A 65,356-nucleotide genomic window follows, 5' to 3' on the forward strand; every position below is an offset into this window, starting at 1 on the left:
AAGGGGAATGGCCCCAGAGGATTTCCCTGTGTGAATTCAATTTACCCTTATTCAGATGGGAGATTATAGGTTATATAACCACCCCCCAAATAAAGCAATCTCTTCTCCAATGACATTCAAACCCGGAAAACTTGAATCCCAGGGTGTTCAGATTTCGGTGTAAGCTGATCTCCCAGGACCTATTTAGGCAGGATCTGGTGCCCAGGACAGAACCTGTTGACCTGGCACCATGGAGCTGGGAGGGGCTGTCACCATCTTTCTGGCACTCTGCTTGTCTTGCCTGCTCATCCTCATTGCCTGGAAACGAATGAATAAGGCAGGAAAGCTGCCCCCAGGTCCTACACCAATTCCTTTCCTGGGGAACCTGCTGCAAGTTCGAACTGACGCTACGTTTCAGTCTTTCATGAAGGTGAGTGTGTCTGTCTCCTCTAACAGGGCTAAAAGCAACTAATCCTATAGCCAGATTCACATAGAACCTTATGCCTTCTAAAGATAGACTCTCAGAAGCACAGACTTTGCAAATCTTAGAATTCTGAAATTCCAGAATCCCAAAATGTTGGAAACACACATTCTCAGTGCTTTGAAATAAGACTTTCATGATCTCAGGACTTTGGAATCACAGTACATTATATTTTTAAACACAAGGACTCTTTGACTCAGGTTGTCTTAGCGCTTTGAGACTTGGTATCACGAAGTCTTAAGATTCTAGAAATTTAACATTTCAGAGAGAGAAGTATGAAGCTTGGAATTTATCGAATCCAGGTCCATTATTTTATAGATGAGAACAGTAAGTCTTATGGGGAGGGATGAGCTTTTGCCTAGGATGATAGAAGCCAAGACTTCCATGCCTGTTTCCCAATAGTCCTTCCAAGTCCAGATTTACCTTGATTCCTCAGTACCATGTTTATATCCCCCGGAAATCACCATCCTCTAAAATCCTATTGGCCTATACTTGGTACTCCAATCAGCCCCTCCTTTTGTGTTTTCCTTCACTCCAAGCTCAGGGAGAAATATGGCCCTGTGTTCACTGTGTACATGGGTCTCCGGCCAGTGGTGGTTTTATGTGGACATGAAGCAGTGAAGGAAGCCTTGGTAGACCAAGTGGATGAGTTCAGTGGCCGTGGAGAACTGGCTTCAATAGAGCGAAACTTCCAAGGTCATGGTAGGTAGCAACAACAACAAAAACAATAAAACCAGAAATGACTGCAATGCACTGCCTCTATGCCAGGTTCTTTGGTAAGTAAGTACTCTACATGACTTATTGCATTGACTCCCTTAGGAGAGCTGTTAACATTATACTAATGTTGTCAATGAGAAAGCTAAAATAGGTAGGGCGTGGTGGCTCACGCCTGTAATCCCAGCACTTTGGGAGGCTGAGGCAGGTGGATGACCTGAGGTCAGGAGTTTGAGACCAGCCTGGCTAACATGGTGAAACCTGATTCTACTAAAAACTAAAAATAAAAATTAGCTGAGCGTGGTGTCATATGCCTGTAATCCCAGTTGCTCAGGAGGCTGAGGCAGGAGAATCGCTTGAACCCGGGAGGCGGATGTTATAGTGAGCCAAGATCATGCCATTCTACTCCATCTTGGGCAACAAGAGTGAAACTCTGTAAAAAAAAAAAAAAGAAAAGGAAAGAAAAGAAAAAGCTAAGACAAAGATTAGATAATGTCACACAGTAAGTGGTAGGATCACTTTATTTTGAGCCTATGCCACCTGACTCTAAACTATTTTCTATGTTATTTCTGCTCTTATTTTTAATGGATTAGTGGTATTGTTTCTTTCTTTCTTTTTTCTTTTTTTTTTTGAGACGGAGTTTCACTCTTGTTACCCAGGCTAGAGTGCAATGGCACGATCTCAGCTCAGAGCAACCTCTGCCTCCTGGGTTCAAGCGATTCTCCTGCTTCAGGCTCCTAAGTAGCTAGGATTACAGGCATGCGCCACCACGCAGGGCTAATTTTGTATTTTTAGTAGACACGGGGTTTCTTTATTTTGGACAGACTGGTCTTGAACCCCCAACCTCAGGTGATTCGCCCACCTAAGCCTCCCATAGTGCTGGAACTACAGGCATGAGCCACTGAGCCTGGCGGATTAGGGATATTCTTTATGCACCCACTAAAGCTCTCATAGCCAACCTTATTTCTCATCTTCCTATACTCATACACATACCTAACCCATAGGTCTCTGCCTCCTTCACTTAGGTAGATCTCTTTCTCCCAAGCATCCATCTCTAACTGCCCACATCCTTCAATTCCAAGCAGGCTCACCATATACCGTCTGTCTTTCTTTCTTTCTTTCTTTCTTTCTTTCTTTCTTTCTTTCTTTCTTTCTTTCTTTCTTTCTTTCTTTCTTTCTTTTCTTTCTTTTTTCTTTCTTTTTTTCTATTACCTTTTCTTCCTTTTGTCCATTGATCCATATTCATCAGAAAATCCATTCATTATTCTTTCTTTCTTTCTTTTTTTTTTTTTTTTTTTTTTTTTTTGAGAGGGAGTCTTGCTCTGTCGCCCGGGCTGGAGTGCAGTGGCCGGATCTCAGCTCACTGCAAGCTCCGCCTCCCGGGTTCACGCCATTCTCCTGCCTCAGCCTCCCGAGTAGCTGGGACTACAGGCGCCCGCCACCCTCACCCGGCTAGTTTTTTGTATTTTTTTTTAGTAGAGACGGGGTTTCACCGTGGTAGCCAAGATGGTCTCGATCTCCTGACCTCGTGATCCGCCCGTCTCGGCCTCCCAAAGTGCTGGGATTAGGCTTGAGCCACCGCGCCCGGCTCATTATTCTTTCTATAAAAACATCTTTCACTCTATTATCTATACATCAGTCAATTAACTTTCTATTTATTCATCTATCCATCATTCCATCCATTCATTAATTCTTTCATCTTTTATACATCTATCAATCTCTCTATCCACTCTCCAAACATTATCCATCTATCTCAACCATCCATCCATTAACCATCCACCCATCTATTAAGTCTTCCATCCATCCATCCCTCCATCCATTCATCCGTCCATCCATCATCCATCCGTCCATCCATCCGTCATTCCAGTCATGAACTCTTCCTTCCATTCATCAATAAAGCAAAATAATTTCATTAGATCTAGTGCATTGGTATAAGACTCTCATCAGTCCACACATTTAGTAATTTCTAAATGTTTCTTACTACACGGTAACTCCTTTTTTGTAAGTATATCTATGTACAGGTGTGAGCTTCTGCATACACATATGTGTATACATCCAGAAAATCCAAGTATTACTTAGAAAAAAGAATTAATATCTCTATTCCAGGGCACTCTATACGGCACTCTGTCCATACATCCCTCCACCTTGCTATGCATTCACCCAGTTTTTTTTTTTTTTTTTTTTTTTAATCCAGTTCCACCCCTCTTTCCTGTAAGAAACACTCTTTGATCTCCCCCTATCATTCCTGCACTGATTCCCTTTTCCTCCACCTCAGTCTGGACTTTTTTTTTTCCCCAAGGATCCTGGAGAGAGGGAACCTTACTCTCTTGATTGAGCCTTGAAGGTTGTGAATGGTTTCCTTGACAGCACAGTCTAGAGATTTCATAATCTGTCCCCATCACTGTCTAGCACAGAGTTGAACACAGCAAGGGGAGGGAGGCAGAAGCCTGAGACTGAGATCTTGGCAGGTGTAGCTCTGGCCAATGGAGAACGATGGAGGATTCTCCGACGCTTCTCCCTGACCATCCTTCGGGACTTCGGGATGGGAAAGCGGAGCATTGAGGAGCAAATTCAGGAGGAGGCCAGCTACCTACTGGAGGAGTTCCGGAAGACCAAGGGTATGGGGGCCACAAGGGGGAGGGCCACTAGGTGACTGGGTGGTTATGGAGCTCTCAGTCAAGAGAAGATGGGCTTTGGTGGGAGAAAGCTCTGGAATGGAAGAAGAGGGAAAATATTAAGAATCCACTGGAATTTCTGGCCAGCTTCCGTATTAAAAGTTTACATGAGCTGGGCATGGTGGCACGTGCCCGTAGTGTCAGCTACTTGTGGGGCTGACTCCAGAGGATGCTTGAGTCCAGGAGTTCAAGGCTGCAGTGAGCTATGATCATGTCACTGCACTTCAGTATGGGAGACACAGTGAGACTCTGTTTCTTAAAAAAAAAAACAACAACAAAACAGTTAACATGGAAGACCCTTAGAGACCACTTCTCTAGCAACTTTAATCAGTGGATCTCAGGGGGTCTGTGAGCTCTTGATATCCTATGCAGATTTTGGTGACATGTGACTTTGTGACTTTTCTTGAAGACAGGCTCAAATTTCATTACATTTGTATATCCATATTGTGGTAAAAAATACGTAACATAAAAGTTACCACATTTGCCTCTTTAAGTGTCCAGTTAATTAGTGTTAAGTATATTCATGTTGTGAAAAAAATCTTTTGAACTTTTATATCTTGCAAATCTGAAATTCTATATTCATTTCATTATGTTTTCAAAGGAGTTCAGTCCCTGAACTCCTTTAGTTCTATAGAGAAAGGACACAGAGGCTGGAAAAAAAAAAAAAAAAAAAAAAAAAAACCCAGAAAAATAGATAAGAGGTAGAAATAGGACACATTTTCTCTGCATCCAAGGTGCCTTGCTTGGTCTACATGGGTGATTAACAGGTCTATATAAAAGCTTCAAATGCCCATGTACCCCAGATATTATTCATAAAATTGTGTATCTGTGAATATGTGCATTATTCTGGAGAAATTCTTCCCATCTCTACTGATCTTGTTTTACAGAAGGTGTAGGTGAGGGCAAGGGAAGAATTTTGTTTTGTTTCGTTTTGTTTTGTTTTGAGACAGAGTCTTGCTCTTGTCGCCCAGGCTGGAGTGCAATGGCATGATCTCGGCTCACTGCAACCTCCCCCTCCCAGGTTCAAGCAATTCTCCTGCCTCAGCCTCCTGAGTAGCTGGCATTACAGGCGTCTGCCACCACATCTGGCTAATTTTTTATTTTTCGTAGAGACGGGATTTCGCCATGTTGGCCAGGCTGGTCTCCAACTCCTGATCTTGTGATCTGCTTGCCTCAGCCTCACAAAGTGCTGGGATTACTAGACATGAGCCACCACGCCCGACCAGGAAGGATTTTTTTTAATTGCCCAAATGGAATCATTGGTAGAGCTAGATAGAATTCAGGAACTTTTGTAATGTGTCCCTTATCCCACTTCTCCCCAAATATGTGAGTCTCTAACATCAAGACATTTATGTAATAATAATACAAAATAATGATTAAGCTCAACTAGCTTTTCTTGAGTGCTTACTGTATGCCAGGCATTGTGCTAATTATTTTATATGGATAATGATATTGAATCCTCATGAATCAATGAAATGGTTCCCAAACCAATTTGCAGATTGGACAATCTAGACCCAAAACACAAAAATGAAGTGGCTCACACATGCAATTAAGTAGTAGAGCTGGGACTCAGATGCATCACTGTGACTCCACACCCCATATTCATCATGATGATTACCTCTAACATAAACAATTTCCACTACCCAGGTGCCCCCATCGACCCCACCTTCCTGCTGAGCCGCACCGTTTCCAATGTCATCAGTTCTGTTGTCTTTGGAAGTCGCTTCGACTATGAGGACAAGCAGTTCCTGAATCTGCTGCGGTTGATCAATGAGAGTTTCATTGAGATGAGCACTCCCTGGGCACAGGTGCCCACTCAGCCACCTCTCTGTCCACGCACCAACCCCAGTTAACTAAGCACCTTCCTGTACCCCACTTGATCCTCCCCACACCCCCAGGAGGTTAGTACAGTAGTTCCCCCTCATTGCTGGGGGATATGTTCAAGACCCCCGTGGATGCCTCAAGCCATGGATAGTACCCAATTCTATAGATACTAAGTTTTTCTGATATATACATATTGTGATAAAATTCAGTGTATAAATTGAGTGCAGTAAGAGACTGACATTCATAAGTAATAAAATAGAACAATTATAACAACATATTCTAACAACAGTTATGTGAATGTACTCTTTCTCTCTCAAAGTATCTTATATGTAATATTTTTAGACTGCAGTTGACTGCACACGTAACTGCAATGGTGGAAGGCAAAACCAGGGTGAAGGGGGAACTACTGTCTCAATAGGACCCAAGTTCCATGAAGCAAAAGGACCTCACCTGATTCTTAGACCCAGCACTGGACTTTGAGCCCAGCTGTCCAACTCCAGACTCAGCCCATGTGGGCCCCTGGCACCCGTCAGTGACAAAGTCCCCTTACCTATTCCCACAGCTATATGACATGTACTCTGGAATCATGCAGTATTTGCCAGGAAGACACAATCACGTCTACTACTTGATAGAAGAGCTCAAGGACTTCATTGCCTCCAGGGTCAAGATCAACGAAACATCCTTTGACCCCCAAAACCCTCGGGACTTCATTGACTGCTTTCTCATCAAGATGCACCAGGTACCTCCTCTTCTTCCACTGGTCCCTCCCTCTCATCTTCTCAACCTCTAGTCCCTGCAACTTTCAACCAATCTGCAAACATTGAGGGCAAAACAAAACAGAAAAAACAAGCATTATTTCACAGGGTTTACTTTTATCTACAGATGAGTATAGAAACTGTAAAAGTATAAACTGTTACAGCTTTAGAACAGACTTTGAATCTAGAAATTTTCGCAATTTGGAAAATTTAGGACCTTGGAAACTTAAAATCTTATACCGCATACATGCCAGAGAGTTATAATTGTAGTTTTGAGTCTTAGAATCTCAAAAACTTAGAAATTTTCTGAAGTTTAAAGTTTAACATTTAAGTTAAACATTTAAGTTAAAGTTAAAAGATTTGAACATGTAGGGACATAGGTATAGAATTTAAATTTCCAAGGGCAAAGGTTCAATAACATAAAAATAAATTTACAAATGTATAAAATTCTAAGAAATGATGATACAGAAGTATTAACCTTCTTAATTTGTTTAGAGATATACATCTATTTCTATATAGAGATGTATCTCTGTTTCTATAGATATGTATCGCTATTTCTATATCTCTATAGATATGTATCGCTATTTCTATATCTCTATAGAAATTTAGAATGTTCATACTTCTGTATCACCATTTCTTAGAGTTTTATACATTTGTAAATTTATATTTTTATATTATCGAATCTTTGCCCTTGGAAATTTAAATTCTATACACTACTGTCCCTACATGTTCAAATCTTACAAGGCGTCCTACATTCTTCTTCTCCTCCTATCCTCCCTATTGTTCACTCCATCCCATCCACCCCAGCTTCTGCCTTGCTCTTTCTCTAACACACGAGGCACGTCCCTGCCCCAGGACCTTTGTTCTGACTGTGTTCTCTCCCAGACACGCTTGGTTTACCCACCTATTGTTTCCCTATACAATAGACAATAAAGCCAATGAGAAAAGAAGACAATAGGCCAGGCGGTGGCTCACGCCTGTAATCCCAGCACTTTGGGAGGCCGAGGTGGGCGTATCAACTGAGGTCAGAAGTTTGAGACCAGCCTGGCCAACGTGGTGAAACCCCATCTCTACTAAATATTCATAAGAAGAAAAATTAGCCAGTCATGGTGGCAGGCGCCGGTAACCCCAGCTACTCGGGAAGCTGAGACAGGAGAATTGCTTGAACCCGGGAGGTGGAGGTTGCAGTGAGTTGGTATCATGCCACTGCACTGCAGTCTGGGCGACAGAGCAAGATTGTAAAAAAAAAAAAAAAAAAAAAACAATAAAGACAGAAGAGAGTGACTCCATTCACTATCCCCTCATTCTCAGGATAAAAATAATCCTCGTACAGAATTCAACCTCAAGAACTTGGTCCTCACCACTCTGAACCTCTTCTTTGCTGGCACAGAGACAGTGAGCTCTACACTGCGCTATGGATTCTTGCTGTTAATGAAGCACCCTGAAGTGGAAGGTGAGTCCATCCTGAGCTGCTTATCTGGTACCTCCCCCTCCCAACATAAAGAAGACATCATCTTGAATATCTAGAATCCCACGGCCTCAGACTCTTCACCCTTTAGAACTTCAGGACGTGAAACACGACATCCCCGACTGTGGGGATCATTTAACTTAATCTTCTACTTGGTGTCTGTGGCCTGTGGCTATTGTAACAAATTACCAGGGACTCAGTCGTCTAAAACAACACAAATGTATTATCCTTCCGTTCTGAATTTCAGAAGTTCAAATAGGCTTTCACTAGCCGACACCAACGGACCATCTGATTCTCTGCCTTTTCTGGTTGTTAAAGCTGTACTCCTTGTAATCCTGGGTTCACGACTCTGTTCTCCATCTTCAAAGCCATCAGCGTAGCTTCTTCAAACCTCTGTTTGCTTCTGGCATCACATCTTTTATTCTTTTTCTTTTCTTTTTGGAGACAGAGTCTTCCTCTGTTGCTCAGGCTGGGGTGCAGTGGCGTGATCTCAGCTCATGCAATCTCTGCCTCCTTGGTTCAAGCAATTCTCCTGCCTCAGCCTCCCGAATAGCTGGGATTACAGGTGTGTGCCACCACACCCACCTAATTTTGTATTTTTAGTAGAGACAGGGTTTTGCCATGTTGGCCAGGTTGGTCTGAAACTCCTGACCTCAGGTAATCCACCCGCCTTGGCTTCCCCAAATGCTGGGATTACAGGTGTGAGCCACTGCTCCCAGCCTGACATCTTTTTTTTCTAACTCTGATTCTCCTGCCTCTCTCTTATGCAGACACACAATATTATATTGAGGGCGAATCTCGGCAACCCAGGCTAATCTTTTCGTCTCAAGATTCTTAATTTACTGGCATTGTCAAAGTCTCTCTTGTCTTTTTGTTACCCTTATATACATAGCCTTCCAGGCATTAGGTTTTAGAGACTTGGAGGTGGTTATCTTTGATGGCCATTATTGAGCCAACCGCCCTGCCAAAGTTAAATAGAATCCGTCTCCAATAAATTATGATCTGGTTCATTTGGGTAACTTTAGTAATGAGGAACTCACTACTTGCTTAAGGAAAATTCTCAATTTTGGCCCCTCTCCTTAATAATGCAATTCAAAACAAGCCAAAGGATTTCTCCTGGTGCAGATCAGAGAAACTAACACACTTCCACTCAAACGTTTCTAGTCTTACCTCCATTGTCCGAGTTGTCTTTCCCTGGTCTAAATAATCAGGCCAGGTGCTGTGGCTCACGCCTGTAATCCCAGCACTTTGGGAAGGCAGAGATGGGCAAATCGCTTGAGGCCAGGACTTCAAGACCAGCCTGGCCAACATGGAGAAACACTGTCTCTACTAAAAATGCAAAAATTAGCCAGGTGTGGTAGCACACACCTGTAATCCCAGCTACCTGGGGGGCTGAGACACAAGAGTCATTTGATCCCGGGGGGCAGAAGTTGCAGTAAGCCAAGATTGCACCACTGCACTCCAGCCTGGGGACACAGCGAGACTCCTTCTAAAAAAAAGAAAAAAAAAAGAAGAAAAAAGAAAAGAAAATCAAATCAAATCAAATATTTATCGGATGCTTCTATGTGTCAAGCACTGTCCTAGTTCCTTGTACACCAGACTTTATGTAATGTTTACAACTCTATGACCTTGTCCAACCATCACACTCATTTTGAAGATGACAAAACACAAGTTCAGAAGGTGAAGTCACACAGGCCAGGCGCGGTGGCTCACGCCTGTAATCCCAGCACTTTGGGAGGCTCAGGAGGGCGGATCACGAGGTTGAGAGATCGAGACCATCCTGGCTAACATGGTGAAACCCCGTCTGTACTAAAACTTTAAAAAAAAATTAGGCGGGCACGGTGGCGGGCGCCTGTTGTCCCAGCTACTCTGGAGGCTGAGGCAGGAGAATGGCGTGAACCCGGGAGGTAGAGCTTGCAGTGAGCTGACATCGTGTTACCGCACTCCAGCCTGGCCAACAGAGCGAGAAGACTCCATCTCCAAAAAAAAAAAAAAAAAAAAAAAAAAAAAGGAAGGTGAAGTCACTCATCCCTAAACCCTAAAGTGCAAAGAGGAGTAACTCGACCAGTGATGATCTTAATCAGTCACATAACCGCTTGCCATTTGTGTCAATCCTATCCTAACCACCTAGCATGCCTCTCCCATTTTGTAAAAATCCCATATATGAGAGCCAAATTGGCACCATGGCTTTTTGGTGCTTTTAAGTAAAGACCAAATGTCCTGGCAGCGTTCAAGACTCCAAGCTGCCTGTCTCCCGATGTCTGACGAGGAATTGAGCACCACCAGTGTGTCAGTTGTTAAGTTAAAGAAGCGACCAAACAGGCCGGGTGCCGTGGCTCACGCCTGTAAGCCCACCACTTCGGGCCGAGGTGGGTGGATCACGAGGTCAGGAGTTCGAGACTTGCTTGACCAACATGGTGAAACCCCATCTCTGTTAAACATACAAAAATTAACTGGGTGGGTGGCAGGCACCTGTAATCCCAGTTACTCTGGAGGCTGAGGCAGAAGAATCAATTGAAGGCAAGGCGGAGGTTGCAGTGAGCCAAGATCGTGCCATTGCACTCCAGCCTGTGTGACAGGCTACTTAAAAAAAAAAAAAAAAAAAGAAGCCACCAAACATGCGTGGCTTGCATCTGAGATCTCTTTCTGTTGGAGCTTGGAATGCATGATTTGCCCTGGCTTCCCTAACAAAAACACCTCCTGTGTGTTTTGTTTTGTTTTGTTTTTCTCTGTTCTCCACTTTATTTTCTGGCCCCTTTCAGCTAGGATCCACGAAGAAATTAACCAGGTGATTGGACCACACCGGCTCCCAAGTGTGGATGACCGGGTCAAGATGCCCTACACAGATGCCGTCATCCACGAAATACAGAGACTGGTAGACATCGTGCCCATGGGTGTCCCCCACAACATCATCTGGGACACTCAATTTCGAGGCTACCTTCTGCCCAAGGTGGGGCTGCACCCTCATTGCCTCCCTTCCCCTGCACTCCTCTCTCCCCCTGGTTCCCTAACCCTGTAGTCCAACACTGATTTCTCCTAACTGCCCCCATTTTCACCCCAGGGCACAGACGTATTTCCCCTGCTTGGCTCTGTCCTCAAAGACCCCAAATACTTCCGCTACCCAGATGCCTTCTATCCCCAGCACTTTCTGGATGAGCAGGGCCACTTCAAGAAGAATGAAGCCTTTGTGCCTTTTTCCTCTGGTAGGTTTCTCTGGTCTGACTTCCCCCAGGCATGTGCTAAATCCACCCCTCAGCCACTGATCTGTATTTGAAGTTCAAGTCACAATGTGAATTTGAAGGTTATATCTTAGAGCCATAAAGTTTTAGAATCCCAGAACTAGTAAATGTTGGAACGATCAACCCTGATAATTAGAAAAAAAAGTCAGGATGGTAATAGCACTAAACAGGGCATAAACCAACTGGCTGCTAAGAACAAAATAAGACATATTTTCTATGTTTCCAGGCAGATAGCCTCTGAACTTTTGCCATTGATCCACAAAAGCAGCCATAGACAATATGTAAATGAATGAGTGTGTGTGAGCCTGAAAAACTGTTTACGGACAATGAAATTTGAATTTTGTTTTATCTTCATATATCACAAAAAAGTCTTTTTCCCCCAACCATTTTAAAATGCCAAAAGCATTCCTAGTTTGCAGGCTGTATGAACACAAGCAGCAGGGCAAATTTGCCCAACAGGCAGACATTTGCCTACTCATGGCATAAAATCTGTATGCAGCAACATTTTAAGTGTACGTTGGCAGGGCAGAGTGGCTCACACCTGTAATCCCAGCACTTTCGGAGGCCGAGGCAGGCGGATCACTGGAGGCCAGGAGTTCGAGACAAGCCTGGCCAACATGGTGAAACCCTATTGTTACTAAAAATACAAAAATTAGCCAGGCATGGTGGCCTGCGCCTCTAATCGCAGCTACTCCGGAGACTGAGGCACAAAAATCACTTGAACCCAGGAGACCAGGTTGCAGTGAACCGAGATCATGCCACTGCACTCCAGCCTGGGAGACACAGGGAGACTCGGTCTCAAACAAACAAAAAACAATGACAACAAAAAGTGTATGTTGTTTGGATCCTGGAGTCAGGGCAGCGGTTGGGAACCTGGACTCCACTCCACCTTTTAGAAATCGTAGGCCTTGGGTGAGTCACTTCAGCCCCCGTCTGTGAAACAGGGATTCATCCCTCCAAACGATTGGAAGAGCGGCTTACAAACAGTAGGTGTTATTAACGGTGAGTTTTCACTTTTTTTCTCACCAGTGTCTGGCACCTAATAGGCATTTGACAAACCCTTGAGGAACTGAAATGAACACAACCTTGAAACTCATGGATCCTATAGAACCATTCCCTCTTGGAATAGGATGGAATCAGAGCCATCAGAGAAGTAGCAGGTCCTAGCTGAGCCTAACTACAGACACCCACTAAGCCTGTGTAACACCCCTTTATAAAGCAGGCACAGTCATGAGCCCTGAGGTGCTGATGAGGCAGCTGAGGCTCAGTGGGGTGGTCAGTCCAGACACCCCTGACACCCCATGACCTGTGCAGGTGCGACCCTTCCTTCTGTCCTCCCCTGTGCCTGCAGGAAAGCGCATCTGCCTGGGCGAGGCCATGGCCCGAATGGAACTCTTTCTCTACTTCACCTCCATCCTTCAGAACTTCTCTCTACGCTCGCTGGTGCCACCTGGGGACATCGATATCACCCCCAAGCTCTCAGGCTTTGGCAACATCCCCCCAACCTATGAACTCTGCCTCGTGGCCCGCTGAGCACCACCTCCTGCGGGGCAAGGAGGAAGCAGGGAATGCAGCTCTCCTCTCATGTTCAGGAGCACCTGCTCTTCCTCATCTTACTAATCCTCACAGCATCCCTGAGAGGAGGCACTATGATTACAGAGTCAGCCAGGGTCACCTGAGAATGTACAGCTGCGTGTCTTCCCCTCCCATAGAAGAGCAACGCCCTGTGCAAGATTTGCACCTCTGCCTGCAGGTTTCATGGTCACATGGTCACCGTGGCTTAGGTTTCTGGATGCATCAAATTCTTAGTGTAGACCCTGTGTCTTCATGTTGTCTCTTTTTGTGTGTGCTGTGATTTTGACCAAAATGTAGTCTAAAATCCTTTCTGCTTGGTTCTCGTCTTTACCCACCAGCCCCCAAAAAGTCAACAAAGACCTCAAGTCTGTTGAGTGTAGCAAGTTTATTGTGTATTGTCTGTGACAGCAACGTAGGGTACAGTCAACAGCTTGAAATGTCTTTCTTGACTTGTTATTAGTTATAGTTTCTGCCAGCTCCCCTCCAGTGACTTCCCCTGGGTAAAATGTCCCATCCTCACCCATCTTGCTGACTCATTACCTTTCTCCACCACCATCTCTTCTAATCTTCCTTTCTGGTTGCTCTCAGTTGAACTCCCAATTCCAAATACTCCCCAGTCCATTTGTTTGTTTTGAGATGTAGTCTTACTCTGTGGCCCAGGCTGGAGTGAAGTGGCACTATCTAGGCTCACTGCAACTTCCGCCTCCCGGGTTCAAGCAATTTTTGTGCCTCGGCCTCCCAAGTAGCTGAGATTACAGGCATGTGCCACTGCACCTGGCTAATTTTTGAAATTTTAGTAGGGATGGGGTTTCGCCATGTTGCCCAGGCTGGTCTCGAAATACTGACCTCAAGCGATTCACCCACCTTGGCCTCCCAAAGTGCTGGGATTACAGATGTGAGCCACCATGCTTGTCCACCCCACTCCGTTTTTGAGGATAGCTCGGATGTTCCCACCTTCTATCATTCCCTTTCCAAACTCCATTAACTGACAACAACCTTCCCTCTTTTTCATTTATTCAGCCAATATTTATTGAATACCCAACATGTGCCAGCATAGTCTTCAGGGACTTGGAATCCATCAGTAAGCAAAACAGACAAAAACTCCTGACTTCAAGGAGCTTACATTCTAGTAAGGAAGGTGAACAATAGAGCACACATGAAATAAATATGTGAAAGACACACTGCGTTAGAAAAGCAAGGCTGGTAACTGGGATACACATTCTGTGATTGGAATTGTAAATGGATGGTTAGGGGTGGTTTCACAAGGTGATGGAGCAACAAGCTATGAAGATATCTGGGAAGGGAGTGTTCCTGGCAGAATGATTAAAAACATCAGCAGCGGGGCGCGGTGGCTCACGCCTGTAATCCCAACACTTCGGAGGCCAAGGCGGGCGGATCACGAGTTCAGGAGATGGAGACCATCCTGGCTAACACAGTGAAACCTCGTCTCTACTAAAAATACAAAAAATTAGCTGGGCACGATAGCGGGTGCCTGTAGTCCCAACTACTCAGGAGGCTGAGGCAGGAGAATAGTGTGAACCTGGGAGGCAGAGCTTGTAGCGAGTCAAGATCCTGCCACTGCACTCCAGCCTGGGTGACAGAACGAGACACCATCTAAAAACAAAAACAAAAACAAAACAAAACAAAAAAATGGCAGCGACTGGGCACGATGGTTCACGCCTGTAATCCTCATACTTTGGGAGGTCAAGGTGGGTGCGTCGCCTGAAGTCAGGAGTTTGAGACCAACCTGACCAACATAGTGAAAACCCCATCTCTATGAAAAATACAAAAGTTAGCTGGGCTTGGTGGCAGGTGCCTGTAATCCCAGCTACTCAGGAGGCTGAGGCAGGAGAACCGGTTGAACCTGAGAGGCAGAGGTTGCAGTGAGCTGAGATTGTGCCATTGCACTCCAGCCTGGGCAACAGTGTGAGATCCTGTCTCAAACAAACAAACAAACAAACCAGCAGAGTCCTAAGGCAGGAGGCTGTGTGCATCCAGGAATCCACAGGGAGCAGGTGTAGCTGGCATGGAAGAGGAAGACAGAGTAGGAGTGAAGGAAAGGAGGCCAGGGAGGTGATGGGGGCCAGACTGTGTGGGGTCTTATGTGCCAAGGTGAGGTCTTGGCTTTTACCCTGAAAGTGGTCGAGGTCTTTGGAGAGATGGTGAGCAGAGGGTGACATGTACTGACATATTTTATGGGGCTCACACTAGCTATCATATGATGGATATGAACGCAAAGACCTATTAGCAAGCTACTGCAACTGGTGATGTTGACTCAGACCCAGCAGCAGCAGTGAAGCTGGGCAGAATATGGTAGATTTGAAACCTATTTCACTACCTGAGATGGTGGGGTTTGCTACGGTATTGTACATAAGGTGTGAGAGAAAGAGGGAGTTCAGGCAGGAGTGCAAGGATAGCACCTCATCTTTGATCACTTCTTCTTCAACCTGTCACCTCTAGGGAACCTCAGAACCCATAACAGTCAGGGTTCCTTTTTTTTTTTTTTTTTTTTGAGACAGTGTCCCACTCTCTCACCCAGGCTGGAATGCAGTGGTGCGATCTCAGCTCACTGCAACCTCTGACTCCCAGGTTCAAGTGATTCTCCTGCTTCAGTCCCTTGAAGTAGCTGGGGTACAGGTGCGCACAATCATGCCTGGCTAATTTTTGTATTTTTAGTAGAAACAGGATTTCACCATGTTGGCCAGGCTGGTCTCAAACTCCCGACCTCAGGTGATCCACTTGCCTCGGCCTCCCAAAGTGCTGGGATTACAGGCATGAGCCACTGGCCTGGCCAGAGTTCCTATTTTTAAGCAACATAAAGTGACTTCGGTTCCTTTAAGTAACAAGGCTGTTAGCTACTGGAAAGTGATTGTTTAGCTCACAAAATTAACAGCAATTCTGGAAAAACAGGGTAAGAATAGGAGTAGAAAAAAGAGGCTGTGGTAGGGGACCACCAGCCAAGGTAATGTTCAAAGCTATTTGGTAGGACCTGCTGCCACACCACCCATCTCCTGGGTACTGAACACCTGACCCACCCCCTGGGTACTGCCATGGGACTCTAGACCCACTGATGCCACTATAGATAATTTCCTGATTGTGTCTGTGTTTTTGTCTCACATCCTCATGATTAAGAGTTCCAGACATCTAGCCACATGTTAAAGCCTTAGGGTTCAAGGTGAGGTGAAGAAGAATGAATACCTCCTTCAGCTGTTGTAGTGGGAGGCAAAGCCTTACCTCCGATCAAGAGCCACATAATAGGAGGTACTTAGAAAATCAAAAAAGAGTTTTGAGACTGCGTGTGTAATAAACAATAAATGCGGCCAGGCATGGTGACTCATGCCTGTAATCCCAGCACTTTGGGAGGCCAAGGTGGGCAGATCACTTGAGGCCAGGAGTTCGAGACCAGCCTGGCCAACACAGTGAAATTTCATCTCTACTAAAAATAGAAAAAAAAATAGCCAGACGTGGTGGCGCATCCCTGTAATCCCAGCTACTTGGGAGGCTGAGGCATGAGAATCACTTGAACTCGGGAGGTGGAGGTTGCAGTGAGCTGAGATAGTACCACTGCACTCCAGCCTGGGCAATGGAGTGAGACTCTGTCTCAAAACAAACAAACAAACAATAAACACCATTATGTAATTATGGGAATTAGATCCTCTGGGAAGCTGAGACTTAGATGGAGGTAGGCGTCCATCATTTTATTGGAGGGAGGGGGGTAACACATGTGAAAGACAAAAAAAGGAAGGAAGCAGATGACACTGGTAGCAAAATAAGTCTTCAGATCAGGATGCAGATCCAACACTTGTGAAAGAAAAGAAGGAAGGAAGGAGGATTGGACAGGGACAGGCCAAGACCACCAGGCAGAGATAACAGACCCATAATCCAGAGAAGAATGGTGTTAGGGATGGCTTATGTTGGGCAGATAGGGTCATGCCCTGGATCCCAGAGTCCTTAATTACTATCTGGGGCTTCCTTGGAAAAGCATGGGTTCCGCTCCATGCTGAGGTGGGTCCTAATTGTGCTGCAACTGGAGACTCTCAGCTCACTGCACTTCTTGAAGATGATTGGAACGTTCTCCATGAATGAAGATTCAAGTAGCACATCTTTATGCCCACCACAGACACCAACATACAAATCCACATCATTAAAACTTTGGCACCCCTTCTATAAATAGAGCATCTCAGAGCTACAAACCCACCTCGCAAGTACACAGCACAATGGGCATCAAACATTTTTAGTTGCGAAAACCTTTTTTCAAATGATCTTACGTGCAAATAGAATACATAAAGTATCATAGCATAAATATCATAGCATATAGAGAGAGTCCTATAGCATATATTGCTAGCACACAAACATATCAAAATTTAACATTCAATGTACAATTTCCGCTGAGTCCCTTTCACACCAACCTAAAGTTGAAAAATTGTAAGTCGAACAATTGTAAGTTGGGGACTGTCTGTGTCATGTTTTGCCGTATGTTACAGGGACAACAATGTATTAAATACACATATTTTATACAGTTGTTTTAAAATCAGTTGGAAGGAAAATAAATATACATTTTCACTGTATTTTACCATTACATAATTGCCTTTCTGGTGCTGTTTTTTTTTTTTTCACATGGATTCAAATTACAATTTGGGTCACTTGCTTTCAGCCTGAGAAACTTTCTTTAGTTTTTCTAGTAAAGTGGGTCTGTTAGCAATGAATTCTCTCACTTTTTATCTTGGAAAGTATTTCATCTTCTTATTGGAAAGACAGATTTTATGGTTGAAAAATTTCTTTGTTAACACTTTTTTTTTCTTTGAGTACCTTTAATATGTCATCCCACTGCCTTCTGGCTTCCATTGTTTCTGCTGAGAAACAGGCTGTTATATTAATGGGGTTCACTTGAAACTGATGAGTCTTATTTCTTTTCTGCTTTCAAGATCTTCTGCCTATTTTTGAATTTCAATATTTTTTGTTATGAAGTATCCATTTATGGATATCTGCAGTTATCCTACTTGGAATTCATTGTGCTTAATGAATGTGTAGGCTATTGCCATTATTTCTCTGAATATCTTTTTCTGGCCCTCTTTTCTCTCTGTTCCTCTTCTGGTATGTCCATTATGTGTAGATTGGTGCATTTAAGAGTGTTCCACATTTCTCTGAGGCCCTGTGTATTTTTCTTCATTCTTAATTTTTCTCTATGCTTCAGGTTGCACAACCAGCCACTGCAAAAACATGCCAAATTGTAAAGACCATCAATGCTAGGAAGAAACTGCCTTAACTAATGGGCACAATAACCAGCTAACATCATAATGAAAGGATCAAATTCACACACAACAATATTAACCCTAAATGTAAACGGGCTAAATGCCCCGAATTAAAAGACCCAGACTGGCAAATTGGATAAAGAGTCAAGACCCATCAGTAGGCTGTATTCAGGAGACCCATCTCATGTGCAGAGACACACATAGGCTCAAAATAAAGGGATGGAGGAAGATCTACCAAGCAAATGGAAAGCAAAAAAAGCAGAGGTTGCAATCCTAGTCTCTGATAAAACTGAGTTTAAACCAACAAAGATCAAAAGAGACAAGGCCATTACATAATGCTAAAGGGATCAATTCAACAAAAAGAACTAACTATCCTAAATATATATGCACCCAATACAGGAGCACCCAAATTCATAAAGCAAATCCTCAGAGACATAAAAAGAGACTTAGACTCCCACATGATAATAATGGGAGACTTTAACACCCCACTGTCAATATTAGACAGATCATTGAGACAGAAGATTAACAAGGATATCCAGGAATTGAACTCAGCTCTGCTCCAAGCGGACCTAATAGACATCTACAGAACTCTCCACCCCAAATCAACAGAATATACATTCTTCTCAGCACTGCATTGCACTTATTCCAAAATTGACCACGTAGTTGGAAGTTAATCACTCCTCAGCAAATGTAAAAGAACAGAAATCACAACAAACTGTTTCTCACACCACAGTGAATTCAAATTAGAACTCAGGACTAAGAAACTCACTCAAAACCACACAACTACATGGAAACTGAACAACCTTTTCCTGAATGACTACTGGGTACATAACGAAATGAAGGCAGAAATAAAGATGTTCTTTGAAACCAATGAGAACAAAGACACAGTGTACCAGAATCTCTGGGACACATTTAAAGCCCTGTGTAGAGGGAAATTTATAGGATTCAATGTCCACAAGAGAAAGCAGGAAAGATCTAAAATCGACACCATAACATCACAATTAAAAGAACTAGAGAAGCAAGAGCAAACGTATTCAAAAGCTAGCAGAAGGAAAGAGATAACTAAGATCAGAGCAGAACTGAAGGAGGTAGAGACACACACACACACACAAAATAACTTGAAAAAATCAGTGAGTCCAGGAGCTGGTTTTTTGAAAAAATCAACAAAATAGATAGACTGCTAGCAAGACTAATAAAGAAGAAAAGAGAGAAGAATCAAATAGATGCAATAAAAAATGATAAAGGGGATATTACCACCAATCCCACAGAAATACAAACTACTATCAGAGAAAACGATAAACACCCTATGCAAATAAACTAGAAAATCTAGAAGAAATGGATAAATTTCTGGACACATACACCCTCCCAAGACTAACCCAGGAAGAAGTGGAATCGCTGAATAGACCAATCACAGGCTCTGAAATTCAGGCAATAATTAATAGCCTACGAACCAAAAAAATATCCAGGATCAGATGAATTTAAAGCCGAATTCTACCAGAGGTACAAAGAGGAGCTGGTATCATTCCTTCTGAAACTATTCTAATCAATAGAAGAAGAGGGAATCCTCCCTAATTCATTTTATGAGACCAGCATCATCCTGATAACACAGCATGGCAGAGACACAACAAAAAAAGATAATATTAGTCCAATATCCCTGATGAACATTGAGGCAAAAATCCTCAGTAAAATACTGGCAAACCAAATGCAGCCGCACATGGAAAAGCTTATCCACCAAGATCAAGTTGGCTTCATCACTGGGATGCAAGGCTGGTTCAACATATGCAAATCAATAAACATAATCCATCACATAAACAGAACCAAAGACAAAAGTCACATGAGAATGTCAATAGATGCTGAAAAGGTCTTCAACAAAATTAAACAGCCCTTCATGCTAAAAACTCTGAATAAACTAGATATTGATGGAGTGTATCTCAAAATAATAAGAACTATTTATGACAAACCCACAGCCAGTATCATACTGAATGGGCAAAAACTGGAAGCATTCCCTTTGAAAACCAGCACAAGACAGGGATGCCCTCTCTCACCACTCCTATTAAAAATAGTGTTGCAAGTTCTGGGCAGGGAAATCAGGCAAGAGAAAGAAATAAGGAAATTCAATTAGGAAAAAGGAAGTCAAATTGTCCCTCTTTGCGGATGACATGATTGTATATTTAGAAAACTGCATCATGTCTGCGCAAAATCTACTTAAGCTGATAAGCAACTTCAGCAAAGTCTCAGAATGCAAAACCAATGTGCAAAAATCACAAGCATTCTTATACATCAATAATAGACAAACAGAGAGCCAAATCACGAGTGAATTCCCATTCACAATTGCTACAAAGAGAATAAAATACCTAGGAATCCAACTTATAAGGGATGTGAAGGAATTCTTCAAGGAGAACTACAAACCACTGCTCAACAAAATAACAGAGGACACAAACAAATGGAAGAACATTCCATGCTCATGGATAGGAAGAATCAATATCATGAAAATGGCCCTACTGCCCAAGGTAATTTATAGATTCAATGCCATCCCCATCAAGCTACCAATGACTTTCTTCACAGAATTGGAAAAAACTACTTTAAAGCTCATATGGAACCAAAAAGAGCCCACACTGACAAATCAATCCTGAGCAAAAAGAGCAAAGCTGGAGGCATCACACTACCTGGCTTCAAACTATACTACAAGGCTACAGTCACCAAAACAGCATGGTACTGGTACCAAAACAGAGAGCTAGACCAATGGAACAAAAGAGAGGCCTCAGAAATAACACCACACATCTACAACCATCTGATCTTTGACAAACCTAACAAAAAGAAACAATGAGGAAAGGATTCCCTATTTAATAAATGGTGCTGGGAAAACTGGCTAGCCATATGTAGAAAGCTGAGACTGGATCCCTTCCTTACACCTTGGACAAAAATTAATTCAAGATGGATTAAAGACTTAAATGTTAGACCTAAAACATAAAAACCCTAGAAGAAAACCGAGGCAATACCATTCAGGACATGGGCATGGGCAAGGATTTCATGACTAAAACACCAAAAGCAATGGCAACGAAAGCCAAAATAGACAAATGGGATCTAATTAAACTAAAGAGCTTCTGCACAGCAGAAGAAACTACCATCAGAGTGGACAGGCAACCTACAGAATGGGAGAAAAATTTTGCAATCTACCCATCTTACAAAGGGCTAATATCCAGAATCTACAAAGAACTTAAACAAATTTACAAGAAAAAAACAACCCCATCAAAAAGTGGGTGAAGGATTTGAACAGATAATTCTCGAAAGAAGACATTTATGCAGGCAACAGACACATGAAAAAGTGCTCATCATTACTGGCCATCAGAGAAATGCAAATCAAAACCACAATGAGATACCATCTCACACCAGTTAGAATGGTGAACATTAAAAAGTCAGGAAAGAACTGGAGCTGGAGAGGATGTGGAGAAATATGAACACTTTTACACTTTTGATTGGAGTGTAAACTAGTTCAACCACTGTGGAAGACAGTGTGGTGATTCCTCAAGGATCTAGAGCTAGAAATACCATTTGACCCAGTGATCCCACTACTGGGTAAATACCCAAAGGGTATTTTTGGTATGATACTACCATAAAGACACATGCACACGTATGTTTATTGCGGCACTATTCACCATAGCAAAGATGTGGAACCAACCGAACTGTCCATCAATGATAGAGTGGATTAAGAAAATGTGGCACATATACACCATGAAATATTTTGCAGTTATAAAAAAGGATGAGTTCATGTCCTTTGTAGCGACATGGATGAAGCTGGAAACCATCATTCTGAGCAAACTATTTCAAGGACAGAAAACCAAACATTGCATGTTCTCAGTCATAGGTGGGAACTGAACAATGAGAACACTTGGACACAGGGCGAGAAACATCACACACTGGGGCCTGTCATGGGGTGGGGGATGGGGGAGGGATAGCATTAGGAGAAATACCTAACGTGAATGATGAGTTAATGGGTGCAGCACACCAACACAACAGATGTATACATAAGTAACAAACCTGCACATTGTGCACCTGTACCCTAGAACTGAAGGTATAATAAAAAATAAATAAATAAAATAAAAATAATAAAAAGAAAACTTTAATCAATGGATCTCAGGGAGTCTGTGAGCTCCTGATATTGTATGCAGATTTTGGTCATATGTGATATTGTCCCTTTTCTTTTGGAGATGGGCTGAAATTTCATTATATTTATATATTTCTATGGTGGTTAAAAAAAAACCCCACATAATATAAAAATCTACCATATTCATCACTTTAAATTCTTGCAAGAGGACAGACAAGCATTAGACTCTCACAGTATTCTAGATGGGCCTGGAGTCCTACACAGGACTTTGCCCACCTGTCTCTCTCCCCTTGTCTATGATCTTGTCTTTCTGTCTTTCTCTTTCTTCTTCCCTGCAAGTCAACATTCCCCTCCACAGCCCTGTGTACACCTGCATCTTTGCATGCTTGTGTCATTTTGTCCAGTGGTTTCTCCTAAATGCTTCTGCCATATTTTTCCTTATTTATACATCTGTCTGTGTGTGTGTCACTCTGGGTGCATGCTTACGGTTTCTGTGTGCATGTACGTTTCAGCATGTCCCTGTTGATAGATGAGTTTATGCATGTCCCAGGCTTTGTGGGGTGTGTGTTTGTGCTTGATAAGTGGGCAGCCATTCCAACTTACGCCTGCACATGCCCATATGTGTGAGTACCTGATGAGGTGCATGTATGTTCATGCCACTGTTTCTGAATGCTTGCCAGTTTCTGCATCTGTCTGTGCATGTAACCTGAGTGCACGTGCGCTTTCGGATATATCACTTGGAGGATGTCTATGACGTGCATTTCTGGGTCCCGCTAGATGGGGATATTTAACAAATGTGCATATTCACATTTGTGTGTACATGTGCACAACTGGTTGACTACATACAAGTGCATGGATGTTTTTGCACATGCATTCTGGTGTCTGTATGCAGATATGTGGGCCATGCTTTGTACATATGAACATCTGATATTTGCCTGCACTGGTCTGTGTTTGGATTCAAACATAGTCCTAGCCCAGCTCTATTTCTCTTGTTAAAAAAATAGAATTGTGTGAAGTTTTTTTTTTTTTTTTTGAGACGGAGTCTCGCTCTGTCGCCCAGGCTGGAATACAGTGGCCGGATCTCAGCTCACTGCAAGCTCCGCCTCCTGGGTTCACGCCATTCTCCTGCCTCAGCCTCCCGAGTAGCTGGGACTACAGGTGCCCGCCACCTCGCCCAGCTAGTTTTTTGTATTTTTAGTAGAGACGGGGTTTCACCATGTTAGCCAGGATGGTCTCGATCTCCTGACCTCGTGATCCGCCTGTCTCGGCCTCCCAAAGTGCTGGGATTACAGATTTGAGCCACCGCGCCCGGCCTGTGTGAAGTTTTTAAGAGCAGGATTGTAAGTCTGTGAGGTGGATTTTATCATCTTCATTTTGCAAATTAGTTAGGTAAGGCACCAAAAGTTGTAAATGACTTGCTTCTGACTTCCACAGCTAACGAGGTCAGAGCCTGGGTATGATCTTGAAACTGCAAATTTTATGCCTTTAATGACCTCTTTGGACTGCCAGGCCCAATCTCTTTTTCTTTAGGAGACATTAGAAAAACTGCCCATAATCTCTTATGGTTCTTGAAAACCTTCCCTGTATGTAACTAAAGATTTCAAAATGTTATTTTAAAAAGTCTTTTACTAGGAGAGAGACTTGACCTTTTATAGTTTTTGCATTTTTGGAAGCTTTCCCAAAGACCTAGTTGGCCAGTGTACCCCTCAGGCCATTGGCAGTGAGGCAGTGAGGATTTGGGGACCTAGTGGTTGTGGTCAGAGCATGAAATGTTTGTTTCAGATTTTAGAGTGATGACAAGGATTAGGTTTTCTAGACAAGTGGTCTCTAAGTCTCTTCCACGTTAACTGGTTTGTTTTTCTTTTTCTTTCTTTCTTTCTTTTTTTTTTAGACAGGGTCTCACTGTATCTCCCAGGCTTGAGTGCAATAGAACATTCATAGCTCACTGCAGCCTTGACCTCCCAGGCTCAAGTGATCCTCCTGCCTCATCCTCCTGAGTAGCTGGGACTACAAGTGTGTGCCACTGCACCCAGCTTATGTTATGTTTAATATGGAACCTGGCCAGAAATCTCAGTGAATTCTTAGTATTTTTCCTCTTCTCCCATTCCAAAGCTTTCTCCCAGTAAGGCCCATCTTCTCCATAACCATGAGTTCTCCATAACCACCCAGTCACTTAGCAGTCCTCTCCCTGTTGCCCCCATGCCCATGGTCTTCTGGAACTCCTCCTATAGGTAGCTGGCCTCCTGGAGAAGCATCAGAGAATCCTCCATCGTTCTCCATTGGCCGGAGCTACACCTGCCAGGATCTCAGTCTCAGGCTTCTGCCTGCCTCCCTTCCTGTGTTTAATTCTGTGCTACACAGTGATAGGGAGGGATTATGAAAGCTCTAGACTGTGCTGTCAAGGAAGCCGCTCCCAACTTTCAAAGCTCAATCAAGACAGTAATGTTCCATGCCTTCAGGATCCTCAAAAAAAAAAAAAAAAAAAAAAAAAAAAAAGCCCAGGTTAAGTTGGAGGAAAGGGGAATCAGTCTAGGAATGATAGGGGAAGATCAAAGAGTGTTTCTTACAGGAGAGACACGAAGCTGCACACATAAATAATTAAGTGGGTGAATGCATAGGAAAGTGGGAGGAGGTATGGCTAGAATGCCATATAGAATGCCCTGGAATGGGGATATTAATTCTATTTTCTAGATATCACTTGGATTCTCTGGACACATGCACATATGTGTACACAGAAGCTCACACTTGTACATTGATATGCCTACACAAAAGGGGTTGCTGTGTAGTAAGAAACATTTACAGATTATCAAATGTATGGATTGAGAGTCTTATTCTAATACACTAGAAATTTAATAGGAATTTAATGAAGTTATCTCGATTGATGGATGGATGTAAGGAAGCGTTTATGACTGGAATGACTAACGGGTGGATGGATGAAAGACTTAATAGATGAGTGAAGGGTTAATGGATGCATGGAGTGAGACAGATGAACAGTGATTGGAAAGGTGGATGTAAATATTAATAAGTTGTTGAATGATGAAAGACTTAATGAATGGATGGATGGAATATTGGATAGATGGATAAGTGGAAAGTTAATTGGTACATGTATAGATAATAGAGTGAAAGATATTTGTACAAAGGAAATAATGAATGGATTTTTTGATGAATTTATGGAAATATGGACAGAAGGATGAAAAGATAAAAGGAGAGATAGATAGATAGATAGATAGATAGATAGGTAGATAGAAGGATGGAAAGAGTGTGGTGAGCCTACCTGGACATCCTGGGACAGGCTGGAATGTATCAGGAAGTGGGTAAGAGATACTGAGACCTGTGGCTGGGGTGAGGAGATCCCTAGTGCTGAAGTGTAGGTGTTGGGACTGTAAATCTTTTATATTTTTCTCTAGTGGGTGGGGTAATGACTTATGGAACTATCAGATACACTATAGTGACCAAGAAGTGCCACCCCAGCACACACACCCAAAAGGGGACAAGCAGCAAAGCACTTTCTCTCTTGTTGAATCCCAGAGCCAGTGGGCTGGGGAGGAAGCCAGGCATCCCTCCTTCTGCTCTCAAAGGTCTCTGTTTTGGGGCTTTAGGAACTGGATTCCTCAGGCCTCAGCCCAGCTGAGTTGGGGGCTCCCCAAAACCTCCACTGACATCTTGATTCCACTGCTTTTCACCTTTTCTGGAGGCTGAGGGAGAGCTCTGAGGCCTGCCTGTCCCCTTTGGGAAGCTCCACCCGACTGCAGCCTCTGTCTCCCAGCCTGAGCCCCTCACTCCCTCTGGTTCTGTATGATTCATTGTCTGACCTTCCCTGGGGGAGGGAGGCAGTGATCTGACCTACCCACCCAATTCAGCAGCCATGGAGCCGGGGGAGGTATCTATGAGGCCAGTTTGATGGATGAGTGAGAAGAAAGAAAGTATTCCTTCCTGGTCTCCTCCTTATCCCTCACCCCACCCTCTGGAATCATGACAGTTACATAATCACCTCCGCCTTACTCCTTCCCACAGGCAGAGAGCCAGAAAGAGAGGTATGTGGGCAAAGAGTGTGTGGAAGTAAGAAGAGAGCAAGAGAAAAGCTTCCAGGGGGACAGAAGGCAAGAGAAAGAGACAAAGAGAAAGAGAGTGAGAGACAGCGAGAGAGCATGCCAGGGAGAGATGGAGCGAGAGAGAGAGAGAGAGAGAAAGTGGAGGGAGACAGAGAAACGAAGACAGAGAGCACCAGGGAGAGATGGGGGAGAGAGAGAGACAGAGAAATAGATGGAAAGAGAGACAGAGGAGAGAGAGACAGAGAGAGACGGAGAGAAACGGAGAGAGAGAAAGAGAGACAGACAGCACCACGGAGAGATGAGAGAGAGAGAGAGAGGAGAGAGAGAGAGAGAGAGAGAGAGAGAGAGAGAGAGAGAGAGAGAGAGAGAGAGAGAAGAGAAGAGAAGAGAAGAGAGATGGAGAGAGAGAGAAAGACAAAGAGCAACAAGGAGAGATGGAGAAAGGAGAAGAGAGACAGAGAGAGACAAAGTGAGACCGAGAGCACCAGGGAGAGATGGGGGGGGTGAGAGAACTGAAGAGACAGAGAGAGAGAGGAAGAGAGAGAGAGACAAAGAGAAAGAGAGAGACAGAGAGCACAAGGGAGATATGGAGACAGAGAGAGATGGGGGGAGGAGAGAGAGAGATGGAGACAGAGAGCACGCACCAGGGAGAGATAGAGGGAGTGACACAGAGAGAGAGATGGAGAGAGAGAGAGACAGAGAGAGAGAGAAAGAAAGACAGAGAGTACCAGGGAGAGATGGGAGAGAGAGAGACAGAGAAGGAGATGGAGAGAGAGAGAGAGAAGAGAGAGACAGAGATGGAGAGAGGGAGAGAGAGACAGATAGCACCAGGGAGAGATGAGGGAGAGAGAGAAAGAGAGAGAGAGAGAGAGAGAGAGAGAGAGAGAGATGAAGAGCACCAAGGAGATATGGAGAGGGAGAGGAGAGAGATAGAGAGATGGAGAGAGAGAAAGAGAGTCCAATAGCACCAGGGAGAGATGGGGGGTAAGAGAGATGAAGAGAGAGAGGAGAGAGAGCGAGAGAGAGAGCACAAGGGAGAGATGGAGAGACAGAGAGGTGGTGGGAGGAGAGAGAGAAGCAGAGAGAGAGAGAGAGCATACCAGGGAGAGATGGAGGGAGAGGCAGAGAGAGAGAGAGAAAAAGAAAGACAGAGAGCACCAGGGAGAGATGGGGAGAGAGAGAGGCAGAGAAAGAGATGGAGAAAGAGAGAGAGGAGGGAGAGAGATGGAGAGAGAGAGATGGAGAGAGAGAAAGAGAGGTGATAGCACCAGGGGGAGATGGGAGAGAGAGAGAGAAAGAGAGAGAGAGAGAGAGACAGAGAGACAGAGAGAGAGAGACACAAAGAGTACCAAGGAGAGATGGAGGGGGGAAGAGAGAGACAGAGGGAGAGAAAGAGAGACCGAGAGCACCAGGGAGAGATGGAAGGTTGAGACAGATGGAGAGATGGAAGGTTAAGACAGATGAAGAGAGAGAGAGACAAAGAGACAGAGAGACAGCACAAGGGAGAGATGGGGAGAGAGCGGTGGGGAGGGGAGAGAGAGATGGAGAGAGAGCACCAGGGAGAGATGGAAAGAAAGGGAGAGACAGAACCAGGGAGAGACAGAGAGAGAAGGAAAGAGAAAGTGCCAGAGAGAGAAGGGGGAAAGGAAGGGAGGGAAAGGGGGAAGGAGAGGGAGGGAGGGAAGAAGGTGGAAAGGGGTGGAGGGAATAACTGGGACCCAGTGAAACAGGGAGAAGGAATCTGAGAAAGGCACAGGACACCGTTAGAGGGAGAAGCAGAGAGAGGTGGAAAGAGACACTCACAGAGAAAGGAAGAGGTGGACAGTTAGGGAGATGCTCAGTCAGAAAGGTGTAGATGCAGATATAGACAGACCCAGAGCCCTGGAAAGACCTAGACAAGTGACAAAGAGAGACTCAGAGGAGAGAGTCAGAGAAGTACAGAGTGACTGATCTAGAAGTTCAAAGAGAAGGACAGAGAAACACAGGAAAAGAAGAAACAGCCCAATGAAGGAGGCAGAGACTTGCCTGGGGCAGAAACGGAGGGTGGCAGCAGGGAGGAGAAATACCATCTGATCTCAGGGGTGGGTGGCCCTGCCCAGACATGCCAGCGTGGCCTGGGAAGCCTTGTGAGCAGCCAGCATGTCATTATTTTTCTAGTACCTCTTGTGTGCCAGTCCCTGCCAAGACGATTTCTTTTAATCCCAACAACAAGTATCAATGATAACCATTACAGCTCATTCTTACAGTGCACAATGATATCCCAGACTTTTTGCAAGTGCAAAAAGCTCTTTGCACCTACTTCACCGAATCATCAAACAGCCCCACATGAGAGACACTACGATGATCTCTGTCTACAGAGGCCGAAATAAGGCACACAGAGAGCTTAAGTCACTTCTCAAAGGCACCAGCATGGAGCTGGGATTCAACATCCAGACACTCTGGCTGCAATTGGTGATGTTATCTTCTTCATTCCTGAGAGACAGAAAGCTGAAAACTCTAAAGATGTGACCCCCAGATTTGGAGAAGTGGGAATTCCTATGCAGGCGTCAAAAGATCAACCAGAGGAGCCAATGAACACCCTGAAATAGTCACGCAGCTGGGTGTCATCGTGCCCACATAGAAAAACTGTGCACAAGTATTTTGGAACCCTTGAAGGCTCAGCTCTTATTTATTCCACAAATATTTATTGTGAACCCTACTATATGTCAGTTCTGGAGGGTGGGGAAACACACAGGGACCAAGCAAACCATGACAAAGGTAATAATGAAATAAATGAGAACCAGGCAGGCATCATGCCTCACACCTGTAATCTCAGCTCTTTGGGAGGCCAGGATGGGATGATTGTTTGAGACCAAGAGTTTGAGACCAGCCCAGGCAAAATAGCAAGACTCCATCTCTCCAAAAAATTTAAAAGTTAGCCAGAGGTAGTGTCACACACCTGTAGTCACCACTACTCAGGAGTCTGAGGTGGGAGGGTTGTTTGAACCCAGGAGTTGGAGGCTGCAATGAACCATGATCACACCTCTGCACTACAGTCTGGATGATACAGTTTGGCTGTATCCCTACCCAATCTCATCTTGAATTGTAGCTCCCATAATCCCTACATGTTGTGGGAGGGACCCGGTGGGAGATCATTGAATCATAGGGGCGATTTCCCCCATAGTGTTCTCACAGTAGTGAATACGTCTCATGAGATCTGTTGGTTTTATTAGGGGAAACCCCTTTCACTTGGTTCTCATTCTCTCTCTTGCCAGCTGCCATGTAAGACGTGCCTTTTGCCTCTCACTATGATTGTGAGGCCTCCGCAGCCATGTGGAACTGTGAGTTTATTAAACCTCTTTTTCTTTATAAATTACCCAGTCTAGAGCATGTCTTTATCAGCAGCATGAAAACGGACTAATACAAAGGACAACAGAGCAAGACTCTGACTCTATAAATAATTAAAGATAGATGATAGATAGATAGATAGGTAGATAGATAGATAGATAGATAGATAGATAGATAGATAGATAGACAGATAGATAAATAGACAGGAAATAAGGACCCTGCCCTCCCAGAGTTGTCATTTTAGCGGGAGGAGGTATTATCAGAGCCAATGCCTGCTTGCTCCTGGAAGGTGCCAAGCTTGCTTTCTTACCTCTGGGCTTTTGACCTTGCTGTTCCCTCAGCTGAGAAGGCTTCTCCCCATATCTTCCCATGGCCAACTCTCAGAAGTCTTCTCAAAGGAACCCTCTCTGACCACTCAATCTGAAGTAATCCCCCCGGAACCCTTGTACACTGTTGATGGTAATGTAAATTAGTAGAGCCACTTTGAGGAAAAAAATGGAGGTTCCTTAAAAAAAAAAAAAAAAAAGTGGAAATAGGTCAGGTGTGGTGGCTCATGCCTGTAATCCCAGTACTTTGGGAGGCTGAGGCAGGTGGATCACCTGAAGTCAGGAGTTCAAGAGCAGCCTGGCCAACATGGTGAAACCCCATCTCTACTAAAAATACAAAAATCAGCCAGGCGTGATGGCGGGTGCCTGTAGTCCCAGCTACTCAGGATGCTGAGGCAGCACAATTGCTTGAAACCAGGAGGCGGAGGCTGCAGTGAGCTGAGATCATGCCACTGCACTCCAGCTTGGGTGACATTGGGTGACATAGTAAGACTCCGTCTCAAAACAAAACAAAACAAAACAAACAAACAACAATAGAAAAAAAAAACTAAAAATAGAGCTACCATGCAATGCAGAAATTCCACTGCTAAGTGTATATATATATATAAAGGAAATCTGTATACTGAAGAGATGTCTGCACTCCCACTTATTTTGCAGCTCTGTTCACAACAGCCAAGACATGGAATCAGCCTAAGTGTTCACGTGGTGTCGGTACAGAAAGGAGAACTATTCCGCCATTAAAGAAGAATAAGATCCTGCTGTTTGCAGCAACATGGATGGAACTGCAGGACATTATGTTAGGTGAAATAAGCCAGGCACAGAAAGGCAAACTGCACATTCTCACACATTCATGGGAGCTAAAAATTAAAACAATTGAACTGATGGAGATAGAGTAGAATGATGGTTGCCAGAGGCTGGGAAAGGTGGAGTTGAGTGAAAGGGGATGGCTAATGGGTACAAAAATATGGCTAATGGGTACAACAAGTAAGATTTTGTTTTTGATAGTACAACAAGGTGATTACCGTCAGTAATAATTTGTTGTACTTTCTTTTTTTTTTTTTTTTGAGACTGAGTCTCACTCTGTGGCCCAAGCTGGAGTGGAGTGGCACAAACTTGGCTCACTGCAAACTCCACCTACCAGGCTCAAGCAATTCTTCCGCTTCAGCCTTCTGATTAGCTGGGATTACAGATGTATGCCACCATGCCTGGCTAATTTTTTTTTGTATTTTTGTAGAGACGGGGTTTCACCATGTTGCCCAGGGTGGTTTCGAACTCCTCAGCTCAGGCAATCTGTCTACCTCGGTCTCCTAAAGTGCTAGGATTACAGTCATGAGCACTGTGCCCAGGCTGTGGTACATTTTAGCATAACAGAGGGAATATAATTGAAATGTTTGTAACACAAAGAAATGGTGAGTGCTTGAGGTGATGGTTACCCCATTTACCCTGATGTGATTATTATTAGTGACTATACACTGTATGTCTATCTACATTGTATGTCTTTGATTACACCTTGTATGTCTGTATCGAAATATCTCACATACCCCATAAATATATACACCTACTATGTAGCCACAAAGATTTTTTAAAATAAAAATAATTGCATAGAGTCCTCAAACCCCAATCTCCAGTACTTTTATTGCCTTGCTCCAACCCAGGACCACAATTCAAAGCCTCAAGTCTATCAGAATTTCTCCCTCCTGTCGGCCTCCTCTTCATTTGACCTTATAAAATTCTAGAAGCTTCTGTAGTTAATATATAAGCCAAAAAGGAACTCCCAAGCTTGTCTGTGGAGTCTCACCCAAAGTTGCACCCCAACTGCCTAGCTGTTTCCCGTCTACCCACCTCCTCCTTTTCCATCCCTTCCGCACTAACCCATCTCACCACCTGGACAGACTTGAGAAAGCCCCGTGGTTTATTTGCAAAGTGCTCCTCCAGAAAGGGCAGAGGCCAGCACCCAGGAGAGAGGCAGCCCTGGGAGGTAGGATGGCCCCAGATCCAGAGTAGTAAGAGGTCACTAGGGACAATGAGGAGTGAGGAGGCTGAGGGCTCTGTGGTCCTCATTCCACCCACCTTCCATTCTACTGTCGCTCTTAAAAGACAAGTTGCTCTGTTTGTTGCCCTATTTCTGTGTTGGTGACAGAAGATGTGCCATGCATTTGCACTGGCAGAGTTCCTGCTAACTCTTCAGAGGCTACAAGGAGCCCAAAGCTGGCAGGTGCTGCACAGGCCAACAGGTTAGCATCTCAGCGCTGAGTCCCAGAGCCAGCTTCCCATTGACCACAGGCTGGCTGATGTATCCTGGTGATAAAGATATTAAACTTGCAACCCCTCCTTCAGGGAAGGGTGGTGGTCCTACTGGTGGAATGTGTGGGGGCTGGATTTATTTATTTATTTATTTTTATTTTTTAGATGGATTCTTGCTTTGTCGCCCAGCCTGGAGTGCAGTGGCGGGATCTGGGCTCACTACAACCTCTGCTTCCTGCATTCAAGTGATTCTCCTGTCTGAGCCTCCCGAGTAGCTGGAACTACAGGTTCGTGCCACCATGCCTGGCTCATTTTGTTGTTGTTGTTGTTGAGACAGGGTTTCGGTATATTGGTCAGGCTGGTCTTGAACCCCTGACTTGAGGTGATCCACCTGTCTCAGCCTCCCAAAGTGCTGTGATTATAGGCATGAGCCACCAAGTCCAGCCTGGAGGCTGAATTTAGACTGGTTCCATTGCAAGAATAGCGCTAAGCTTTACCAAAAGGTGGTACTGCAGCTCGTGGGAACGAGAGTAACTGGCAGGCAGAATTGGGGGCATCTTGGGCCCTTTGGGGATGAGAATTTATTCTGGGCTTCAGAAGAAAGTGGCATATGGAGGAGACATAGTCTGATGGAGAGGCCTAGCTCCATTTTGGGAGGGCTGTGGGGGTAGGGGATGCTGATTATCCACTCATTCATTCATCCATTCATTCCTCAGCAAATATTTTGAACACCTGTCACAGGCCACACGCTGTGTTGAGAGTATGGTGATGAGTAAGACAATGGTTTGGCCCTGCACAGAGTTGGCATTGAGGTGAGGGAGGTGTTCTCACAAACATTCCTTCCAGAAAAATCCCTAGGGACCTGACAACAAAAGAATCACACACAAAATGGCACAGATCACCTCTTGACCTGGGGAGGTCGGGCTTTAGAGATGTTTATTTAATTCTCAGCAGATTAGAAGGAACATTATCAGATAATCCAAAGCACCAGTGCAGGATCCCACAGCTCAGGGAACCTGGGCCAAGGAGGCTTTTGACAGAGGGAAGCAGTAGGAAGAGGCAGCTGGGAATGAGGATGGGGGAAGACTACAGCCGTGTGTGACTGTGGTCTACAACAGGCACGGCCCTCAAAAACAGCATTCAACGTGAAAGCAACCAGACACAAAAGATCACATATTACGCCTGTAGTATCAGCACTTTGGGACGCTAAGATGGGTGGATCACCTGAGGCCAGGAGCTCACGACCAGCCTGGTCAACACGTCCCTACTAAAAGTACAAGAAAATTATCCAAGTGTGGTAGCAGATGCCTGTGATCCCAGCTACTTGGGAGCTGAGGCAGGAGAATCTCTTGAACCTGGAAGGCGAATTTGCAGTGAACCAAAATCGCGCCACAGCACTCCAGCTTGGGAGACAGAGCAAGGCTTAGTTTAAAAAAAAAAAAGTCAAATATTGTATGATTCTGTTCATAGGAAAAAATCAGAATCAGTAAGTCCATAGAGACAAAAACCAGATTGTCAGGGGCTGAGATGAAAAGGAGAATGGGGTATGGGGAGTGACAGCTTGACAGGTATGGGTTTTGTGGGGGAGGGGAGATAATGAAAACATTTGTAACTAGGTGAATCACCTGACATCAGGAGTTTGAGACCACCTAAAAATACAAAATTTAACCAGGCATGGTGGGGGGTGCCTGTTATCCCAGCTACTCCAGAGGCTGAGGCAGGAGAATCTCTTGAACCCAGGATGTGGAGGTTGCAGTGAGCTGAGATGGCGCCACTGAACTCCAGCCTGGGTGACAGAGCGAGATTCTGTCTCAGAAAATAAGAAAATGTTTGGAACTAGATGGTGGTGGTTGTACAGCTTTGTGAATGAACCACGTGCCACTAAATTGTACACTTTAAAATGGCTAATTTTATGTTATGTGAATTTCATCTTAATTTTTAAAATTATATATATATGGCCAGGCACGGTGACTCACACCTGTAATCCCAACACTTTGGTAGGCCAAGGCGGGTGAACCACTTGAGTTCAGGAGTTCGAGATGAGCCTGGCCAACACGGTGAAACCCCATCTCTACTAAAAATACAAAAATTAGCCGAGCTTGGTAGTGCACAGCTGTAATCCCAGCTACTAGGGAGGCTGAGGCAGGAGAATTGCTTGAACCCCGTGAGTGGAGGTTGCAGTAAGCTGAGATTGCACCAATGCACTCCAGCCTGGGCGACAGAGTGAGGCTCCATCTCAAAAAATATATATAATTATATATATATAATATTGTATATTGTAATTTTCAATAATCTCACTTCTTCACTCACTTGCAATGTGACCTCAGACAACTGGTGCCATGGAGGGGAAGGAAGCTGGTTTGCTGCAGGTCTCTCAGAGGCAGGAAGTTGCGGGGAGTCAGAGCCACTGTCTACAGAGGTGGGGACACTGAATGACCCTGGAATCCTTTGACCCCTTCCCTCAGCCCCTTCAGCGGGGCAGGAAGCGGATCTGGTACGTTGGGGGTATTTTGCCCACACCACTCTCCTGAGGTGTCAGGTCGATGTCTTCAGGAGCCACGGGGCTGGCCACGGAGAAGTTCTGGAGGATGGTGGTGAAGAATAGGAACAATTCGTTGCGGGCAATGCCTTCACCAAGGCAAATCCGCCTCCCTGTGGACACAGAAGGTCACCAGCATGGGCACATGGCAGGTGCATACTCTTTGCCCTGATATGTCCCTAAGTCCAACGTATGTCCATTGCAATGGATTTGCATAAGACTGGCCTTTAACCTACAATTCAGGATGGACTTTTAGGACGCTGCTCTGAAACCAGGTGCAAATCTTTGAGTGGATGTGCCATGTTCATTTCTCACTCTCTCTCTCTCTCTCCTCTCTCCTTTTTTTTTTTCTTTTGAGATGGAGTCTCTCTCTGTCACCCAGGCTGGATCACAGTGGCACCATCTTGGCTCACTACAACCTCCGTCTCCCACAGGGTTCAAAGGATTCCCATGCCTCAGCCTCCCAAGTAGCTGGGATTACAGGTACCTGCCACATTTTTAGTAGACATGAGGTTTCACCATGTTGGTAAGGCTGGTCTCAAACTCCTGACCTCAGGTAATCCACCAGCCTTGGCCTCCCAAAGTGCTGGGATTACAGGCATAAGCCACCACGCCCAGTGCCATGTTCATTTTTCTGGTAGAGGGTTTGTAGCTTCTGTTAGAGTTCCAAAGGGTTTGGTGACCCCCCCCAGAGTATAATGACTCACTTCTGGTTGTGTGTGTGTGTGTGTGTGTGTGTGTGTGTGTGTACCTCTACAAGTGTGAGTGTGAGCATATTTATGACAACATTCTTAGTGTTCTTCACTTCTCATATGGGGAGAATGGCACCTCTCTCAAAGGGTTCTTGTGAGGTTAAAGGAGACAATTGACAAAATTCTTAGACTAGCACTTGGCTTGTGCTAAGGAGCCTTAAGGTTTGGTTATCGCCTTGTGTTTGTTTCTGGGGGTATGTGTGGGGTGTGTGTTTCTGGCCACGTGTCTGTGTGTGTGTCTCTAGGCTGTCTTCTGGTCTCAGCCTGAGATCCACAGGCTTCAAGAGCTCAGGGGGGAAGAAATCCAAATTGTATATAAATTGTGAATGGGACACATGCATATGAGACAGGGAGGGTCTATGGCTTCCACTGATTCTCAGAGGTGCAAGGAACCCCCAGTGGGTTCTAAACCACAGACTTGGAGAAAAATGAGAACAAAGGGAGCTGGGAAAAGCTGAGGCAAAGACAAAGGGAGCCTTTCCCTTCACTTCAGTGTTTCGTAATCTGCAGACCTTGGAAAGGCCATGTCAAGTGTGAGTTTTCAGGCATTCCCTACGCCTGTCAAGTTGTTGGACAAGTGTGTCTACGTGGACGTGTCTGGAAAAGGGTCCGCGTCCCTTTGGCACATCCACAAGGTGGGCAACATGAGCTTAGAAACAGGCAGGTCTCTGGGCTTGTTCTTCTGTAACTATTTGTGTAACCTAATGTTTTCCACAACAGCCTGATGCTTGTTACCTCCCTCCCATCACGCCCTCCCCATCTCTGGGGCCGTCTGTTTGAACACCTTTTGGAATTTCTTTGAATGCAGCACACTTTTGGCTTGGGTTATACCTTTCTTTCTGCCCCTGGAAGCCCTACCCCTGTCTTTTTCTCTGTCTGTGCCTGTCAGACACAGTTTTTCTCCCTTTCCTCTCCTTTTTCGGCTTTCTTCCATCTTGCTTAACTTCCTATCTCTGCCTATTTGAATCTGATTCCTCCCCAATCTCTCTTGCTCTGTCCTTTCTTTTCATCTCCCTCTAAAGATACCTTATTTGTCTTGTTCATTCTTTCTTCCTCTTCTTATGTCACTCTCTCTTTTTCCTATCTCTCATCTGTTTCTCTCCTTTCCCTCCTTCCTTCTCCCCTCCTCCTTCCTTTTCCTCCTCCCTCTCCTCTTATTCCTCCTCCTCCTCCTCCTTATGTGGCCCTCTCTCTGTGTGTCTCTCTCTCTCCCTCTCCGTATACTGTCTGATGTTCACCTGCTGTCTGTCTTTCTGCCACTGTCTCCCCATCTCTTTCTCTTAGGGTGTTCCCTCTTTGTCCCTAACTCTGTTTCTCAGTCTCATTATCTTTGTTACTTATCTGTCTCTGTCCTTATTTTCCTAAATCTCTGCCTCTCTTAAAACAAAGTAGCAAGCCAGTTGCAGTGGCTCATGCCTGTAATCTCAGCACTTTGGGAGACCAAGGCAAGCTTACCACAAGATCAGAAGATCAGGACCATCCAGGCTAACAGAGTGAAACCCTGTCTCTACTAAAAATACAAAAAATTAGCCAGATGTGGTGGCACGAGATTGTAGTCCCAGGTACTTGGGTGGCTGTGACAGGAGAATCGCTTGAACCCAGGAGGCAGAGGTTGCAGTGAGCTGAGATCATGACACTGCACTCCAGCCTGGGCAACTGAGCAAGACTCTATCTCAAGAAAAAAAACCCAAAAAACTTAAGATAGCAAAATTGAGAGATGACATTAACCCTCAAGCCATCACCCCACATGTTCCCAACTTTTATTGAAGGTAAAATGTGGAAGGAGGCCACTGTACTGGACAAAATGAGGGGCTGGGCACAGATCACTGAAGTCACTGATCACTGAAGTCACTGATGAAACTCAAGACTGGGGGTTTGTTTCTGGGGCCTTTCATGGATGGTGCATGCTAAATTAAATTAAATTTGGCCTAAAGTGGCCTCCCTACATAACAAACCATAATAACTCAATATGTAACTCAATATATAAACAAACTGCAATGTAACTTGAGAGTATATTCTTTTTTTCTTTTCTTTTTTTTTTTTTTTTTTTTTGAGACGGAGTCTGGCTGTGTCACCCAGGCTGGAGTGCTGTGGCCGGATCTCAGCTCACTGCAAGCTCCGCCTCCCAGGTTCAAGCCATTCTCCTGCCTCAGCCTCCCGGGTAGCTGGGACTACAGGCGCCGCCACCTCGCCCGGCTAGTTTTTTGTAGTTTTTTTTAGTAGAGACGGGGTTTCACCGTGTTAGCCAGGATGGTCTCGATCTCTTGACCTCGTGATCCGCCCGTCTCAGCCTCCCAAAGTGCTGGGATTACAGGCTTGAGCCACCTCGCCCAGCCGAGAGTATATTCTTGTAACAAGTAATCTTGGCCAATCAGGGCAGCCAAGCTTCAGCCAATCACAGGCTGCAAGCTGCCCAGACACACTCAGATAAGGCAAATACAGAGCTGTAACCAATCAGGCTGTTTCTGTACCTCAGTTCCTTTCCCTGTGGATAAATAATGCCTGACCACATTGCTGGGTGGAGCTCTCTGAACCTTTACTGGTTCCATGTGCTGCCCAATTCATGAATTGTTTCTTTGCTCAAATAGACTCTGCTAAGTTTAATTTGTCTAAAGTTTTTCTCTTAACCAGCCAAAGAGTGGAGGATGAGGACTGGGACAAGTCAGAGCACGTCAAGACCTTCTCCACCCTCCAGTGCTAGAACAGAAATCCAAACTCCTCCCGCTAATTTCAAGGTCCTGCCCAGCTGAGCCCTTTGTCTTATTCCCTTCTGCAATCTACACCCAAGGCTCACTGGGCTTCCTATAGTTTCTCAACCGTACCATTACGTTTCCACCTTTGGCCTTTGCCCTTGCTGTTTCCTTTGCCTGGAACACACTTTGCAATGGTTGATTGACGCTCACCCATGAACATCTTGGCTTGGAAGCCAGTTCCTCTGGTAAACTTTTCCTTACTGACCCACCACAAGACTAGCTAGTATTTCCTATTTTGTGCTCCCAAAGCTCCATTTAGAGTACTTATGTCTAATTATAATAATAATTGCCCTTGTGAGTATGTCCTTTGTGCCAGGCGGTTCTAAGCATGTTGCAGGCATTCATTCATTTCCTGAGATGATTGTTTTACTGTTATTTGATGAATGTCCATCTTCCCTGTTGGACTTTAAATTTCCTGGGGCAGGAACCCTCTCTCTGTGTGACTTGTTTGATGCAGTATCTTCAGCCCCCAGTAGAGCACTGGGCTTAGGGTAGAGCTCAACACATTTTTTTCTTTTTAAGAAAATGAATTCACTGAGGTCTAGAGATGTTAAAATACTTGCCCAAGGTCCTGCTTGCCAAGATGTGCCTTTGGGAATGTGATCTTCCTTTTCAAGCCTCCTTACAGGGTTGTAGTGAAGATGGAATGGGATAAGGCAGGTGAAGCAATTGGAATATATTAAGTGCTCAATTAATAAGGACCTGTCATTGTTTTTCTCAAATTGAGGGTAGGATCTGCCCTCTGGTGTCTGGGAAAGAAATTGTGGGTCCAGCTTACCTAAGGAGAAGGGGATAAAAGCTTCATTCTTCTTCAATGCCCCATTGGCATCCAGAAAGTGGTCAGGATTGAAGGTGTCTGGTTTTTCAAAGTAGTGTGGGTCATGGAGAGCAGTGCTCAGGAGGGAAAATACTTCTGTGTCCTGAGGGAGGATCACAAGATCAAAAGATACTGTCATTCCCTTCCCACCCTCCACACACACACACCACAAAAAAAGAAAAAGAAAAAACAAAAACAAGGGGACTCAATTGAGAAGTTTCAAAAAGGTTGAGTTTGGGGATTAAGAGAACCCAGGATGCCCACAGAGGAAGGATGTGGGGTTCCAGCCGGTCTTACCTTGGGGATGATGTACCCTCGGAAGCTGGTCTGTTGTGTGACAATGTGGGGCACACCCATGGGGAGAAGGTCGGCAAATCTCTGAATCTCGTGGATGACTGCCTCTGTGTATGGCATTTTGGCTCGGTCATCAAGCGCTGGAGGGCGATGTGGGCCAATCACCTGTTCAATCTCCTTGTAGACTCTCTCTGCGGAGGAAAGAACACGAATGAATCTCATTTTAAAGAGGCATTTCAGGCCGGGCATGGTGGCTCATGCCCATAATACCAGCATTTTGGGAGACTGAGGCAGGTGGATTGCTTGAGGTCAGGAGTTCAAGATGAACCTGGCTAACATGGGAAAACCCCATCTCTACTAAAAATACAAACAATTAGCCGGGTGTGGTGGTGCACGCCTGTAGTCCTAGCTACTCAGGAGGCTCAGGCAGGAGATTCGCTTGAACCCAGGAGTTGGAGGTTGCAGTGAGCTGAGATCATGCCACTGCACTCCAGCCTGGGTGACAGAGCAAGACACCTTCTCAAAAGAAAAAAAAGAAAACAAAAATTTTAAAAAGAGACCTTTCAGCAGGGACATTACTTCCTCTTCAACAATGAAAAACCTATAGTAAAGGGTTAGATCCTTGATACCCCTCAAAGCAATCGGCATGGGGTGAGGGGAGGAGGGAGGAAGCAACAAGAAGTCTCACTGCTTGAAACCTAATGAATATTAGGGATCCTCTACCCATATGCAAACGTACACACCTATGTGCACACACACACCACGATTTTACATGGAATTTCAGATTAAGAACAACCACTCAAAACACCCTCTCTAAGACGAGTAGAAAATAAACTAATATTTATTTTGTGTATAATATACATGAGACACTATTCTTGGTTCTCAGAAACATAGCAGTGTAATAGAACAATAGATGAATCCATGAAAACTGGATAGACAAATAAATATATAAATCAATCAGTCAATAGATTAACTCATGGATGGAAAGATGGATGAATAAATGAACAAATGAATAAATGGATGTATAGATTTACTTATCAATTAGTAGATGGATTGCTTAATTAATCACTAATGAATGGTCCATAGAGAAATCAATGAAACCAATTAATGAATAATCACATGAATGGCTAGATTTACGGAAGAACAAGTGAATAAGTAAATTAGTGAAGTATGAGTAAATAAAGGAATAAAGGAATGGCTGAATTGAGTGATAAATAGATCAGAGGTGAATAAATGAGTGAATTATTGTGATAAATGAAGGAACGCATGGATGGAATAAGGGTGAATTGAAAGATTGACTGATGCAAGGATAAGGGTGAAACCTAGTTCATGGAAGGATGGATGAATGCATGAATGAATGAATGAATGAATGAGCTAATGAATCAATGACAAATAGTCCATCAACATATCACTATTTCAGAGGATCAACTTGTGGATCAAGTAATCCAAATAAATGAATGACAGTATATGTCTTTGGATGAATCATAAATCAAAGAATCAGTGAGTATACATTCTTTAATTAATGAATTAAAGAATGAATAGATGAAAAGATAATTAGATGAATGGATCAATTTTAAAGTGATGGCACAGAAAGTCAAATATTGCATGTTCTCACTCATAAGTGAGTGCTACAAAATGTGTACACATGGACATAGAGAGAGGAATGATAGACAGTGAAGACTCAGAAGAGTGAGGGAGCAGAAGGGGGTGAATGATGAGAAATTACTTAATGGGTACAATGTACATTGTTTGGGTGATAAATACCCTAACAGCCATAACTTGACCACTACAAAACTTGGGCATGTAACAGAACTGCATATGTACCCCTTAAATTTGTACATCATGAGGTCAGGAGATCGAGACCATCTGGGCGAACACGGTGAAACCCCGTCTCTACTACAAATACAAAAGATTAGCTGAGTGTGATGGTGGGCACCTGTAGTCCTGGCTACTTGGAAAGCTGAGAAGGGGAGAATGGTGTGAATCCTGGAAGTGGAGCTTGCAGTGAGCCAAGATCATGCCACTGCACTCCAGCCTGGGCAACACAGTGAGACTCTGTCTCAAAAAAAAAAAAAAAAAAAAAAAAAAAAAAAAAAAAAAAAAAACAAAGAAAAAAACAACTTAGAACAAAAAATCCTTAAGTGATGGAAGAAACCAGTGGGAGAACGTATGGACAGGTTCTTCATGCGTCCATGCATCCACCAACAGAATTGGCTTGGTTGGAAGCTAGTCCAAAGCCTGCAGTGCTCCCAGAATAGGAAGCCAGCATCCACTCTCTCATCCAGGTGGTATCCATAGCCCCATTTCTACAGTTCGGAAGGAGCTCAGAGGACCCCCTTGATTGGCCGTCCCTTGCCCACCTGCGACATGAGGGTATTTGAGCATGAGCAGGAAGCCGTAGCGGAGAGTGGTGCTGGTGGTCTCAGTGCCAGCAAAGAAGAGCGAGAGCGTGTTGAGGATGAGGTTCTGGTGGCTGAATTCACTGTGTGGGTTGGATTTCTCCTGCGTCCACAGTAGGGAGGGGAGAGGAGGGTCAGGGGAGGCTGTAGCCTTGCTGTGCACACGCCCGTCTCCCTGGCTGCCCTCTGTTTGCCTAAAGGTCTTTGACACTATCTGGCTCAGTGTGCTCTTCTCTGTCCTCTTCATGTCCAGCCGCATATCTCTAACTCGTCTCTCTCAGCCTTTCTTTACTCTGCCTGGCTCTGTTTCTATCTCTCTCCACATCTCTTTGATGTGTTTCTCTCTTTTTGTCTCCCAGTCTCTTTCTGCCTCTGAGTCTTTTCTTCTGTTGCTGTATTTTTGTCCCTTACCCTGAATTCCTTCCTCAGTCAATCTTCTCTCTCTTTCTCTCTCTCTGTCCCTCTCCCTCTCTCCCCACCTCCCCTCTCTCTCTCTCTCAGTTCCTCCTCCCTATTTTCTCCTTCCTTTCACCTCATCTTTCTTTCCTTCCTCATCTCCTCTCCTCCCTTTCACTATTCTCCCCTCCCTAGTCTTTGTTCTTCCCTCCCCCTCTTCCCCTTCCCTACCACTTTTCCCTCCCTCTTCTCACCTCTCCGCCTTGCCCTCCCTCTCCTCCCCTCCCTTTTCCCTCTCCCAGACCACACTTTTTCCATTTGGAGCAGGTAGCTGTCGATGAGGTCCTGGGGGGCGCTGGGGTCCAGGGTTTCACGGTGCTTCTCCACACTGTGGCCAATAAAAGCATTGATTTCCTGCAGGTTTTTGTAGACTTGCCTGTGTACCCCAGGAAAGTATTTCAAGAAGCCAGACAAGAGCTCAAACAGCTACAAGAAAGAAGGGGTGGTGAGGTTTGCCTAGGGCTGAGTGAGCAGGTCACAGGGAGAGGGCCCTTTCTGGGCCCCAATACCTCCATGGGAACCCCCCTTCCCCACTCTCCTCTGCCTCTGAACCCCTCACTCACTGACTCTATGTCTCATTTGATCTGTTATTCTCACATTTACCTCTTTCTGCATCTTCCTCCCTCATCCTTCTGTCTTTTTCTTGGCCTCTGCCCCATCTCCCTGCCTCTCTCCTTTCTATCTCTTTGTCTCTGTCTCGCTTCCTTTCTGTGCCACTCATTGTCTACCTCAGCCTGTTTATTTGTCTTTCTCATACTTCTCTCTCCCTCTTCCCACCTCTCCTCATCTCCCTTGCTGTGTCGGACATTGATAAAATGATTCTTACACAAGATAAGCCTGTTGACACTTTAGGACTATGTATTTTGGAGCATATCTCTATTACTTTGATGAAGAATGGAATGCCTAATTTATTGCAAATAATTGCAAAAATGCAAACGTATATACTGAGATGTAAAATTCCTTCTTAATCTCTCCTTCTAGAGATGACCATTGTTAACTGTCTGGTGGGTCTCCTTCCAGACTTTTCTCTGTGGTTCTCAATGGGAGGAGAACATTAGAATTATTGGTCGGGCTTGTTACAAATAATCACTTTGGGCCCCATCCCAGACTTTCCAGATCAGACCGTCTGGAAAGTAGGGTCCTGAAAATCCATAACTGTGACAATCCCACATGTGAATCCAACATACACCCTTAGTTAATAGAGGTAGCTGTGTTGACCAGCCTGGCCAACATGGTGAAACCCCATCTCTATTAAAAATACAAGAAAAGAGCCAGGTGTGGTGGAGCTCGCCTGCAGTCCCAGCTACTTGTGAGGCTGAGGCACGAGAATTGCTTGAACGTGGGAGGTGGAGGTGGCAGTGAGCCGAGATCACAGTACTGTACTCCAGCCTGGGCAACAGAGCAAGATACTGTCTCGAAACAACAAACCAACAAACTACTGCTATGCATACTGTTCTGCAGCTTGATATTCTTAAATTTGATATGTAATAGGCACATTTCCATGTTAATAAGGAGACTTTTTAGTATTTTAAAAGAACAGAAGGTTACCTTTATAATCTGGGGAATGTTTTTTTTAAAAAAAAACAAAACAAAAACAAAACAACAACAACAACAACAAAAACAGGTAGAAGGAGAAATCGGAGAAAATGAAGAAATCCTTCCTGTCATGCATCCTTGATTTTCTTCAGGTGAGGAGCTTTACCAAAGACAGAGAAGCAAGGATACAGAAGAACGAGGAGCAGGCTGGGCACGGTGGCTCACGCCTGTAATTCCAGCACTTTGGGAGGCCAAGACGGGCAGATCACTTGAGGTCAGTAATTCGAGATGAGCCTGGCCAACACGGTGAAACCCCGTCTCTACTAAAAACACAAAACAATTAGCTGGGCGTGGTGACAGGCCTGTAATCCCAGCTACTCAGGAGGCTGAGGCAGGGGAATTGCTTGAACCAGGGAGGTGGAGGTTACAGTGAGCTGAGATTGCACCACTGCACTCCAGCCTGGACCACAGAGTGAGACTCCATTTCAAAAAAAAAAAAAAAAATTTGCCAGATGTGGTGGCACATGCCTGCAGTCCCAGCTACTTGGGAGGCTGAGGCAGGAGAATCACTTGAACCTGGGAGGTGGAGGTTGTAGTAAGCAAGATGGCACCACTGCACCCCAGCCTGGATGAGAGAGTGAGACTCTGTCTAAAAAAATAATAATAATAACAAAAATGACATCCAGGAGCAGAAGAGTAGAGATGAAGCCCAAAGCCTGATTCGTTCTCTCTCTCCCTCTCTTTCACACTCATTCTCATCAACTCTGTCTCTCAGGATCTCTTGATCTCTTTGATCTCTGCCCTTCTTTGTCTTGTTTTTGCTCATCTTCCTTCTCTCAGTCTCTCTCTGACTCTATTTCTGCCTCCACATCATGCCCCATTCTCTCTCTCACTGTCTCTATCCCTGTCTCACCATCTCCCCTCCCTCCAGGTCTCCATGTCTCTGACTCTCCACGTGGTCTCTGCCTTTCTTCCAGCGATAAGCTGCATTTCTGGGCCCCCAAGACAAGTCATCCTTTTCTCGTGTGTCCTGGATGTTCACCTCGCCCCTACCCTCCCTCTCCTTCTCCCTCTCCCTGACCTGGCCGAATATAGAACTGGTGAGTGAGAAAGTATTGTAGAACAAGTTCAGCATCTTCAGGAACTCTTGATCTTGGTAGTGGAAGCGTTTTCCAAAGACGATGGAGCAGATGATGTTGGCGGTAATGGAATGGAAGAGGAAGGTGGGGTCCACGAGGGCTCCTAGGAAGAAGCAGCAGATCTAGGACACAGACTGAAGGACCTGGGGAACATCAGGTTGTCACCCATCTCCGTGTGATTGTCTGCCATCACTCAGTAATGATAACCATAAGAATAACCATAACAGCTAATTCTGTATCAGCACTTCACACATAATTCCATTGAATTCTCTCTACAACAATGTGAGGCAGATGCAATCTGATTATTAGCTCCAATTTTTAGATGGGCAGACAGAGAGGCTGAGTAATTTGACTAAAGTTGCACAGTCACTCATTACTGAGGCCAGGATTTAGACCCAGGCAATGCAGCTATAGAGTCCATGCAGCCGGTTCTCACTCTACACCTCCTCTCAGGCCCCACCTCTGACTCTGGGAGCGAATACAGTTAAATCCCACAGATAGGAGCTGGGCAGAGTAGGTGTTCAATCAATTGCTTGTATAAATGAAAAAGCCCTGGGTGGGCACAGGGGCTTATACCTCTAATCCCAGCACTTTGGGAGCCTGAGGCAAAAGGATCAGGAATTCAAGACCAGCCTGGGCAACATACGGAGACCATGTCTCTATAAAAAAAAATTTAAAAATGTAGCCAGACATGGTGGCACATGCCTGTCGTCCCAATTGAAGGAGTCCAGGGGGCTGAAGTAGGAGGATCACTTGGGCCCAGGAGTTTGAGGCTGCAGTGAGCTGTGATGGTGCCACTGCACTCCAACCTGGGTAACAGAGGGAGATCCCGTCTCTAATTTAAAAAAAATTAAAAACCATCTTTCTACCCCTACCTATTACTCCCCATTCATCTCTTCTTTTCACATATAGGGCTCTCAAGTCTTCTGGGAATTGTTCTGCACTTGTTAATTGATACCTGTATACACCAGGCTCAGCCCTGGCTCCAGCTGGAGGGTGATCTGTGAACGCCCAAGAACATCAGGTTGGCGCAGCCTCTCTCTGGGTCTCACTTGCCTGTCTTCTCTCATTCCTCTGCAGACCTTTTCCTGAGCCTTGTCTGTCTCTCTAATTTTCTCTGCCTCAGTTTCTCTTTGCCTTTGTTTCTTTCTGTCTCTCTGTGTGTATATTTGTCTCCCTCCTACTTTTTTTTTTTTTTGGAGACAGAGTCTCACTCTGTCATGTAGGCTGGAGTGCAGTAGTGTGATCTCAGCTCACTGCAACCTCTATTTCCCGGGCTCAAGCAATTCTTCTGTCTCAGCCTCCTGAGTAGCTGGGATTAGAGGCACATGCTACCAAGCCTGACTAATTTTTGGAGTTTTAGTAGAGACGGGGTTTCACCATGTTGGCCAGGCTGGTCTTGAACTCCTGACCTCAAGTGATCCACCCACCTCAGACTCCCAAAGTGCTGGGATTACAGGCATGAGCAGCCACCATGCCCAACCTATATTTCTTTGTTTTGGTCCCTCCATCTGTCTCTTTCCTCCTGCCTGTGTCACTCTGTTTCTTCCTGTCCTTCTCTTCAGTCTTCTTGTCCCTGTTTTCGTATAGCTCCTTTGTCTCTACCTCCCCACATAGCCTCTGCATTTATGTACCAGAGTCTCCGAAGACATTTTGATGAGAGATGGGAAACACCTGGCATGAATGAGATGGAGGTGCTAGCCAGAGACCCGTCACCTGTATTTCCCACAGACACCAAGTTATGGAGAACTCAGAAACAACCTAGTGCTTCTTTCATGACCCCTCCAGCTGCACCAGGGCGGAACAGCCCACCCGGCCTGTTTGCTCACTGCCAGCTCATCAGCACTGCACCCAGCGCAAGGAAAATACAGTTCATTATCTGTTAAATGTCTGTAGTTTTTTCTTTTCTCTCTTTGCTTTCTTTTATATAATTTCTGTCTTTGTCTTCGATAGACACAATTGATCCATGAAAATATATGTCTTTGAGGATTTGTTTGTTTGTTTGTTTGTTTGTTTGAGACAGGGTCTTGCTCTGTTGTCCAGGCTGGAATGTAGTGGCACAATCACAGCTCACTGCAGCCTCAACCTCCTGGGCTCAAGGGATAGCATAGTCCCACCATAGCCTCCTAAATAGCTGGGACTATAGGCACACACCACCATGCCTGGCTCATTTCTTTTCTATATTGTGTACAGACAGGATCTCATCATGTTGCCCAGGCTGTTCTCTAACTCTTGGCCTCAAGCAATCTTCCCGCCTGAGCTTCCCAAAGTACTGGGATTACAGGTGAGAGTCATCGCATCCAGCCTCTTTGAGCAATTCTTGGACATTATACACCTGGCATCTCTTTCTTTCCCTGGCTCTCTGTGTTTCTCTCCTGCCCATCCCCATCCCTCTCTATTCCCCTGTCTCTCTCCCTCTCTGTCCCTATCCCTCTGTCTGATGGTGTCTCCGGTTTCGTCTGTCTCTGTCTCTGCCCACATATACCTCTCTTTCTACTCCCGTGCACCTGCATCTCTCAGTGTTTCGTTGTCTTTCTTTCTTATTCACCTCCCAGGACTCACCCTTGGATTTCCGAAGCTCCTCTATCAGACACTGAGCCTCCTCCTGAATCCGCTCCTCCACACTCCGCTTTCCCATCCCGAAGTCCCTCATGGTGGTCAGAGAGAATCGCCGAAGCACCTTCCAGCGGTTTCCATTGGCAAAGACCACGCCTGGGGTGTGGGGGAGGTGTGGGTGGGTTGCACAGGAAGTTGGAAGAAGGCTCTGAGTCCTTCTTCCCCCCATATCCTCCCTTCCCTGAAGCATCCCCCACCCGCCCCCTCCCAGTGCCTCTGAGGCCCTCACCATATCCCTGGAATACTGGGTCGACGATGGCGATTTTTCCCCGGCCAGAGAAGGCCTCAGCATTGTCCACCAGGGCCTCCCGTATGGCCTCTACTCCACACAGCATGACCACGGGCCTCGGTCCCAGGTGTACTGTGAAGACGTCCCCATATTTCTCTCGGAACTGCCAATCACATCCACACCCGGGGTGGCTGTTAGTCAGCATACACCTCAGTTGTAAAACCATCAAAATACTTACATAACAGATTGGTAATTAGCCCCTCCCCAACATCCGCCTTCCCAGGCTGCCCTTTCCCCTGCCAGGACCCAGCGACTAAGCGTTAACGGTTAATGGTATCCAAGGGAGAGAATATAGTCATGGGTTCTTAGTTTCTGTTTCCTGTTGGGCCAGTAAAGCCCCTTCCTCATCCTTCTTTTCTGTGTATCAGTAGAGACAGAAACTGAAAACCATGGCCTCTGGCTGTTAAAAGACAAACAAAACAAAACAACAACAAAATAAGGCGGGTTGGACAAGCTTAGGTTAATGGGTGGCCCAGCCAGGGTCTGCTCTGATTGGCTGATGCCCTAAACAGTAGCGATGGTTGGTAAAATACGATGAATATCACTCCCATCCCATACTTCCTACGATCCGTGGTTTTGCTTTTTGCGGTTTCGGTTACCTGCATCTAACCGCAGTCTGAAAATATTAAATGGAAAATTCCAGAAATAAACAATTCATAAGTTTTAAGTTGTGCATCATTCTGAGGAGGATGATGATTGTCTCTCACCATCGACTCTGCCCCACCCAGGACAGGAATCATCCTTTGTCCACCACGTCTGCACTGTGTATACCACCCTCCCTATATAATGTGATTGTATAGGAAAAAATCCGTATGCATAGGGTTCAGTATTATGTGGGGTTTCAGGCATCCACTGGGGGTCTCAGAAAATATCTCCAGTGGATAAGGTGGGATTAGTGTGCAGCCACTTGGGGAACTGCTGGGCAGTATTTCCTGAAGCTGAACAAATGGATACGCAGGAAACCAGCCACTTCACTCCCAGGTACATGCCCAACAAAAATGTGTACGTGTATTCACCAAAAAATGAACAAAGTAGTCACAGAAGTTTTCTTAATAAAATACTCATCAACATAGATATAGAGAAACAATGAGGGTTTCACATAATAGAATACTATACAATAATGAAAAAGAACAGACTACAGCTACACTCGATAAGGTGGCTGAAACTCACAGGCATAATGTTGAGTGAAAGCAACTAGACACAAAAGAGTCCATGCATCATAATTTTATGTGTATGAAGTTCAAACACAGGGCCGGGCGCGGTGACTCACATCTGTAATCCCAGCACTTTGAGAGGCCAAGGCGGGCTGATCACGAGGTCAGGAGTTCAAGTCCAACCTGACCAACATGGTGAAACCCCGTCTCTACTAAAAATACAAAAATTAGCCAGGCGTGGTGGTCCTTGCCTGTAGTCCCAGCTACTTGGGAGGCTGAAACAAGAGAACTGTTTGAGCCCAGGGAGGTGGAGGTTGCAGTGAGCCGAGATTGTGCCACTACATTCCAGCCTGGGTGACAGCACAAGACTCCATCTCATAAACAAACAAACAAACAAAGAAAAAGAAGTTCAAACACAGATAAAATCAATCCATGATCAAGGTGGTAGGTGGATAGTGACTACAAAAGAATAGGGTGAGGGGTTTTGAGGAACTCTTGCTACTTGGCCTGCATGTCAGTTACATGAGTGTGTTCTGTGTGTGAAAATTCGTTGAGCTGTGCACTTTTTACGGTGATGTTCAACTTCAATAAAAACTTGACAAAAAATCATAAAAATGGTTAACTACTTAAAAATGCCCTGCATTGATCTCTGCAAAGCCCCTTCACTGCTCTCCAGGCTTACAAGCTTACACCCCTTAACAATTGTTTCAGTGCCCCACAAGCCAGGGTAACCCCACTAAAATGTAAAATAATTAATATCCCTGTGCTCACCAAGGCCTCCAATACTCCCACTTTGCTGAGAATAAGATCTGAAGTCTCCACAGATGGTTCACATGGTCCTACATGACGTGGCCCCATTACCTCTCTGACTTCTCCTCCCACTCATTCCTCCATGTTGTTCCCTGAGATTTTTCCTGCTTCAGGATTCTTGCAACCACCTCTGCCTCCTTCTGGTGCCTTCCACCTGAATCTTTCCTGGTCCCAGCTCAGAAACAAAGCAGAAGGAGTCTTTCCTTAACCACTCAACCTAACGTAGTTCTCATCACCTTCTGAAATAACCCCCTGCTTAATCATAGCTCTTGTCCAACTAACAGTTCCTTATCTGTTTATTTTTTGCTTATCTGTCTCCGCCAATGGAATGTCCATGAGCACAGTGACCTCGTATGTCTTGTCCAAGATGCCACATCATCAATTCCTAGAATATTTCCTGGTACATAGAAAGTGCCCAGTGAATTGTTACTGGATTTGTGAATAAATGAATGAGTGGATCAAGGTAGTTGCCATTTAATGAGCACTTATTATATACTAGCTGTATGCAATATCCCATTTAATCCTCACAACCACCTTAGGGGCACACCTTCTTATTGTCATGATCTCAACTGACAGAAGAGAAAACTGTGACTCAATGCATAAGAGCTGAATCTGAGACATGAGCCTGCATCCCTCTGACTCCAAAAGGAATCTGGAAGGTTATTGGGAAATGGAAAAGCAACAGCACCACCCTCCTCAGCCTTGACACACACTTGCTCATGCCCTCCCTCTTTACTGCACCCCCAAAGAGATGCAATCATAATAGACGGTCGTGAATACCTAGAAGATCCTTGGAAGGTTTATGAAAGAGTTTTAGGGAGTCTGTGAAGCCTCACAACTCTATGCAAACATGTATGTGCCTATTTAGAAATGGGGGCCACAGCTTCAATCAGACTCTCAGAGGATTTCATCATCCACAAATTGTTAAGCAGCTTTAGTCTAGGAGGGCTTTGGAGACAGACCTCCTGCTGGATCTCAGCTTCCCCTTTTCCCATCTGTGTGACACTGGACAAGGGCTTTCCCCAGGCTGAGCATCACCATCCCTACTTTTTTTTTTTTGAGACAGAGTTTCACTCTTGTTGCCCAGGATGGAGTGCAATGGTGCAACCTCGGCTCAGGGCAACCTCCGCCTCCTGGGATCAAGCAATTCTCCTGCCTCAGCCTCCCAAGTAGCTGGGATTACAGACATGTGCCACAACGCCCAGCTAGTTTTCTGTTTTTTTTTAGTACAGATGGGATTTCTCCGTGTTGATCAGGCTGGTCTCGAACTCCTGACCTCAGGTGATCCCCCCGCCTTGGCCTCCCAAAGTGCTGAGACTACAGGCATGAGCTGCTGTGTCTGGCCACCATCCCTACTTCTAAGAAGAGGGCAGCACCTCACCTTGTCCACAGGTAGTTGTAAATGACACCTGGACCATGACAACACAGATAATTCCCAGCCACATTACTCTAGTGAGAAAATTAAGTCCATTGATTCACATGATAGCGTGATAGTCTTGTGACACGTGGAAAATGATGGAAAGAAAACAATAGGCACTTGGGACCTTCACCTATGTGATGCAGCTCTATTTGGTGGGGAGGGATCCCCAGATCTGCGACCCCCTACCGGGGGCCAGGCAGCACTTTACAGGCCCTGGCCGACTGCCAGTTCTGCTGAGTCAGGCTTGGAGCTTTCGCTCACTGACTCCTTCATTTGTTCCCGGACACATATTTACTAAACGCCTACTGTGTACCAGGCACTATGTTCAGCACTGTGCTGAGACCTCACAGGCCTTCCTTGTCTGGAAGTGTGAGGGAGAGCTCAGCCACAGGTTCACAGGTAAATGCAGCACTGTCGAGGACATAGGCTCAGTAAGGAGGGGCAGCTGGTGTATGAGAGCATATGGTGGGGACCTGGGGCCAGGAAGTCTTCTCAAGGGAGCTGCTGCCTGCCTGGATAGCTAAGGAACCCCAATAATGAAGAATGGACACTGTTCTTGAACTGACATAAACCAAGATGACCCACCCACATCCTCAAACAACAACAACAACAACAAAACAAACTATTTGCCCCAAGTCCTCCCTGTGAGATCATGGAAATCTCTGCTGCAATAAAGAAGGGGAGAGGGTCAAACATGTCTATTCAAAACTTATCCCAATGCTTTGGGAAGTTGAGGCAGAAGGATTGCTTCAGGCTAGGAGTTCGAGACCAGCCTAGGCAACATAGTGAGACTCTCCCCCAAACCCGCCCTACAAAAATAAAAATAAATAGTGGAGCATGGTGGCTCATAGTTATAGTCCCAGCTACTCTGGAGGCTAAGGTGGGAGAATCTCCTGAGCCCAGGAGTTCAAGGCTTCAGTGAGCTATGACTGTGCCATTGCACTCCAGCCTGGGTAACAGACTGAGACCCTGTCTCTAAAACAGTTAAAATGAAAAAATTCTTCAATATCATTCCTGACAAGCCTCCATGTTCTATGAACTAACAAGTTAGCCACAAAGATCCTTTTGAAAACTCATTTTAGGCAAATACGAATTTCACTGACAGTTTTGCTTGTTTCAGAATTTGTAAAGGATTGGGATATTCAATGACCATACCAGCTTACATAAAGAAAGGGGGCCGTGAGATACCAAGAGCTAGAAGGATCAGCAAATTCTGTTAATAGAGGCATGATTGGTGCCCAGGTAGCCTCTGCAGAGCTTGGAAAAAACCCTTAAAGAGAGGGTTCAGTGAATTGTGTAGGATGTCTTTGGCCAGAATTGAAACCTATACACACTTTCCTAAATGTTATCACTCCTCACACTGCAGATGATATATATTTTTTAAGAGACAGGGTCTTGCTCTGTTGCCCAGGCTGGAGTGCAGTGATGTGATCATAGCTCACTGCAGCCTCAAACTGCAGGGTTCGAGTGATCCTCCTGCCTCAGTCTCCCAAGTAGCTGGGACTACAGGCACATGCAACCATGCCTGGCTAAATTTTTAAAACTTTTTGGTAGAGACAGGGTCTTGTTTGGTTGCCCAGGCTCATTTCTAACTCCTGGGTTCAAGCAATCCTCCCACCTCAGCCTCCCAAAGTGTTGGGAATACAGGTATAAGCCACCACGTCTTTGAGTGTTGATCGGTTGGGTGGTGAGTCACCCAAACAACATCTTACCTAATTATAAGCCTCCTTGGTTCCCTCCATGGCATTGCCCTGAAAAATCTAAAGGTTCCATAATTTGAGAGTCTATGACCCAATTACCTTGTATCTTCCAGGTAAAGTGACAGCGTCTAACTAACAAACAAAGACCGCGTGTTTTGACTAAATGTCTAAGATAAACATATATGTATGACAAGTATCACATTCATCATGTGTATGTCCATGTATTCTGTCTAAGCAAATACTTTTAAAATTCATAGTAGTATTGGCTTATATACTCTGTACTTGGTATCAGTAAAAGACCATTGATAAGAAAAAAATACTCTATTAATAGCAAAAGGATAACAAGCCTAAGATTCAGGAGTATGGTAACATGGGAGGGGGACGGGGAAGAGGAGGTGGAAGGTGTTGTCAGTGTTCTAATTCTCCTATTGGAAAGTGGGTTGATTGATTACTAATAATAAGTAGGTAATTAAACATAAAATCATGCATGGTAAGCAGTGATAAGCCAGGTAAATACTGAGTAAGTGTCAGTTACACATTATAGGGCATTATGTATACTGTTGATAAGCACTCCCTGCCCAGACTCCTTTCCTGCTCTCCCTCTCTCCTCCACTGTCCTGGCACTGACACGGGCTAGTCTTCTCTCTCTCATTGGCACAGCAAAATCTATTTGATTCGTGTCACCATCTCTTTTACCTCATTCTTTCAGTGACAGGCAGGTACCCAAGGATGTAACAGAGGATGGCAGAGAAGAGTGATATTCTATGCCTGTGGCTCACACCCAGACACCTCTTCATGCTCACTCACCCCTCCAAGGACAGTGCCCTCATGTTCCAATTCAGAGACAGGGTGTCAATCTGTTACCCAGGCTGGAGTGCAATGGCACCATCAAATTACCTGTGTTAACCTATTTAATAAGCCAGTGTTATGTACCTGAAATAGAGAAGCATAAATTGCTACTTATGGTACTAAAATTTGTACTTAAGAGGCTGTAATTCCAATGTGATGCTTGTACTCATGGAGATCCTGGATGGCCACCTGGTCCTTCCTGAGTTCTTAAAATTTCCATCACTAAAAGCTCTGCATTCCATGACTCATCACAGAAGAGATAAAATGATCCAAATTATGAAAAAATATTGATGAGGTGACTCTTGTAAGTTTGCTAAATGGTTTATAACTAATATTTGGTTTATCAAATCCATAAGTCTAGTAAGACAACCAAAACCTCAGGCGATATATTTCTGGCACTTGGTGGATCACTTGAACACTTGAAGATGGAGTTAATTCAACTGCCACCTTCACTGCATGTTTTCTGGTTGTATTAAAGGCTTCCTGTGCACAAAGATCAATGCCATAACAGGAGCTAAAAGGTAATTCGAAAGTGTATTTCCTTACTGGGCATTCCTGGGGAACTCTCCAGTGATAGAGGTACTTGCTTCACTAGACAAGTGGTGAAATAGTTAAATAAGGTATTGAAGAAGGATTTAATGAAATCAACTATAACCTAATAGTAATAGCAATAAACATTTTAAAATCCGCTTAAAATTGCTGCAAAGTGTGACTGCACCTGACCCTCAAGTTAAGAGACTATTAACAGCCTGTCTTCTCTCTATGGACAGTGGACCTTATCTCTACTCCCCAACTCCACATTTCTCAAAGGTTATTATAGGCCCAGTGAGTTCCTGCACGGCTGCAGGGTCACAAGATCGATAAGTTTAGGTTGCAAGACATGTCTTTCTCAAGATGTAAGAAATGTTAATTAACTGCTTTGTTTCTCACTTCTGTAACTTGCTTCCCGCCTCCCATAGTTCCCGCCTTAAGATGTTTAAAAGGAGGAAAAGCCCTTTGTTTGGGGCTCAGACTTCCTGGATGTGTGTCCGGCTGAACCAGTAATCACCTTAATTTAATAAACTCTGCTGAACTTTTTTCAGTTTCTCCAGTCTTTGATTGTTCTGCAACAGTATTACAAACAAAAGGCATTAGGCAAAGCATGCTGAATTGATTGGAGTCCCTTGGTCAAAGGTATTATTGATTGATGACAATCAGATCCACTCCTACTGGAAAGACATAGATTGATCTCTTGTAAAATAGTAATAGGAAGGCCTATGCCCCTAATAATAGAATCTCATGCATCTCCCACTCATAAACTCTGATATGACTCAATAATGCAAGGCTTTAATCCATTATGCCAAAGCACGTTTTTGCCAGGTAAAAGGAGTCGTTGATGACCCATCAGTCAATGACAGCCAGACCTTTCACGATCTAGAATTTAGTGGTTGGGCCCTTTGGAAATGTCACCAGAGAAACTGTCCTTGAACTCCATTGGAAGGGACCATACCAAGTTCTTCTAAGACTGTCGTTGTACTCCATTGCAAAGGACAGTGCCAAGTTCTTCTCTGTAGCAAAACTTCAGGGTCTAGGATCTTGGATCCACATCTCTCCATTGAAAAGGACCCTTCTAAATTCCTAGAACTGCATGTCTGTTGGAGACCTTAAGGTAAAGCTGTCCGGGGAAGTTTCTCCCCAGATGCAGTTGGCATCCTATATGTGGACAGTTTTTCCGAGATTGTGGATCAAGATTTCTCTTCTATCATGCAAGCATTACCTTTTATCTTTTCTTCCCTGTTTTCTTGCTGTCCTGACCCTTTTCCTTTCCTTACAAGAAAATCCACAGGACTATAATCTGCGAATGGCTTTAGCAAAGGCTTATACTCTAGCAACAAACAAACAAACAAACAAACAAACAAAAACAAGCAATTGTTGAGTTTGTGAGTCAATGTCCCAAAATCAGGAAATAATTTCACTGCTGCCAATGCCTCTTCGGGTTCCCAACGGGAATCACCCTCAAACCCCAACGGAGGAGTGGAAAGCTATATCTTGATATTCCAGACATCATTGCCACTTGCTTTTTTGTACTCACTGGAAATATTTGGCAGTGATTATGTTATTAGTTAGTTAATATAATAACAGTTTGTAATAACATATTATTAACTAAGGACATAATCACTACCAAATATAGAAAATGTATCTGAATGATGGCTGCAAAAAGGCATATCGTGCTTCCAGGCATCCCGTATGCAGGACCTGGGGACAACCTATATGGATATGGGTAATTGCGTGTGTAATGTTACTGGATTAAATATGATAAAGTGGCCAGGCGTGGTGGCTCATGCTTGTAATCCCAGCACTTTGGGAGATTGAGATGGGAGGATCACTTGAGGCTAAGAGTTCAAGACCAGCCTGGTCAACATAGCAAGACCCCAACTTTATAATAAATAAATCAATAGGTAAATATAGTAAAGTCTCTTTCTAACTAAATGCAACTATGCACCCTTGCAGCATGCTAGAAAAAGACCACAAAAAAAGTAAGTTTCCCACCTTGTTCAGGAGCTATACAGACTTATGGGTAAACAAATTTAATTGACCTCTGCTCTGATGTTAGTAGGTGACCCTCTTTTCAAACCCCACTTTGGGAGATTGAGATGGGAGGATCACTTGGTTCCTTGGTTCTGCTGAGGTTTGTTTACTGTTCTTTCTCCTCACTGGTCCAGAACTTGCTATTTGTCCTAGCTCACTGCTGCTTTCCAAATTGTTTCCCTGAGAGTTGCCTGATACTTCCCATAGTTAAAAGCCAAAACAGTCAATAACTGAAATTACTGCTGAGAAAAGGTTCCAATGGGGTTCCTGGGTGCTCACTCTTGGTAGTATTGGGGGTGACAGTTGTGTGGAATCTGAGGCTAATCTATACATTAAGGGACATCTTGAATTTTGTAGCCAGCTGAACCTTCAGGGAGTTCAGATGGGTAGAAGCCACTCTCCAAAAAGGGGATGAGAACATTTGTGTTCAACAACGCAATTTTAGATCTCCTCCTTGCTCATCTTGGAGGCTTGTGTATGGTGCTGAACAAAACCGAATATTGCTCTTACCTTTCCTGTGAATTCACTAGTACATATAACTGAATTTAAAATGTGGATGACACTGCTGTTTCTCTAGACACTGTCACCAAATACACTAAGGACATTTCTCGGGGAAAGAGAAGATACGTGTTTACAGGTGCAGCTAACAGTTGGTTTGCAAGCATCCTGAATGGTGATGGCAAGTGATATGGTTTAGCTCTATGTCCTAACCCAAATCTCATCTTGAACTGTAATCCCCAGGTGTGGAGGGAAGGACCTGGTAGGAGGTAATTGGATCTTGGGGGTGGTTTCCCCTATGCTGTTCTTGTGATAGTGAGTGAGTTCTCACAAGATCTGATGGTTTTATAAGAGGCTCTTCCCCCTTTGCTCTCTCTCTCTCTCCTGCCACCTTGTGAAGAAGGTACTTGCGAGTCAGTTACATCCCTTTTCTTTATAAATTACCCAGTCTCAGGTAACTCTTTATAACAGTGTGAGAACGGACTAACACAGCAAGCCTGACTATCCCAAGGTTTTCTACTCTTAATGTTTCTTCTGGTGGATCTCTAGGATACTATGATATGTGTTACCAGGCCAACTACAAATGAATACCTCTTTTAATCAAGTCATTTTATAGCAAGCTATGATCCTTAATCACCGTCATGCCCTGAACAAAGTCTATGACCAATCGGACTCTAATACTATTGAACTATGTTTATTCATAGCTTTGAATCATTCGATTTTGATCAGTTTGGTTCATGGAGACTCCTGGTGAGGTACAGACTTCATTTTCTTTGTATTACCCTCCTGAGAGCCATCATAAGAGTCTCCCTGATGTGTTGTATTTTCTCAAGAGTCTTGACCAGGTGCGGTGGCTCCTACCTGTAATCCTAGCACTTTGGGAGGCCAAGGCAGGTAGATTGCTTGTGCCCAGGAGTTTGAGAGCAGTCTGGACAACATGGCAAAACCCTGTCTCTACAAAAAGTACAAAAAGTAGCTGGGCGTGATGGCATGCACCTGTAGTTTCAGCTACTTGGGAGGCTGAGGCAGGAGGATTGCTTGAGCCTTGGGAGTTCAAGGCTACAGTGAGCCATGATCGTGACACAGCACTCCAGCCTGGGTGACAGAGTGAGACCTTGTCTCAAAAAAAAAAAGAGTCTTTTTTTTTTTTTTTTTTTTTTTTTGAGACGGAGTCTCGCTCTGTTGCCCGGGCTGGAGTGCAGTGGCCGGATCTCAGCTCACTGCAAGCTCCGCTTCCCGGGTTTACGCCATTCTCCTGCCTCAGCCTCCTGAGTAGCTGGGACTACAGGCGCCCACCACCTCGCCCGGCTAGTTTTTTGTATTTTTTTTTTTTTTTTAGTAGAGACAGGGTTTCACCGTGGTAGCCAGGATGGTCTCGATCTCCTGACCTCATGATCCGCCCGTCTCAGCCTCCCAAAGTGCTGGGATTACAGGCTTGAGCCACCTCGCCTGGCCAAAAAAGAGTCTTAAATGCTCATATACTGCCATTCTTTGTACATCCGATGGTCTCATTACAGTATGAATAACAAAAACATGAAGAAAACATAAAGAATCACTCAACTACTTTGATATTGTCCGTTGTGAATTCCATACTGAGAGTCCATTATGATGGTGAGAGAAGTAATGTTAATGCCCAAGGTTTTGGTCAATCTCAAAATTTTGAGGCTGACCAAAAGGGGAGAATTGTTTAATTAAATTAAATTTGACCTAAGCTCTCTGTATAGAGTGAACTGTAATCTAACTCAGAAGTGTATTCTTTTTCTTTTCTTTTCTTTCTTTTTTTTTTTTTTTTTTTTTTGAGATGGCATCTCCCTCTGTCACCCAGGCTGGAATGCAGTGGAAACATCTCGGCTCACTGCAACCTCCGCTTACTGGATTCAAGTGATTCTCCTGCCTCAGCCTCCTGGGTAGCTGGAATTACAGGCACACACCACCATGCCCAGCTAATTTTTGTATTTTTAGTGAAGACAGAGTTTCTCCATGCTGGCCAGGCTGGTCTCGAACTCCTGACCTCAGGTGATCCACCGCCTCAGCCTCCCAAAGTGCTGGGATTAAAGGCATGAGCCACTGTGCCCAGCCCAAACAAATATATTCTTGTGACAAGTAGCCAAGTGTTGGCTAATCAGAGCAGCTGGGCTTTCAGTCCACCACAGGCTGCAAACTGCTCAGATTGTGTCCAAGTAAGGCAAGCTGTGATCTGTGGCCAATCAGGCTGTTTCTGTATGTCACCTCCTTTTTCTGCCTGTAAATACCGCTTGCCCATACTGCCATGTGGTGTCTCTCCTGGTTTAGGGAGTTGCCCGATTCATGAGTGACTTGTTTGCTCAAATAAACTCTGCTACATTTGACTGATGCTTTTCTCCTAATAATAGCACCCATCATGCTTCACTATGCTCCGTACTCACCAACCATCCCCGTGCCATCCCTGACTCAGGAAGTCTGCCTCAGTCTGTTTGGTGAAGGATCCCCGAGTACAGAGGCAAGAAGCAGCCCACCCTCAGACCCCATTCATCTGTGCCTTACCCTCTGAAAGGATTTGAGTAGGCCTCTTCTGTCCATCTGCAGAAGGTTCCCCAAAAGGGGAAGAGGGCGGGGACCTGGTGGGAGGCGGCCATGGGCTTTAGGGTGGTGCTGAACCAGGAGTAGCAAGAGGCCTGTAAGGAGTGCAAAGAAGAGAAGGACGCTGAGCTCCATGGTTCTGGTGTGACTGCCCTGCACCCCACTGCAGCCTCCAACTGGGCCTTTTATCCTGAACCTGCCTGTCCACCCAGTTACGAAATTTCATCCATTCCCCGCCTCCTTTATCATCATTGTCCAGGAGCATTAGCTTAGAAAAAGGTGTTAGGGAACCCAGACTTCCTGCTTGGGCAACCCAGAGACCTGATGCCTATCCCTTACCCACTCTCAAGATGTTGGCAGGGATACAGTGGTAGAGATATCAAAGTCCACCTGAGCATGTGAATGTGTGGGTGTGTGGGTATGTGTATGTGTGTTTTTGTAAGCATAGGTGAGCATGCACTTTTTTACTTAGCTTTGTCTGTTTGTTTATGCTTGTGTACATTCGTCCATGCCTGCTTGCATCCCTGTATGTGCTTACATGGTTTTTGTACGTAAAGGGGTGTTTGAATTTATGCAAATGTGCTGGTGTGTGTTTCTGTGGTTGAATCTGGGGGTGTTTATGTGTATATCCTTGCATGTGTGGAGCTTCCTTGTATTTATACAGTTTTCATATATGAAAGTGCATTTACATTTGTGTGTTATGGGGGTGGTGGTAGTGTATGTTCAAAACTGAGAGGCTGACTGGGTGCAGTGGCTCATCACTGTAACCCCAGTACTTTGGGAAGCTGAGGTGGGTAGATCACTTGAGGTCAGAAGTTCGAGACCAGCCTGGCCAACATGGCAAAATCCTGTCTCTACTAAAAATACAAAAATTAGCCGGGTGTGGTGGTTGGCACCTTTAATCTTAGCTACTTGGGAGGCTGAGGCAAGAGAATCACTTGAACCTGGGAGGTGGAGGCTACAGTGAGCTGGGATTATGCCACCGCACTCCAGCCTGGGTGATAGAGCGATATTCCATCTGAAAGAAAGAAAGAGAGAGAGAGAGAGAGAAAGAAAAGAAAGAAAGAATGAGAAAAGAAAGAAAGAAAGAAAGAAAGAAAGAAAGAAAGAAAGAAAGAAAGAAAGAAAGAAAGAAAGAAAGAAAGAAAGAAAGAGAAGGAAAGAAAGAAAGAAAGAAAGAAAGAAAGAAAGAAAGAAAGAAAGAAAGAAAGAAAGAAAGAAAGAAAGAAAGAAGAGAAGCTGACGAGAAGAAGGAATTATTCAATTCATTCAAATTTGGCCCACTGCCTTTGTAGCATAGCAAACTATAACCTAGCAATATGCAAACCAATTGTGTGTATCTGTGTGTGCTGGCGTATTTGTGCTTGTGTGTTGGTGCATCTCCTAACCCCTGTCTTTGGAAGCCTGCAGATGCTCAGGGTCTATCCCCAAGGACCCCTCTTTCATCCGTCCTTCTGTGACAGTCACAGGTGGAAGTGATGCAAGAAACAGATTGAGGGGCAAGAGATGCAGAACTGGTGAGTCTCAGAGGAAGAGGTGGTCAGTTGGAGGGAGACAGAAACTGAGACCTGGCAGGTGCAGCGATCAGGTCCCTCTGGTTTCTGATCACTCTAACTAGTGCTGAGGAGTTTCTTCCCTGCCTCTGACTATCTTCACAGTGCAGAAAATTTCTCTGGCTCTGTCTCTCTCTAATTTTGTGTCTCTGCTTTCCCCCTGAAGACTCTTGAGCTTCAGGTGTGCAGAAACTGGGTCCAGTTTGATTGATGTCTACTGGACTCCCATTTGTCTCTATCCTCACTGTGAGCCTGCACCCACACAGCCTCTGACAGGGTCAGTCCATATTTGCAAAATTTGGGTGTGAATGTGTCCATATCTCCCTGTCTCATCCTAGACCTGACTTTTTACCATGAGGCAACATCTTTCTTGCAATGTTAAGCAAACCCTTTGCTGGATCCAGGGCGCTGACCCCGAAGTTACTTTGATCCAGGAGAAGCAGACAAACAATACTGAAATTTAAGAGGTGGAAGCTGTACTTTCCTGACCCTGGAGAGGTGCCAGCACAGACTTTCCTGACCCGAGGACCTAGGTCTTGCTGTACTGTGTCATCTGATGCCAAGATTGCATCCTCATTCCAACCCCAGGGTGAAGCACCGATGGGGAGGCATGGAGGGCTTTACGCACAGTAACTCAGTCTTTACCTTTTTAGGGAGGTATGGTTGCCTTCCCCATTTTATAGATGGAGAGACTGAAGCAGTGACAGTTTGCAAGTCTTACCCAAGGTCGTACAGTGGGTTAGGGCTAATTGTCCAATATGGTAGTCACTTGCTGCATGTGGCCACTAATTAAGTACTTGAAATGTGGTCTAAATACTGTTTACAATAGCAAAGATAGGGAATCAACAGATGAATGGTTAAATAAAATATGGTATATACACACCATTGAATACTATTTAGCCATAAAAAGAAATAAAATCTTGTCTTTTATAGCAACATAGATACAACTGGAGGTGATTATCTTAAGTGAAACAAGCCAGGACAGAAAGTCAGTATCACATGTTCTCATTTGAAAGTGGATGCTAAACAATGTGTACACATGGACTTAGAGAGTGGAATAATAGATAGAACCTCCAGTGCAATTTTGAATCAGGGTGGTAAGAACAGCCATTCATTACTTGCTCCCAGTCTTAGAGGGAAAGCATTAAGTCTTTCACCTTTAAGTATGATGTTGACTGCAGACTTTTTTCTAGATGCCTTTAGTCAGGGTGAGAAATTCTGTTTATTTCTAGCTCAGTGATAATTTTTAATCAGGAACGGATGTTGGATTTCTATCAAGTGTTTTTCATGTCTGTATTATAATGAATATATATATACATATGCTTATTAATGTGCTGAGTCCCCTTAATTGATTATCAAATATTAAACCAACTTTGCATCCCTTGTTAAACCCACTTCCATTGTGTTTATCCCACAAGGTAGTACACTTGTTTTATATTGTTAGATTTAATTTGCCAAAATTTTGTTTAGTATTTTTAAATCTATGTTCATGAGGGTATTGGTCCGTAGTTTTCCTTTTTGGAATGTCTTTGCCTGGTTTTGAGATCAGTGTGATATTGGCCTCAGAGAATGAGATGGAAAATTTCACGTCCTGTTAATTTTCTGAGACTGTATAGACTAGATAATGCTCCTTTCATAAATGTTTGGTAGAACTCACTAGTGAAGTCATATGGGCCTAGAGTTTTCTTTGTAGAAAAGTTTTTAAGTACCCATTCAGTTTTTAAAATAACTATAGGGCTATTCAGGCTATTTCTCCCTTAGTGAGTTTTTTGGTTTGTGTCTTCTGAGGAATTTATCCAAATCATCTAAATGGCCAATTTTTTTTGCCAAGGCTTTATTAATATTCCCTTATTATTATTTAAATATTTATAGAATCTATAATGATTTCAACTCTCTTTCCTGATATTGGTAAATGATGTATTTTCTACTTTTTTCTTTATCAATTTTATTAAACTTCACAAAGAATAAGTTTCTGGTTTCATTGATTTTCCTTGTTGTTTCTCTGTTTTATATTTCATTGATTTCTTCTGTTATTTTTAGAATTTGTTTCTTTTATCACCTTTGGGATTTATTTTCCTTCTTTTTTTTCAAGTGGAAGCTAATATCATTGATTTGAGATCTTTCTTCTTTTTAAAGATGTTTATTTACTCAAGTTACTCAAAGTCCTCCATGAGCTATCTGCACCCCATGTTTATTGTAGCATACTCACACAGCCAAGATATTCAATCAACCTAAGTGTGTATCAACAGGTGAATTAATGGATAAAGAAAATGTGCTGTGCATGCATACACACACACATACACACACACGCACACACATACCCTCTAATGCTATTCAGTCTTAAGAAAGAAGAAAATCCCGTCCTTTGCAACACCAGGGGTGAAACTGGACCACGTTACATTGAGTGAAATAAGTCAGGCACAGAAATATATATACTGCATGATCTCCCTTATATGTGGAGTATTAAAAAGTTTAACCCACAGAAGCAAAGAGTAGAATGGGGGTTACCAGGAGTTGGTGGAGAGGGTGAGGAGATGTTGATCAAAGGATACAAAATGTCAGTTAGGAGGAATAAGTTCAGGACATCTATTCCATAAATAGTGACTATAGTTAATAGCAATATATTGTGTTAACTATAAATTAATTGAAAAGCAATTACTTGAAAATTGCTAAGAGGTTTATGACTCCCACCTGTGGGTGAAGCAATGCTCCACAGCCACTGAGAGCAATCCTGCCCTCCTCAGGAGGCCCCGCAGAGCATCTGCTGAGGACCCAGGGATCAGCCACTCCTGCCTACTGCAGTCAGTGCCCACACACCATTGAGAGGTCTGAGGACAGGCCCCCCTGGCCAAGCTCCACTCCATTAGTGCCCAAGCATGTCATATGGTGCGCTGGGGATCGCGCTGCTCCATCTACCACCTTTGGCAGTTGAGTATCAAAGTACCAAAGTACTCGGCACCTGAGGGCTCCTCCCAGGGAGGAGATGGGCCCACCCAACATGCTGCTACCACCATGGCTGGCACCCACCTGCATGTGCCACCAGCAGGCCTGGCGACTGGCCTATCCAGTCCATTGCACCACCAACATCAGCATGGACCATTTTGGAGCTAGAAGATTATCCTGCCACTGTTACTGCTCATTCTATGTCCGCCATGCAGGGGTCTGAGGTCTTACCTACCAGCGCAGCCCTCCATTCCACTGTCAGAACCTGAGAAAGTCACCTAGAGGCCCAAGAGTTGGCCCACCTAGATCCACTAACACCATTGCCAGTGTATGCTACTCTGGGACCCAAGGGCAGGCATACTCAGCATGCTGCTGCCATCCCTTGGCCCACCTAATGTCCCTATCTCAGGAAAACTTTACCACGGCTTCCACTAACAACCACACCCTAAGCCAATGAGGAAATCACAGACACCACTAACACATTACTGACACTGTTTATGGAGGAAGAAATCATATGGGAACCACACCTAATGCATGCACCCAGAATCAAAGTCAAAGTGCCCAACCCAAGCAACACCATAGACACATCTTCAGGAAAAAGTCCTTCCCTATGAAAGCAGATTCAAAAAATTAAAAGAAGCAACCATGATCCCAGATGCACAGATATCAATATAAAGACACAAGAAACATGCAAAAGCAAGAAAACATGACACCCTCAAAAGAACACAGTAATTCTCCAGCCAGAGAGTCTAATGAAAAATAAATCTAGGCCAAGCACAGTAGCTCACACCTGTAATCCCAGCACTGTGGGAGGCTGAGGTGGGTGGATCACTCGAGGTCAGGAGCTTGAGACCAGCCTGGCCAACATGGTGAAACCTCACATCTATTAAAAATACAAAATTAGCCAGGTGTGATGGTGCGCACTTGTAATCCCAGTTACTTGGGAAGCTGAGGCATTAGAATCGCTTGAACCTGGGAGGTGAAGGTTGCAGTGAGCTGAGATTGCACCACTGCACTCCAGCCTAGGTTACAGAGTGAGACTCAATCTCAAAAAGAAAAAAAAAAGAAAGAAGAAGAAGAAAGAAGAAAAGAAGAAGAAGAAAAAGAGGAAGAAGAAGAAGGAGGAGGAGGAGGAGGAGGAGGAGGAGGAGATAATCCATAAAATGCCTTAAAATTCAAAATAATGATATTTAAAAAGCTCAGTAAAATACAAGAGAAGCAAAAAACAAAAAACAAAGAAGTCAGAAAAACAGTTCAGAATATGAGTGAGAAATTTACCAAACAGATCACTATCATAAAAAAAAGAACCAAACAGAAATTCTGGAACTGAAGAATTCATTGAATTAAATACAAAACAAATTCAAAAGCTTCAATGATAGACTAGATCAAACAAAATTAAGAATTGCAGAACCTGAAGATGGGTCTTTTGAAATAACTCAGTCAGAAAAGATATATAAGAAACAATGAGCAAAGCATACCTGATATATAAAGCACCAAAAAGCAACCAACTATTCAAATTTTCACTATGCCAGAAGGCAAAAAGAAAACAAAAGGGATAGAAAACCTATTTAATGAAATAATAGCTAAATCCTTCTAAAGTCTGTCAAGAGCTTTAGACAGCTAGACATAAGGATTTCAGTGATTTGTAGGTAGTTACAATACAAAAAGTTCTTCTCCATGGCACATTGCAGTCAGA

The 65,356-nt window shown here is 44.4% G+C and overlaps 2 protein-coding genes across 2 annotated transcripts; one reads left to right on the forward strand and one right to left on the reverse strand.

The window, feature by feature from the left end:
- The first annotated feature begins 229 nt into the window (after window positions 1-229).
- Window positions 230-13,013, forward strand: LOC104676092 (cytochrome P450 2G1). Its single transcript, XM_010380818.2, has 9 exons — window positions 230-409; window positions 1,000-1,162; window positions 3,643-3,792; window positions 5,497-5,657; window positions 6,236-6,412; window positions 7,740-7,881; window positions 10,659-10,846; window positions 10,958-11,099; window positions 12,487-13,013. The coding sequence occupies exons 1-9, from the start codon at window positions 230-232 to the stop codon at window positions 12,666-12,668; spliced, it is 1,485 nt and encodes a 494-aa protein (XP_010379120.2). The 3' UTR covers window positions 12,669-13,013.
- A 19,908-nt stretch (window positions 13,014-32,921) lies between these two features.
- Window positions 32,922-59,345, reverse strand: LOC104676093 (cytochrome P450 2B6). Its single transcript, XM_010380819.2, has 9 exons — window positions 59,129-59,345; window positions 47,547-47,709; window positions 47,264-47,413; window positions 44,644-44,804; window positions 42,276-42,452; window positions 41,532-41,673; window positions 39,175-39,362; window positions 38,839-38,980; window positions 32,922-34,668 (listed from the first exon to the last, which is right to left on the reverse strand). Exons 1-9 carry the CDS (start codon window positions 59,297-59,299, stop codon window positions 34,487-34,489), a joined length of 1,476 nt encoding a protein of 491 aa, XP_010379121.2. The 5' UTR covers window positions 59,300-59,345; the 3' UTR covers window positions 32,922-34,486.
- Window positions 59,346-65,356: the final 6,011 nt, after the last annotated feature.

The sequence above is a fragment of the Rhinopithecus roxellana genome, chromosome 12 (genome assembly GCF_007565055.1).
Source record: "Rhinopithecus roxellana isolate Shanxi Qingling chromosome 12, ASM756505v1, whole genome shotgun sequence".
NCBI lineage: Eukaryota > Metazoa > Chordata > Mammalia > Primates > Cercopithecidae > Rhinopithecus > Rhinopithecus roxellana.

Bases quoted from the DNA above. Each gene is read 5' to 3' on its own strand.
- LOC104676092 (XM_010380818.2), top strand. From the start codon at position 230: ATGGAGCTGGGAGGGGCTGTCACCATCTTTCTGGCACTCTGCTTGTCT. The intron at 1,163-3,642 runs GTAGGTAGCAAC...AGATCTTGGCAG, and splicing joins GCGAAACTTCCAAGGTCATG to GTGTAGCTCTGGCCAATGGA. The intron at 11,100-12,486 runs GTAGGTTTCTCT...CTGTGCCTGCAG, and splicing joins CTTTGTGCCTTTTTCCTCTG to GAAAGCGCATCTGCCTGGGC.
- LOC104676093 (XM_010380819.2), bottom strand. From the start codon at position 59,299: ATGGAGCTCAGCGTCCTTCTCTTCTTTGCACTCCTTACAGGCCTCTTG. The intron at 47,710-59,128 runs GTAAGGCACAGA...TGTGATTGGCAG, and splicing joins TACTCAAATCCTTTCAGAGG to TTCCGAGAGAAATATGGGGA. The intron at 42,453-44,643 runs GTCAGGGAGAGG...TCTTTCTTGTAG, and splicing joins CCAGTTCTATATTCGGCCAG to CTGTTTGAGCTCTTGTCTGG.